General features: G+C 34.0%; 5 protein-coding genes across 5 annotated transcripts in view; 3 read left to right on the plus strand and 2 right to left on the minus strand.

Annotated features, from left to right (window-relative positions):
• Positions 1-7,199: 7,199 nt before the first annotated feature.
• On the plus strand, positions 7,200-23,929 carry LOC146133148 (prostaglandin E2 receptor EP4 subtype-like). Its single transcript, XM_083397659.1, has 9 exons — positions 7,200-7,247; positions 8,567-8,729; positions 9,330-9,472; positions 10,165-10,317; positions 11,142-11,285; positions 14,547-14,647; positions 16,998-17,106; positions 19,272-19,370; positions 23,646-23,929. Exons 1-9 carry the CDS (start codon positions 7,200-7,202, stop codon positions 23,823-23,825), a joined length of 1,140 nt encoding a protein of 379 aa, XP_083253785.1. The 3' UTR covers positions 23,826-23,929.
• Positions 23,930-29,683: 5,754 nt separating this feature from the next.
• Positions 29,684-33,024, plus strand: LOC146133149 (MORN repeat-containing protein 5-like). The gene is made up of 5 exons (XM_083397940.1): positions 29,684-29,893; positions 31,339-31,476; positions 32,064-32,207; positions 32,393-32,502; positions 32,680-33,024. Exons 1-5 carry the CDS (start codon positions 29,847-29,849, stop codon positions 32,763-32,765), a joined length of 525 nt encoding a protein of 174 aa, XP_083254066.1. The 5' UTR covers positions 29,684-29,846; the 3' UTR covers positions 32,766-33,024.
• Positions 32,304-38,667, minus strand: LOC146133150 (geranylgeranyl transferase type-2 subunit beta-like). The gene is made up of 9 exons (XM_083397939.1): positions 38,463-38,667; positions 38,122-38,309; positions 37,922-38,036; positions 37,119-37,212; positions 34,666-34,850; positions 34,425-34,524; positions 33,204-33,379; positions 32,980-33,138; positions 32,304-32,840 (listed from the first exon to the last, which is right to left on the minus strand). The coding sequence occupies exons 1-8, from the start codon at positions 38,466-38,468 to the stop codon at positions 32,992-32,994; spliced, it is 1,011 nt and encodes a 336-aa protein (XP_083254065.1). The 5' UTR covers positions 38,469-38,667; the 3' UTR covers positions 32,304-32,840; positions 32,980-32,991.
• Positions 38,668-39,811: 1,144 nt separating this feature from the next.
• LOC146133151 (epsin-2-like) lies at positions 39,812-59,196 on the minus strand. The gene is made up of 7 exons (XM_083396420.1): positions 58,764-59,196; positions 58,457-58,597; positions 53,068-53,172; positions 50,190-50,276; positions 48,264-48,405; positions 42,733-42,911; positions 39,812-42,262 (listed from the first exon to the last, which is right to left on the minus strand). The coding sequence occupies exons 1-7, from the start codon at positions 59,115-59,117 to the stop codon at positions 41,603-41,605; spliced, it is 1,668 nt and encodes a 555-aa protein (XP_083252546.1). The 5' UTR covers positions 59,118-59,196; the 3' UTR covers positions 39,812-41,602.
• A 4,757-nt stretch (positions 59,197-63,953) lies between these two features.
• Positions 63,954-72,089, plus strand: part of LOC146133152 (uncharacterized) — an 11,989-nt gene continuing 3,853 nt past the window's right edge. Inside the window, exons 1-2 of the mRNA XM_083397277.1 lie at positions 63,954-64,284; positions 64,401-64,800. Coding sequence (XP_083253403.1) covers positions 63,994-64,284; positions 64,401-64,800 — 691 coding nt within the window. The 5' untranslated portion in view covers positions 63,954-63,993. The remainder of the gene's footprint in view (positions 64,285-64,400; positions 64,801-72,089) is intronic.

The raw sequence follows: 72,089 nt of genomic DNA on the forward strand, positions 1-72,089 counted from the left end.
GATTTGAGGCATGCCTCAACTGTGACGTCCGTCGTTCACGCTATAAAACCTTTCTTTTTCAAGTTTAAATGCCCGCATAGTGCGTGTACAATGGACAATGACTACTTGTAGTGTAAAGAGTATTGCGCTAAAACTCAGCCAGTTGCTGCTCAAAACGGTTTGCTGACATATTTATTTGTGTTCGATACGCAGTTTATACAATGTTAGCAAAAGCTAAACAAAAACTTTTTTTTTTATTAGTACGATACCGTTTTTGTGGTTGTTAAAGAAAAACGTGACTCGAAAAAATTTGTGCCTCTAGGAACTTCACCGCACGTCACTGGTCCTAGGCCATAACCGACATCTCTAGGTTTAACAAAGAAAAGGGTGGGTAATTTTATGCAATTCCGACCCCATGTATGGTATATCCCTGTTTTAAATTATTCCATACAGTTAGCCCAGTAATAAATATGATGATTGAGTAAGAGGTCAACCAAACTCCATGCGTAAAGGTTGGTCCAGAAACGTTCAATCGCCAAATAACGTATATTTGAAACAGTTTTAAACAAATGCAACTACCACTGGTTTTTAGCCTAAATAATCAAGGAAAAACTCCATGACATTTTAGCACGGTTTGGCACGCACTGTATACCTTAAATTGTTGGTATTCCGAAAGAAAATGTAAATTTCGTTGAATAACTATCGAGGAAAGGACTTCAAGTGGCATATGACTTTTTAGAAGGTAAAACTGCAAAATTTAATAGAAGAAAATGCGTATTTTTTTCCAAATGTGCTAATTGTAGGGTTTCCGTTCAAAATATTATTAAACTGTGTCAGTGTGTCGTAAGTGAAAAAGGTTGCGGAATACTGCACTATACAATCTTATTTGTTTACGACCCTTCAATGATGGACACTCATCCAAATAGTACAAAACTTGTGTTGTTAGACTGTTTTTGACCAAATCTAACAAATATTATAAACAAGACGTTCATTTCAGCTAAATGTCAAACAAAAAAGCAATCTAAATTTACTACTGTGGCATTGAGGGAAATTTCTAATTAGCCGAAATGTAACCCTGATTGGACTTGGAAAACTGACGACGAACCTGATCCATGAGATTTGATTGACATTTAAATTAAGCGGTGTTTGCATTTGCAATTCCTGTCCCATTGAAATCGGTTCATTTCAGCGCAGGACGATCGTTTCCTGGCGCGGTTGGGGATTCAATTCCACAAAAAACAACGCAACATGCCTGTATTGACCCTCGACGAAACGCCAGGTTAAAGTCACGCCTAACGGGCATTATTAATAGTAACAGCACCAACAAGTCAGTCGAATGTACATAAAATATCGTTCACTGCACAATACCTTTAAGACCGTGTCTGCGCTTTTGCGGTGACTTTGCCAGCTGCGGTTAAAGCGCACGCCTCCTGTCCGTCCCACACGCGAACGATTTATAGTATGTATTTTGGTTGTGTATGAATTTTGTTTCGGCAATTCTGAGGAACCTTTCGATTAAACACTTCTACGTACATAATTACTTGGTTAAACCAACGTGCTTCCCAAAAAGAGTTATGTTGTTTAAACTAGGGTTGCTGGAATGAGTATTCCGCATGCTAATGCTATTGTGACATGGGGTTACCTAAACAAGTATCTCCCTTGGCACTTTAAAAAAGAATGGTGCGCATGTTATTTTGCCACATACGCTTTCTTATGCAGCCGGCGTAAGTTACACTTATTGTAACATAGTGTGGGTACAGGTTAAATTTACCTTGCATATCAACTATTATTTAATTTTGTGCAGAATACTCAGTTAATAAATATATTTATTTTCTAGAATCTAGATAAACAATCTTTTTAGCTCACGAGGTCTGTTGCTGGTGCCGCTACACAATTTTTAAAAACATGGTCACAAATGATTGGTAATATAAAGTAACAAACTTTTACTTTTCAAACCATTGCAGCACACAAACATTTGCTATGGTCAAATTGCGTAAACCAGCTTACTATGGGGCTATAAAAACACAATTCTGATTTATGTTTTGAATGAAGTATTACCTGTCCGTAAATTTGGATAATATTATACTTCAGCAAAATAACAACAAAACAGTCGAAGATCCAGCCGTGTTATATATGTTAGCATGTGTAGGCCTACGTGTAATGCTACAACGTTGCACATGTGGGGCTGGCAAACCCTAAATGCGGTTAACGTCAATATTTGGCAATTTGTGTATACTTGTATTACACCAGTTGATCACTACACCAATTAAACACCCACATAAGCATTAAACTTATTTCCATTTGAGGGTTTGGCGCAAGGTTTTTATTTTGAAAAAGGCATGGCTAATGGTATAATAATATAACACATAGATTTGACTATTGGAGACACATACATTTATTTATGTGCGCTATGAAAAACTGCGACCTTCTATTTAATGACTTATTTTCCGCGCTTTTGCTCATTCGTGCTAGAGTTAAACACGCTTGCTGGTATCACATTTCCTTTGATCGTAAGTTACAACACATTCTCAAAACAAGCTAAAATTGACCTGGTTGGTATGCGAAGATATTATGGGTTGCCTGGCAATGGCATAGCTACTCGACTGAAACTTTGTACAGTAGCAGCGATTGCTGTTATACCGTGAATTTCCAAAAGTATTCTAGCACTCGTAATTTAATGATAGGTATGACATGTGTTTTATGCAGCTTACGTAACGTTTTACGATTGCCTTCGACATTGTTTGTTGCGAATGCACTTTCTACGTGCACAGTTATCTTTGTAAAAAATGTAAAAACCAAAGTCTAAAATTTTGAGAGCAAAATAAAATAAATATAGTGCAACTACTTCTTTTACATTCGTCATGTATTCCTAGTGTACCAGTTAATATGTGTTTTTTTGGTTCTTTCGGGACCGTTTGAGGTTGTTGTCCGCGAAGAGTTAAGGTTGTTGCCCCACGAAGAGTTAAAAATTCTGGCTAGGGATGCACGAGTGCACTTTGTTATAGGTATAAACATGCAACAAAAGCTGCTAAACACAAACGTCATGGGCTGCTACTGAAGATAGATGTCTTTATTTCAGAACTCAAGTCAATATTCGCCGCTAAGGAATCAGTTGGATCGTCGTTTTCTATGTTGGGAGAAACCGAACAGACACATTTACTTTGCGGTAGTCTGCACCGGAAAGGCGATGGGTATTGTTCGTTTATAAGTTTCAAGGAGTATGTTTAGTGATACGTAAGATGTAATGATAGAAAAGTTGTATAGGGACCATTGGTATGTATTATAACCCTAATACTAATTCATGCCTTGGTCATTGATTCACTTTGGGAGTCACATTTTCGGCATAATAGTGCTAAAATCTTGGGACATACAGCAGCATACGAGACGCTTTTATTTCTGGAGTAATCTGCTTAGAATCTCACAACTTTGAGTTTGCGTCTCTTTGAACAACGTGATGATGCCCTTTAAAAGTGTTCCCCAGTAGAGTCCAAAATTATATATAAGATTTTATATATATAAAGTTTGTCCAAAAACATTATGAAAGTTGTGTAACTATCAACATTCGTAATAATTTTCAACAATGCATAACAATCACAACAGCGTTCGCCTTATTACATATATTGTCCTGTCGCTCCTATAGACGGTTGGGTGGTGTCTTTAGCCATTTCTTGTCTGAAATAATATTGTGTTGCATGAGATCCGAAAAGTGACTATTATAGTTCGGCGACCGTCAGTGGAGCGACCTAACGATAACGATTCATTTAAAACAGCGACTGTAAGTAGAACGACTGTATAAATGGCGACAAAAACTGGCCGGTCAGAATTAGATATGCTCACAAGGTCGCGGACTTTTGTTTTAATTGTTTGTGTTTTCGAGTTTGTGTTCGCTTGTGAGATAAGTTCACTCGAGTGAATATACTGATTGGTCGTTGCACTGTAAACTGGAAAGGTGGAAATTTCTACCTTCTCTATGGGTTCATTTTTTTATGCCCTTGGGTTCTACTTGTCCGTCGCCAACCCAAAGGTGAATATAACGTTTCAACCTTCAGGGCAGATAATGCTCTTTACACCCTACGGTAATTCACTCCAATGGGGAAGGAATTGTACGAATCCACCCATATTTAACAGTAACTTCCTCATACAGCAGGGAATGTGGCGTTGTTTTGCACAATATGCGCAAAAATGTGCACATAAAAAAAATTAGAGTTGTTTCATTTAAAAATGTGCGCAAATTGTGAAGAAAATGTGCGCACATTTTTCAAGGCATTTCAAAATGTCCGCAAATTTTTTGCACAGTTTCGCGTGCACATTTTGCGCACTTTATACAAAAATGTTCGCAACACCTTCTCTTCAAACTGTCGTTGATGCGGCGGTCGGTGTTTTGAATGAATCGTTATTTTTTGGTCGCTTTTCTGACGGTTGCCTTTCTAACAGTCACCATTTGGAGCCCGAGCCGTGTTGCATATACATAAATTACAGATATACTAAAAAATAAACAAGTACGCTTGTGTATTTCAGAATTAAAACTGGGTCGATCGAGAATGTAGCGCTGAGCGACATCACAGCAGAGAGCGTACACAGTCCGAAAAGCGCAAAATACAGGAGAAAAAGCAAAATCAAGGGATTTCCCGACAGACGAGGCACAGTATTCAGCGACGTGTCGTTTGACGGCGATGCTGACCTCGTTCATCACCGTGGCAGCCTTGACAGTGTGGAAGAGGAGATTGAAGCCGATTTCTCAAACTCTTTATCTGTTCCGTCGATGTTCCTTCAAAAAAAAGACTCGAGAACGGATTCGTTTGCGTCGGATGATCACTATCCGTTCGACGGACGCCTGTATCCTTCCAATAGCAGTAAGGAGACTAGTTCTTTAGAATCATCTATGTGTCCGGGAGACACATACACTCCAAGTAGGCGGGTGTACTCGATGATTTACGAGTACGGATCGACGCCTCCTAGTTCTTCAGGGCGAGTGTCTCTCCGATCTTCATTCTCCAATGAAAGTCAAGGGCCTAGCATCTCCAGCAATGTTGGTTACGTTGCAGATGAGGAAGAACGTTTTAACAACGACGACGAATAACAGTTTTTCGGGAAAAAGTAAAAAAAACAAAAAAACATCCAATTCCTGTGCAACATACAGATGCGACGTTAAAGGTCCAATTAAAGCCAATAATTAAATTTAATTCAAACTTGTTTTCGACAGTCAGTAATTTTTTAATGCTTTTTTCCTTTGTTTGATGAAAGTGGCTACTGTTATATCAAATAAGGTAAAGCCAGCAGGTTTCGAACGCGATTTTAGTATTTTTGTTTCGTATTGGGTAAGTTTTAATGTATATTTGTAGAAAGCTGGTGTATCTTCTTGCAATTGTGTTTGTTATATATCAGTGATAAATAAAACGGTACCGAACCCTCCCTTGATCACACTATTTATAGACACAAATAGCCGTAAGTTGTCTACTGAAAATAATTAAACAATAAATACCCTATTTTGTCGCTACGCTTTGGGCAATCAGGGCGTTTCATAACAAACCTTTATTTAATTTTTTGTCTTTGACAGGTTTCATCTCCTGTTTCCCGATCACATAACAAGGCATATGTGTCATCGTCGTGTCTGCGACGGATAAATATCTGAAAGCTGCAAGTTTACATTGGAGTGTTTAGAAAATACTCAAGTTTGAAATCCATTACGGCGTGCAATCAACGAAAATATCCTCAAACAAAAATTGTTTTATGAACGAATAATTGTTGCAGCAATAGACCAACAGTTTAGGTAATTCCTGTATAAATATTGGTTATGAATTTCTTATATTTTTGTATACTGATGGTTCAGCTGTTTTTGATTAACCAACGTCTGTAACATATAGGTGTTGTTGATTATGAAATAAAAGTATAGGAAACTATTTTTTGTCGAGCTGCTATTCACATGCATAGTTTTTAATATATTTTCACAACACAGTTCGAGGTGGTTGGAAGAGTTAAATTACACAACCATTTCTGACAACGCTTTTTCAACGATTGCAACAGGGCTATGATGACGAAAGGGAATAAGAACATTTTAGAGTAGTGGAGGAAGTGGTCATCACATGCCAAAGTGATTTTAAAAACATAAAACATATAGTTACCAGCATGTTACTGTAAAACCTGAAGCTTTACCGCACCTAAAAGCAACAGTAAAAACAATTATCAGAAAATGTATGCGAAAATCAGGATGGTTGCGTTATTTATATGTGATACATTCTATCATCTTTAATAACGTAATATTTTTGATAAACGGTGGGTATTACTTTACAATACGATAGGCCCTGATAGAGGACCTATATTGAAATTTTCTGTTCGTTGATAATATGCGTAAAACACCTGCCGCAGGAATCAAATCAATTTAATCACGGGGATACACTGAATGACAAAGTTGACTTAGACCACCCAAAACACACCTCGTTTAAGGATTACAATTGAAGGGCATCGCACTTTCAATTACGAAAAATAGCTTTCATAAAATTGCGGTTTGCTCAAATCAAAAAGCGAGTATTGTTAGAAAAAATCGATGGCGAACTGGCGTCATTATACAATTCTAAAATTAGCATGGTATGTTCATTTCTATGCGGTCAGTGCCAGTGATGCTTTTTAATTGATGGTGATTGTAAAAATATCCAGCTCCATCTTGGTTAATTCGTATTGATATGGGCAGTGTTTAGCTGACAATGATCGACGTTGACCTCGTATGATACATTCAGTGATTCTTATGTTAAAATATAACTTCTAACCTTATACTTCGCCAATAAATAGACAAATCTGGCAAAAATGACAACAACAACACTGGTCAGACGGTAAGCTTGCAATACATACAACTCGACAATAATTTGACAAAATTGCATCTCAGCGCAGCGACACAATTATAGCGTCACGTGAAAGGCGTTAAAAAGTGAAAGGACTGACGTGACTTTCGAAACTCTGGCCTCATAAGCGAGACGCTTTATGTGCACAAAGAACAAGCGGTTTGGAGGGTCAGCAGCTGCATGGTAGCGTTTTTTGGCTGGTTCGACTAGAGAAAAAGGCGAGTCTTTCTTCAGGGTCCTCAAACGGCCCTGTATGGGTTTGCGAAGCAAAGAAAAGATTAGCTGTCTGAGGTGTAGCTTGTTCGAGCTGATTAGTTTTAGAATTGTTCCTAGTGGGAATAGATTAATCATAAAAGACAAGAACAACACCTGTTGACTGAAGAAATGTCGAACATATCTGACCAGAACGTCACAAACTTTCCAGCTCAACCGGTTAGTACGTACAGATATTTGTTTGGAAAAGTAACACAGTAAGCTTTTAAGCAGGAGAGCCTACACCAATCCTTAATTTTATCGAAATGTTGTCCGGATTTTTTTCGCGCAAAACATTATGCACATAAGTTGAATATTTTGTGACAATTGTACTTACAAATTACTTTTAATACAAACTGTTTTATCTACGTATCAAGATTGTATGCTCTGTAACATTGCATGTTTTCGCTCTTTCTGATACGGCGATAACGTTTTAAACGTTTCACATTACAGTCTACGGTTCGCTGAACTTGTAACATGCTTCCACATAACAGTCACAAAGCACTTATCAACGTGCCAAACTTTGCATTTTGGCCAAATTAACTTTGTTATTTCGTTAAACACATCTGCTACGCGGTGTGAGGCCATAGGGTTGGAAACCGATTTTTACAAAGGATTTCAAGCACAATTTCACCTGAAAGCAAAGTGTCAGTCAGTGATAGAGTAGTTTTATTATTAGTAATATTTGTATTACTCGGGTCACGGGTTAGGCGATGTCCAACCTTACATCACCACATGCAACTGTGGTTTTTAAACAATTATTTTAAACCTGACCCGAAAGGCGTAGAAACAAAGTGACCTTAATAAGAGGAAGCATTTGCGTATCATTAAACTAGTGTTGTTCAACTGTGCGCTTTTTCACATAGCAGAGCTAAGTTAGAATAAAAAATAGAATTGTTTTATCAAAGGCCAATTATATAGAAAATGGTGGAAGCTTAAGGTTGGAGTTACCTAACGTTTTATAAACCACGTACCTAACCTATAAACCAAATAGTATCGTAATGTGCCGACACGGGTTTGTTGTATCGTACAGATAAGAATAAATCAAGCCATTGCCCCCATTTAATCTATTTATTTCCAACTTAAACTATGGGTACCAAAGTATATTCCTTTTACATTAGCCGTCGGTAAACTGTGGGCCGCGGGAAAATAATTACTCTGATTTTAATTAAACTTATTTAACCTAAAGGCGCTATATGCATATTAGAGCATGTTGCGCCGCGTAATGGAAATTAAATAGAGTTTGATTAATATATTTTAAAAAAAGTAATAGTAAATTTACATTTTATTGTAGATTAAATTTCTCAAAAGTACAGGCATTCTTACTATACACATTACTATTTTACTATTGTCGCATTTTTGTTGTTGTTTTATATGTATCTTTCGCAGTCGAAAATCTTTGAGAAAGCGATATACATTGTTTTAAACAGAAACACCCATGCTATGTCGGAGAGCGGTCATTTAATTAGCGTAACATCCTCGTCTGATTTTGTTTTCAGAATGACATCTATGTGGTGATTGTCATGTTTTCCCTTGGTGTGTTCAGCAACGGGCTCGCCATCGTCACATTGATTAGTTACAAATACCGTAAGGTTTCGACTCGTCGAGTTTCGGTCTCTTCGCAGCCATCGTTCAACACGCCGCTCGACTCTGCTCTAGCCGGTAAGGAAAGGTGGCGCCACGTGTTTTTAATTGTAACAACGAAAGATCGATGGCTGTTAGGGAAATCGATAGGAGGTCGCGATTCCGACCAACAGCTTACTCATCGCCAACACGGTGATATACAAAGTATATTAGTTGCCAACCATTCCTCGGCAAAAGTGTTTTCCTATATTTAGGCCAATCATTTAGGAAAATGTTAAAATTTGTCATAACCTTATTTTACCGTTAGGGACTATATGAAGTTTAATTTCCTGAAAACGTGTTAAGAAACCGGCTCAAATTGGCCACTCAGCCACGCGGGTTACGGAAAAATAAAAAGCAATCGGCCTGAACTGTCGCTATTTACTTCCTTAATTGCATCACATTCCCATTGGCAAAATTTTCTCACGCTTTTTGTGTGTGTAAATTTTAATACCGTTTTCAATTAAGCAGTTCTTATCGTTAACAATATAGATAGTGGTTCAAATTATTGACATTATTCCTTTAGAGACGTTTTTATTAAATGTAAATAGAGAGGCGTACGGGTTATCACAGCGCATGATACACACAAAGTAAGTTCTTCCCATATTGTCATAAGATAGTTAACGCTGTCATTTTCAGAGGTCCAGCCGAAAAAGAGGCGCATCGCGAAATTTGGGGCGTTTCACGCGCTCGTACTATGCTTGGCGATTTTGGACCTTCTTGGCACCGTCTGTCTGTCACCTGTGACATTTGTTCTCTATTCAAAACGACGCCGTATTCGGGTGAGCCTCAAATGAATGTAGAATATTTTCAATTAGTCGCGAAATGCCACGTTTCCATGTGAAGGCAATGGCATGCTTGTCGCGGTGCTAGCAATGTACGTTGTATTTGTCAAAGAAAGCTTTATCATAATCAGCAACAAACGGTTGGGCTAGGTACGGTGCCAACCATAAGCCTTTAAATCCTATTTACATCCGTCTCGAGTGACCGTCATTCATTTTTCCATTATTGACTCCATTTGGCTGATCTTTGTTTTGTCAATACTTTCCAAGAGGCATTGGCCTGTAGGGGTGCGACGGATTTAGCACTCGATATCCTACTCGTTGATATTGCTGGTCTCACCTTAACGCAAATTAACAAAGAGCGATATTTACACTGGAAGTTCGCCCGCTTTGTGGTCACCACATACCCACATTCCATTGGTATTGAAAGTTTAACAAATCTAAAAGTTATGAATTTCTGGGTCGCATAACATCGTTGATGGTTTTATATTAACAGTGCTTGTGTGGTTAATTAAACTGAGTAAATGTCACGCCATTTGAGCCTTACACTCGTTGGTCGAGCCATGACCTAAATCGTTTGAAATTCAGTGGTCCACAGCCCCGAAGCACGTATGACTAATGACGCGTCAAACATTGAAAGGGCAATTTTGGACATTTTGTTATCTTTCAATAATTTTATTACGTGATTACAGCAAGAGGGTGGCGTACAACTATGCAATTACAGCGCCTTCGCAATGATGTTCTTTGGTTTCGCCACCATGACAATGGTGATGTCAATGTCAATTGAGCGGCTACTCAGCATCAATCACCCTTTTTTCTACCACAACAGAATCACAGCCAGGAAGGTTAGAATTTAAAGATATATTGCGCACGTCATGTATAAGAGATTTTTTTTAAAGAAGGCTAGAATTATGTTATTTCGTCAAACTGGTAAGAGTAGGGAAAAGTAAACCTTATTATTCAAAACAATAACATATTAGCTAAGGTAAATAACGTAAAGCCTTTTTTGGTCGAAAAAAAGTTTTATGGAAAATGAGCCACGGGCCGAAGTTTGCCCGCAGGTCTGGTCTAACGTCTAACCTACTATTGTACACGTTGATGGACTTGTCTTGAGTATGCTTTTTATAGCGACTAAGTGAAACATGCAGTTGTCCTTAAATTCACTTCTGAGTGGTCCGTCACGAGACAAGGTTCAAATGTGTGGTTTTAAATTTATGAAAAATACATTTTGAAGCTTTTTTTAATAATAAATCATAAGTTTTTATTAGGCTACTCGCTACTGGATGGTTTTGAAAAATATTAAGCATGAAATACGTTATTACTTTTTAAAGGATAGTTGTACACAAAGTGAGTTATTTAGTTACTTAATAAGAATAAAAAACGAAGCAATAACAGATATTTTTTCACGCAAATATGTTTACATTAAACTTTAGCAAAATGTTGGGCGCCGCAACAACAGTCCTTTGCATTATAGACAGTTGGTTTATACAACGTCTCAATGTTTCGCATAAATCATGCTGTATAAATGTACGAGATTCACCGCAAAACATTTTTTTTATTAGGGTACCTCTTTCATCATATTGTATTTGGTATAACAGAAAACGTTAATCTACGAAATTAATTTTTTTACACCTTATCAAAACTTTTTACGTATATATTCCATACGCAGGCAGTTGTCTTCGTAATGGGACTATTGTCGTTAATCTCGATACTCTGCGCGATGCCAATGATGGGTTTCGGTGCCGTTCGACCGATGTTTCCCTACACTTGGTGCTTTGCCGACTGGAATGTGGAAAATTCTAATAAAGACAAGGTTTGTGCAACACTACGACGAATACAACATACTTCTCGCCTGGTGTTGTTTTTACTAAATCAACTTTGGCCTATACTTCCTCGTTTTAACCACGAACGAACTTAAGTCAAAAATCAAAAATTAGCAATGGTTGGTTCAGTTGATTCACGAAAGCGAAAGTTACTGCTTTCACGAATATTTAGATGTAATAGATAATAAGTCGATACACCCGGCTAATTGTCGATATAAAGGTAAAGGCGTAGATTTTAAAAGTTAACTGGCTATAGTAAAAGAAGGTAGGACACATTGAAATCATCATCCGCGGGCAATGTTTTCCTATTACATTGTTGAGTGCCACAGTATTCAAGCATTGTTTCTCTTACATTTATCCAACGGTCTCTAAATAATATAGTCTTTTGCTGTAACAGCATAAAATTACTAGTTCGTCTTTTTTAGCGGAACATTGCGATCTTTTAAAATTTCCTAGCGATTATACCGAAGCCAAACCTTACAAAACTATATGTGACACGCGTAGCCATTGTGGCCTCTATTCATCCGTAAACATAAACTTTCAAGTAGGCTACAAGTTTCGTAGTTTGAGCGAATAATAGCGATTAAGACAACACTGTTCATTTTATGATTTATAACAATGTTAAATATAATTTCTTGGTTAGTAATATAACAGAACCGAAATTAGAAATTTGGTAATACACTATAACAAAACACGAAAAATCAGCACGATTTCTCGTGTGGTCTAAGTGGTGCGCACGAGCAAAGCAAATCTGGTTGTGGCTTCCTTGCCCATTCTGCTCACTCAGCCAAATTGCGGAAACGGCACGTGGTCGTTAATCCGTGACCCTATGATGCGTTATTTACCAAAACTCAACATTTCCTCGTTTTAAAAAAATTAAATTTTATCCAATGATTAAGATTTATATGCAACGAAACTAGCCGTTTGTGTGCGCTGAAGTACTTTCCAAGCCTATGTATTCGGTTTAGAAACGTAGCCCTGCCAATTAAGCCAGACCAGCTGTACGTGTACATTAGCAAACAGTGAACTTTGTTAAAAGGAAAACATTTTGTGTTTTCCAGTGCAACAAAAATTCATGGGGACCGGGCTAGTGGTGGGATAGTGAACTAAAGACAGCTGTGACCATGATAAACGATTAGTATAACACGTAAATATATTGTTTAAATTAACATAATCCTATATTCAAAAAGTTTTACTCTAAATAAGAATTACAAATTTCGACAATTTTTTTTTTCTCTAGAGACATTTGAAAGGTTGAACACATTAACTTTGGCTTATAAAATGGTAGCAATCCCGATAAAATAAATAAATTTAAGTTAATTATTTTCTTCAGTAAAAATCGAACGTTTGAGTAAATACAGCTTTGACTAAAAGTGTAAATGGCATTGCCGTTGACAATTGTTCAATGGTTACAACGGTCTGTTATATGTCACACAGACAGGGTATCTAGGATCTTTTACGGAAAGGTATACATTACGTGTTAACCGTCCTACTTGGGGATATGGTCGATACAACATCCAGAATAATCGTGGATAGTTTGATCTCATATCTTTTATTTGAATGTTATTTGTGTGTATAGTACGTCACACAATACTCTTAAGCAGTGTTGTAATGACTTAAGTCATTGTATTGACTTATGTGCACGTAAGTCACTGTTTTTAAATGACTTAACTTGATTTAAGTCCTTTGACCAAAATGACTTGACTTGACTTAAGTCTTTTGGACAAATGACTTGACTTGGACGTAAGTCATTTTGTTAAATAACTTGGAATTAAATTAAGTGTTTTTCTATAAAATTTATCTCAAGTTTTGCACATTAAACACTTTTATTGCTGTATTTTGCGTTTGTGTTATTTTTTAGTTGACTTGATGCGTATAACCGGACAAGTTTACCAATTTAAGTAGTTTAGCAGTTTACTTTTATGTCAATAGCCTAATATGACTTGAAATTGATTTGCTCCCATAATGACTTGATTGGGACTTGACTTGGGCAACCGATATTATTTTTGCAAAAGACTTGACTTAGACTTAAGGTATTTTTCAAATGACTTAACTGGGGCATAAGTCGTTCAAAATGACGTGTTTACAACACAGCTCTTTGCGTTTATGTATAGCAGGGTTCCTTTTTAAGCCAGGTATCCTCGCAATGAACCTATGAATGTGCCGCACACCTAAAAACAATTTAGTAAAACTGTTTGCTGATGAACACACACACGCCAAGTACCGTTAACTGTTTCCATTAACTTTCTTAAATGTAATGCAATAAATCTCGACTTGTGTGATAAGAGTTAATAGAGAGTGCAGAAAAATATTTAAGCATGCATACCATATGTAGATGTGGGAGTTTTTGCACATATACTTGTTTGGGAGTTTTATTTTGATTTTTGTCCGGACCTATTTTAATTATCATAGTATAGTGACGTCATTGTTTTTCTTAATTTTTAATACGGCCGTCCACCTGAAAGAGTTTGTCAGTTGAGAAGCGCTGGTTTAGGCTTGGCGTGCAAATTGGCACGAAACCAAAACAATAGGATTTTAATAAAATCAATTTAATAAAAAGAAATTTCATTGGGGAAAAAATTTGTATTCTGTAATGTTTTTTTTTAAATATCAGCATTGCGTAGTTTCCAATCAATACTAAACCAAGATTCAGTCGCGACAATCTTGTTCAATTCATTGTAGGCCTATACTTAAACTGTTTGAGGGAGTACCCGTGACGAAGTTAATTGTTGGTACGCCAAAGTCAAATTACTAATTATATGCTTTGCCCTGATAAGCGTGGATTTTTATTTTTATTTATTTCACATTCGTTGGCATGGCTAGTCTTCATGAATTTATTAGTTTTCTGTTAAAACATAAACAACATTAAAAGAGTTTCTAAAAATCGTTTTAATAGTATTCAAAACAATGATTTGTTTAAGCACACAGAAGTGGGTAAGAACACGTGGTTCTTTTATAAAGTGGTGGAGTTAGAAAATGAAAGCCTTGCGTAACTTTTGTCAATCGTGTTTTTACTGACTGCGTGGTTGCTCGACTATAATCGTAGTAACAAAAAATAAAATAAAACGTGTGGAACAAAAATAAACTGAAACAAATATGAATTAATATAGCCTAATCCACGCCTTCATGGCTAAAAAAATGTTTCCACCACTACTCTTCTTCCAAACTGGGTGTAAGCTTTTATTGTAAACCTTAAGTTAAATCCTCTTATGTCACAAATACTGAAAAATAATATTGATTTTACTTTCCAGGCATTTAACTTTTTGTACGCGGGCCTCGGGATCCTAACCTTGTTAACCACGATGTTTTGCAACACGAATGTTGCACGAGGACTGCTCAAGATGCGTAACAGGTATGAGTGCGTGACACACCATATCCATAACATATGCGTTGTTAGGCCGGGGATTACTCTGCTGCTGCAAATTGCACTTTTTGTTTTGCATGCAAAAAATCATAGTCGCCTTGAAGGTAATTTCATAAAGCTCGTAATGCAAATGAAAACAGGAGAACCGGAAACAGAACCGATCTTGAATAAAAAGCATCTTTTTATATCTTAAGCGGAACCTGTTAAAAACGATTAACTCCATCATGACGCCATAATTTATATTCTGATAAGTGAACACGCAGCATGCTTGAAATGTGGATTACGATTTGAATTAATTTAATAAAAATTCCATTGGGCTATTAAGTTTCAAGCGTGCAGATTGGCTTTTGGATATTAGCTGAATATCTAACATGCTATAGATCACGATCGGGATTAATATATGGCTGGCCATGCTCTTCATGTGTTATAGACCTACAATAGCTTTATAGCTTTGAGTTCAAGAGAACACTTCGGATAACCCACCAAAAATGGTATACGCTTCAAAGATGGCTAAAAACACGCTATATTTAATAAAGGAGGGCAAAGCGGTCCTTCCTACTTGTTTTGCGCAGGAGTGGTTAATCAACTTAGCTCTGCTGACCGAATTAACCTGCACCTGCAGCATGTTAGACCACAAGTTTAGCAAGTGTTAAATATGTGACAATTTGTAAGAAAGTCAGATGTCATAAAAATGTTAAATAGGAAAATGCTGTATTTAACTCGCCAATAATACTGAGGCCAACTAAAAGCACATCTTGTATATATTTTATCGAAAAGATCTTTAGTAAGTGCGCAAGTGTCATTTCATAGATTCTTAGTTTATCTATGGCAGGGATGGGCAACCTAAGGCCCGCGGGCCGGATCGGCCCGCCAGTGAAAATCATCAGGCCCGCAACCCCTTTTTCAAACGGTGCACAAGGTCATGCCTCATATTTTTAACTATTTCAACAAAAATGCAAAAAAATATCGTGCTAATCGCAAATTTTATTTCCCTTTGAAGTACATTTTCTTTTTGAGGAAGTCTTCTCAAACCAAAGGGCCGTGCACATGAAAACTAAGTGGAAACTATTGATAGAATGGAACTATCTAAAATGAAAGTTTGAAAGTTCTCCAACGTAATCGATATAATATTTTCTCCGGTGTATTCCGTCTCTTATGGCAAACATATAAAAATAAGAGTATTGGAAATATGTGCATATTTTATTTCGCAATGCGTCACGTCTTCTAGTAATTAAAAGGTTTGCCAATTTAAATGAAACAAACGCATTTTTTGCGCTACTTTTGTAATATAATTTGACTTATTTTTAATTGCATAAAACATGTAAGCCCGACCCTGATTCAGAGTGCTTAATAGCCACACGTTTTTTTAACAAAATAGTTAGTGGAAATTTATTACGGCCCGCCGAGAACTTGCTGAGTTTGGTTTGGTTTGGTTCACGACTAGCACTAAGGTTGCCGGTAAAGTACTGTTGAGCAATAAATCATTTAAGATCAGTAAAGATTTTCTTCTTATACAGTGCCCCATTGTCGCATAATGGAAAAAACAATATAAACTAAACCTTAAATTCATCCGCAGCAAACCAACATGTTTGTTGTATTGACATATCTGTCACCAAATTTGATTTGAAACTTTTGATTTGAATATTGATTTTTAACTTCCCACGACCCACCAAAAAGTATTACGGTTGGGTTTTGCTCATGCTGACGTACTTTCGATCGTAAGCAAAAGGTCGTAAGTTATTTGGCGGGATTTGTAGCACATGTGACATTAAAAAGAATCGTGATATTAGGAGAATGGTGATATTCTCCAATATCGTGTACCATGGCGTTCCGGTCATTTGGTCAAGTAAGGGAGCATCAAAACTAGGGTAGAATAGAAGGGTTAAAAGTGTTTTGTAACGTGTGTTGCACTCGCCTAATGAAATAATGCACTCCTCCAAGAAGCCCGCTTGTAATTTTTTTACCATAAATATTTAATGTGCTTCGCTGTTGTTGTCGACTGCCACTTATCTTGCCGCTCGCCTGGCCTAATTCAGATTTCACGATGCTTTTGGTGCAACAAAGCTCAACTGGGTGCCAGGTCTAATTAATGGCACAAGATTTAGTTTAAATTTGCGGTTTCCAAGGCAAGACAATAGAATTTCAGCACCTGGAACTGAACAAAAACATGCGTCCATCGTCTGTATATTTAAGCCAACAGTTTTGAAACAGAGAATAATTTTCCAATTTAATTCACAGACGCGTGTATAATAAAATGACTAACTTTTTCAAATTTTAAACTAAAAACAGTAAGCAACGACTAATAAACGTGATACCAATATGTGCTTATTTTTACCAGTGGTGCTATCAGCAGAAGAAAGAAACGATCTGTGACCATGGAATCTCAGATGATTATTCAGCTTCTGGTTATAAGCATTATATTTGCTGTGTGTTGGCTTCCTCTAATGGTAAATTAATGCCGAAGGGCAATAGACTTTTCAATAGTCCCTAAACTCATTGTTTCCAATGTTACGACTCCTTGTAATACATTAAACACAAATATACGGCAATCACTATAATAAATCGAACATACGAGAAAACTTGACATCACTCTAAATAACGATGGAAAAGTAAGAACCGGGGTTAATGGGTCAGTTACCCTCTTATAGTTTCGTATTTGGAATCATAAATGTTGTTAATAGCATAATACCAGAGCAACGCAATTTTCAACCTTTTTTTTGGCTTGCATCTGCCTTAGTTCAGGAAGACCTGTCTCTAGTGTTGTGCAACCAGAAACAAAATACCAACGGAGTCGTGTTCCGATGCGAAATCGCCAAAAATACTTTGAAGATGTATAAACATGCAAACTTACGTACACGGAGTGTAAATCGCAAAAAATAAAGGCGATTTTTGATAATTATACCTTTAGGAAATTCCTTTGGCCTAAAACCCTTTCATATTAGTCGATTGGATGAAAAAAATGATTTTGTTTAGTTTGCGAAATAGCGAAAACGCTTTATTACTAGCCGCATTCACACAAGAGTCGTTAGTTTTTCCGGTTTTGTGTCCTAAACAGCTGTTCCATCAAGAATTTGTCAATCTTCCGTTCAATAATTTAACCTTTGCAAAACCGCTATGCTGTAACAAACTATGCGAAGGCTAACATGGAATGTTTGCGTTTGCCTGTTAAACAAACTTTAAACTTTCGAAATGACGTCGTTCGTGGTTTTTTCGGGTTTGGTATGACACTTTGCAATACACAACTGTCAAAGTGCCACTGTAGCCTATTCCAAATCTTGAAGCCTAACAAACATGTAGCCTGCGAAACGTCACACAGGAAGCTGAATAACGCCATATCAGTTTAAAATCGAAACGGCAAACAGTTGACTGTTATGGATAAAAGAATGTTGCAAATAGTCAATTTTTTTTAATTCATTTATCTATGTTATGAGACTTATAGCCCTGGCGGTTAAACACACCATTTTGAAACAAGGGGCACAAGTTGCGTGTAAATAGGGATGCCTGGTAATTTTGGCAAACAGTACAACACAAATTACATAGTTTGCGAACTTTAACAACAGTAATGTATTTTTTTTTAAATTTATGTGACTATCTAACAACAAGATAACTTACATGGATATCATTTGGCCTCCAAAGCGCGTCACACGACGCTATTTAAATTTGAGGTTATACTACCATATTATAAATAAATCTTTAAATATTTGAAATAATACAGCTTTTTGTCAATTTGCGCTTACAACTCGAACGATTTGCAAATTAATATACATATATAAATGCTATCAAATGTGAAATAATTCCCGATATGCCCAATGCGTTACCTGCCCTAAATTTAACATTTTGCCAATTCACTAAACAAATACAATTTCTATCGGTTTGCAAAAATCTTTTGACGCCAGATAGCTTTCTTAGTAAAATATTTGCATGACGTCGAGTTATGACGTAATTTTGTGACGCCATATTTAACATTCCTATGACTCCCAAACTAAAATTCTGGACCCGCTTCTGGTTATCAATTATTTTCAATTATGACGTTTTAACTTAACGTTATTGAATTTATGTGAATGTTCTTTTCTACTACCTAAAATCACTTCTAATTTTTGATTTTATTCTTAATTTCTAAAAAAACGTTCCGCCTATCGTTGTAAACTAATAACAAAAAATAACTCCCAACGCCTGTTCGCAATAACTTGCTATTTCGATGGGTGCTGGCTAAAGATGGCGTTTGTTTACTGTTGCAAATTAAAAGTTATGGCGTTTGCGGCGCGTTGGAGAATGTAGGCTACGGCTGAATAACAAGTACTTGAATTTCTTAAACGCTAACAGCTATATTTTGTTACAATTTTGGCAAAATAACCGCTAGCCACGGGACTTCTTGATTATTACTGAAAACAAACCAACTGTCGTCTTGGTGCGCGTGTATCCATCACGGAAAGGGCTATAGGTGTTCCATCTTGTAGACACTTATCGTAAAAATGTTTTGTTAATCGCAGACCTTATGAAATATTATCACCCTATAGTTTAATTTGTTGATCGCACTACAATTATGAAACGATTGAAGTAACCGAAATATACATCATATCAAACGTTTATATTAATGTTTATTTAATTGCAGATTAGAATAATTCTTAATCAGTTGGGGATTCATAAATGCAACGAATGCGATCGCATCGCCATCTGGATGGCAGCAATCAACCCTATCCTAGACCCATGGGTAATTTTAAATAAATAAATATAATAATCAAGTCGTTTTTAAGTAGAACTACTATTTGTTACAGTATAACTTGGTCCTCTGACTAAAAAGAATAGCCATCAAGTGTATAGTATACAAAATTGCGTATCTTATCTGTTTGTGGCGAATGTCACTTAATGCCCTCCTTAAACAAAAATTCAGAAAATAAGAACGGAAAATGCCCTACAACGTCATGACAAAATTGACAAGTTGCTAAAATTTCATTATGCACTGTAAATTGGAGTCCGATTTTGGGGTGGAAATTACACACTCAAAGGGTGGAAATTTGTAGAAGCGTGGTTATTTCCACCTTTCAAGTGATGTTGAAAAAAATGGACAACCTTAGGGATGGAATTTACCATGCTTCGTGTTTCGTTTAAGCCAATCGAGCTGTGTAGAGGATGGTTATTTCCATCATTTTTATGATGCACTAAATTTAAAACCCTAAGGATGGAAATTACCATTTTTCAATTTTCGTTGCAGAAAATTATTCTTCAAGCATAACATCTATATAATATAAATTGTTGCTTTCCTTTTTCTTAGGTTTTCTGATTTAGGCTACCTATTTAGAAAAAATTAAGAAGTATATCTATATATCCGGGAATAAAGATTTGAAATATATTACATTAGTAAAGGTTGCTTCAACATTAACCAAATCTCATGGAAAAGTACTTATCGGGCTTGCTATTTACGCGGTTTCCTGCGAAAGGCAACAATGGCCTCCCGCTGATTCAACTTCGCGACGACCATTACCCGCACCCGCTGTCATCGCAATTTATTATATTGCGCTTTTTTCATTTTCGAACGGCGCGCATATTTTTAAACTTCAGACGCCCGATTGGCCGATATGCGGATGACATCACAATTGAGTTTAAACATTTGGCAACAGAAGTTTGAAGTAAGTCAGGCAGCTTAGCGTTGGAGTTTCTCGTTTAGAGCTTGTTTTATATTTTTGCCTTCAGCGTTAAAGATTAGGCTTGCTATCAAATATATGTTTAGGATAGTAGGCTAACTGTATTTGTAATTATATTGATAGGTTTATATAAAAATAAAAAATTAAATTTATTAAATAAAATTACTTTCAGCGTGCACTAAATTTGTATCTAACCCAGGAAACAAGGTTATTACATCTGCGGAAAAGTCTTAGGGCACATCTAAAATATTTATACAATATGAGCATAAAATCCTGATTGAACACCTGGAAATCTGGAAAAACACTGAAGATATCGGAGAAAAGTGCCAATAAATGCGAACTGACCTGTTGGGTTTAAACTTATAGATGTTAAAGACAACATTATCTACTTCTACAACATTATCTACTTCACTACAAAAAAATAAATTTAATTAACTCTTTAAGCTGCAAGAAGACAACCCGATTAGGCTTTGAGAAAGATAGTTTGACCATATTTTGGGCTAAACTAAGCAATTCATACCCTAAGCATAATGAAATGGTCATGTCATGGCTATTGCCTTCCTATCAACCTATCGTTGTGAATGTGGGTTTTCAACAATGGTTACTTCTGAAGACAAAGCAGCGCAGTGCTAATTACATTTAATTGTGATTAAGAGTGTAACGTTTTTTTGTTTTTTTAGTTTCATCAAGCATCAGTTTTGCCTCTGCAACTTTGACTTCCAAAAAGAGCCTTCTATCACCAACGTATGTTTTTAAACCTTCATTTATTCTGTGTCAATTTGGTTAACTACAACTACATTTATTATAAAATTATTTTAAAATGTTTAACCCTGATCAAAAACTTGTAATTGCACAAGGTAAAGCAACTTTAAAATATGCTGTTGTAATAAATTTAATTTGAACGACTGTAGGCAATGGCTATAAAGTTTTTGTGCATTTGCTAATTTAAGTTTCAGATGAGTTTGCAATACAGGTCAAACTTTCCAGTATGATATACTGGAAATCGTAAAACTTGTAACCTAATTTAACATCGGAACCATTGTAAAACAATTTAAAGGCATGTAATTTTCATTTTTAACTCATTAACTCTTTAAAAATGGAGTGCAGTCACAGTTTTTTAAACATCTTAAAACTAGTGCAAATTATCCTGTTGTATAGATATGCGATACAACCACTGGCACTTTGGGGACCACTGGAATTAAATAGTAATCATGTGTTTCAATTTTTGTTTAGCAGTTTCAAGGCTGTGTTAAGTATTTAGTAACCATTCTCAGATTAACTTTCGTAAACAAAACCATAAAGTTTTGCCTGTTGGTGCAGTTTAAAATTAATTTTTTTAGCTGATTAACAACCACCTATATATTAATGTAAATTAGTAGACTAAGATTCCCTTTGTTCACTATTTTAATAAATTGTGTTTGAATGTTTTTCAGAGTACACCACTGATACCAGTGATGACACATGTCCGTGTCCACACCCATAGTACTTCAGTTTGCAAGCCAAGATGTTGGCTCTGCACATTGCACAACCAAGGTTATACTGCTATGCTTGTATAATGCTTACTTGTTGTTTGGTATCAGTTTCCTTTGCCGGAGTTTTAACATTTAGAAAAAACAAAGATTTGACTGTAAAAACATATAAGTATATACAATACATACATGTTTCTGTTTATTTCTTTGCCGTATGTTACGTTTACCTTTTACTATTCACCTCTGATACAAAGCTATTTATTGTTACCGTACCTGAAATTGTTGTTAGTTTTTCGTACTTTACTCTTTAAACTTTTTCTTTCAATAAATATCACATCGGTATTATATGCGTGGTAATATCAAACAGGGATAATGGCCGAAACCGATTGACAAAGATAGACAAATTTGTAGGATGGAAAATTCCATGCGTAATACTATCAAAAAAGGAGGGTTGCCAAACCCATCCCTAAAGTTTGAAAGCATATAGGATGGAAAATTCCATGCCTGAAATTCCCATCCATGGGGTTGCTAATTACCATGGTGGGATGGAATTTTCCATGTTCGAGTGGACCACCCCAAAGCTCAACAATTTCCACCCCTAGGCTTGGATTTCAATTTACAGTGTGCTTATTAAATAGTAAACCTAATCAAGTTTACCAGACAATGTCAACTTAATTCATGTAAGGTTGGTTTGTGCTGATTTTTCTTTTTTTTTCTATTTGCTCAATTGTTTATCCCACTTTATTGGGAATAACACTAAAACACCAACTCGGTTTTGAAAATCCTATAAAAGGACTGACGACAACGCGGTTAGGACTTTAGTAAAAATGCTGAAATTGTTTTATTAAGCTTAGTATCTGCCCGTGATATCCTCCTTTATAATGTTTCTAATTTATTATTTATAGATTGCGCTATTATGCAAAGGTAAGGGCGTGTTGAATGAGTCATAATTTTGGTTTTTAAGGTGTACACTTTTATCTTCTAATAACCGAAGAAATAAGCTGTATTCCTATTTCTCCAGTTTTATTTTTTAGGCAAAGAAGCGTAATAGAAAACTTTTAATTAAAAACAGAGTGCATGCACTAGTGCAAAGGTTCGGATCGCCGTTTTCTTATTGTAATGATTTTTTTAGTAAAATTTTTAGTTTTTAGTAAATTATAGTAAGATTTATTCGCGAGCTATTGAGGAACTTGAACGCATTGTCGCGCTGCCTCTTAGGCTAACTATATATGAAATAATCGCAATCCTTTAAAGGCGAACGTATGGGGTAATTCCAAATCAAATGTAACCATTAGATATTGCGTCTTGTCATGATGTGAAACGTTAAGATATTTACGTTTTATTCATATAACTAGAGACTTCTGCCAAAGCAACGATGAAGTAACTTGTTTGTTTGTTATTTGTATACTTTTAAAATTGTCGTGCTGCACAACTCCTCAATGGCGACGCAAACCTAAAACAAAGTCGAACTATACACTGGGTTGCGGTCATATATTTTGTCATGGGTGGTTTGTCGTTGGGTAAATTTAAAAAAATGTAGAAACGTTAAGTGATAAGTGCGCTGGAGGGTTTTTAGTGAACTCTTTATGAAGACTAAGCAGACCTTATCATTTTCTTATGATTTCCCTACACAAAATGATAATATTCGGACGCCAAAATGTTTTCTCTTATACCAGCCCTACCAACCAAATAAATGTTACGAACCGCCTTTCGCGCTTTTATATTTGAGATTTGAGATTCAATATATTTTGGTCCAATAACCGTTTTTCTGCTTGTTAACAAAGGCAACATCGTATTAAATAGTTTAATATTTCGCAGTTTTCTTTCCAGTTCAGAACTTCGTGGTACAAAGTTGTACGATCATTGCTTTTTCAGGTTTACATCTTGTTTCGAAACCGGTTTCGACACAAAGTTATGCAGGTGGCAAAGTTCATATTTTGCTACAACTGCAGAGTGTCAAACGGCGTCACGACGAAATTTGGAAAGCGCAAGGATTCGTCGTCCGCGACAACCGCTATGCGTTTGACTGTGCCCGAATCGCACCGAATAACGTAGCGTTTATTTTCTAAAGATAAAATACAAATTTTTCAACCTTACATTTTGTGTAGAACCTTGTGTTGTTTCTGAACATTTCTAATGAGTTTTACATCTTTTGATGATTTACAACCAATATGTGTTTGCATCACTGAAAATGTAGAATTAAAGTATTTTTTCTAATTACTGTTATCTACATTTTTTGCGTGTGAGCTATATATAGTTAGTAAACAGCCTTTAAGATATCTGAATATACGCAAATAGTGAATAGCCATTAAACATTTGGAAAGTTTTACTTCCGCATTTTGTTGATGATAGCCAAGTTGAAAGCCTAAAAACATATAACTGTTGTGTAAAATGCAACAGTCTACACAGCGCTTCTTTAATCAGTGCGTTATGGAACCTGGCCAGGCGCGCCGGGGGCAAGTGGAAAAATATCTAAAAATATGAAACGTATTTTCTTATTATTTTTTACATTACCTTTCGGTTTAGCTCATTTATCCAACAGTTATTTAAAGATAAAGAAATATTATAAAGCCTATAATATACAAACTTGAATTTTAACACTGGTCCATACAAAAAATGTTCCTTTTCTAGTTTTTATGTCAGCACGATAAACAGCCCCTATTAACCTTTTTTATTTTAGGCTTTGACGTAAAAATACCGCAAAGTACTCGAATTGGTTCGTAACAGGACCAAGTGCAATAATAGCTAATATCTAAATTGCAATAGGCTACACCTTAACCCATTTGAATAAGACCTTAACAACCTCTTATCTAAGCAGATACCGTACCTAACTTCATCACTAAAGCCACTACTAATTCCAACCCTAACCCGATTCTAATTCCATACATTACCCACCACGAACAGCAAACAAGTACAAACAATCCGGTGATAAAACAGTGGCGCCCTAATCGCGTCGTTTAAAATATGGCGCCAAACGTCAAAAACACAGGGCGGCCTAATCGTTCCATTCAGGGCTCTCACAAATTAAAACCAGAAAATCCCTAAATGTCAAAAAATCCCTAGATGGCATGAAAAATCCCTAAACCATAAATTAGCGCGTTATACTATTGTAATATCACATTAGCTAAACGATAGTAGGGGTACAAATATATATATACACAAATGACAAACAAATTAACCTTGTTTACATGCTAAAAGTGAACTTTAGATATTCCCATATTTTTTTTAAAATAACAGCATTGTGTAGCTCAGGGTGGTCCAAGGTTGACAGCATCGCGGGCCACAATACTTCTTGCATATATTTTATTGGCCACATAACGTAGACTATATGCGTACCAGAAGAGGATCGAGGCTTTACGTTTGGTCAGGGCACGAAATGTTTAGAATGACGTCACAAAGCATCGTCACATACATAAGCTCCAGAAACTTGCTGCTATCGTCGAACTTATGCGCAAATGAAATCGAGTGTTATAAGAATGGGAAAAATGGTGCGCGCAAAGCGCAAAAAATTTGCGAATTTGACAAAACTTTAAATTTAGATCATTGCTTCTTAATTTTGTTCACCTATATATAACAGCCCTCGGAATATCCGCCCTGCTCGCAAGCTCTTAGCCATTTCTGACGGTTATAACTTATAAGTTCGCAAAACAGCCATTTTAGACAGTTTCATATAAGACGCACTGCGGCTTCTCTCAAGCCGGTCTAACACATACAAATTTATGCCTAATGTTAGATAACGAAAAAAACAACAAATTCATGCCACGTTTTAAATAGGCTAAGCAGTTTTAGTTACCCTTTAAAATTTTAAATAAACTTCCAAATGAACAGAAACAAGTATACATATTCTGAACATGTTTTGTTTTTTCAAAATTGCAATTCGGTTAACATTTAGGCTAAAAACAAATCTTTAATGCCCCAAATTCCACTCTGTATTTTTCTTTCTTCCACCCTCTAGTTTACAGCAACATAACTGAAGTAGCCTACGTTTTGTAAACAAAATTGAGTTGAAACTAATATATTGACCCACAAAAATTACGAACAGCGCATATAACAGCTAAGCAATTCAACAAATCATTGTCAACAGCGATTCCAAACAGAAGAGTTACAAGGTTGTTTTGTAAAGAAATTTAAACTTTTAAAGGGATCCAGGATGTTGTTCTTCCTAATATTTTTTAATATGTTGGCAATTATAAAATATATGCGATATATTTTCAGGCGCAATTTAACACAACACATTGGTCGGCATCACTTTTTTCGAAAAGAGTGTAGGCCTCATATAGGCTACATCGTTTGTTACAGTGGCGCTTGGGTTAAGTTTTATTTGAAACAAGCGTAGTTTGGTTTCCATTGTGGAGTTATACGTTACCTACAATACAGTTTTTCCCAAGGAGTTGTATTTGGAGAAAGACCTAATTGTCCTGCTCCCATTTTTTTTGTTTCTTTTCCGGGCGACCCAATGCGTAGCCTACTGCTTAATTTTAATATATAGAGCCTTTGTGGTGTCACATATTTGAAATATTTTGTACATTCATTAACTAAACATACTTTCATGTTCGAGTTATCAGTATGATCCCGTTCGAGTGGCAAGGCAGCTTTTTAACGGAGGATTTAAAATCTTTGTTATTTGGGTTAAAGTTGTAGGCCTATTTCATTGCCAATTGGCCATAGGCCTACTTAAGGTACCTAGCCATATTCTCCCTCAGAATCGCTCTTCGACACCTACATTGATCTGCTCTGCGTTTTAGTTTCAAAGAGATTTCAACCTTGTTGAAGTCTTATTGGTTAAATTAACCATTTGGATTGTCCTTCTGGGGTCTGATATTATTTTTCGTATTGCTTGCAGGGGGGCACTTTTACGCTTTGTTTTGAGTTTATACATTTTACCAAGGCTTGTATTGTATAAGTCAGGGGTCGGCCACCCCTGGCACGCGTACCCAAAGTCGCACGCGAGTTGATTTTTCAGGGCACGCCAAATGATTTAACTCGCTCGTTATATCACCTTAAAAAATGCAACCATTACATCATTAACATTATTATTACAATGACTAACACTAGCGCTAACTAAGCTGTTGTACACATTTCTAGTTCGATCTGCAGTGTTTGTGTCAGAAATTAGTGTCTTAAATGTTGTATTTAATATTATTCTTTTGTGGCCGTTATACTTGGTGCCTACGACTAACCGTTTGTATTAAGTCACAACGCCCTAAAATGGGCGCGATGTTTACTGCGGTAAAGCAGGGCATTCAACATTAAAGTATGCAAGTGTGTTTTTGTGCGACTGAGAAACCTAGCTTAAAGCGAAACTGTTAGGTAACACTTCTAGGTAGGCACCGGCTGAAAAACGTTGAAGTGTATTCCAAAATAGCGGGCACAGTATTGTATTCTAGATGTCAGATCATTCGTAACTTAGATGTCAGATCACAGCAGGGTTGCGGAGTCGAACTTGATACTCGAGTAAGACTAGATAAAACTACCCGAGCCCGACATGTGCGCATGCGCATAACCAAATTTCGAAACTATTTTCCTTGAGCCCTACGAAGGATTACGGATTATCCATCTTGTTTTAGTTACGTAAATCGGTGAAGTACAGGCAGTTAAGTCTGAGTCGGACTCGGGTTGTTTTTACTCCGCAGCTCTGGTTGCCAGTGCAAAACCAAACATAGAAAAATGTTTGGCACGCGCGTTGTTGATATTAATTTGGCACACTGCATACGAAAGGTTGCCGACCCCTGGTATATAGGCTTGCCATACGTCCCGGTTTAGCCGGGACAGTCCTATGTTTAAGGCCGTGTCCCGGTGTCCCGCCCCAATTTTTTTAACATAAATTAATTATTTTCCAGCGGGTGTTAAGAAATATTTTTCTGGGGAGGTTGCTGGGGCTAGATTCATTATTTGTGTGGTGAGTAAAAAAAATAAATGGATATTATCCGGCGGGTGCTGGAAGATATGTTTTTGAGGAAGGCAAGCGAGCGCCATCGCAAACCGGTCACCGTTAAGCAATTTTTATTTTCAAGGATTTTTTTCACGTATGACGCAGTTTGGTGCCGCTATTATTAAGTCTAAACAATTGCTGTTAGAACCTAAAGTTTAACGTTTGTTAGTAATTCTGGATTGATAAATGTCGCGAGTTTTCAGCATTACCAATCAAATTAAAGTCATAACATATTGATTGCCTTAACAAAAATAAGTTTTAATGTTTCCAACTTATGAAATATATGTTTGAAAACTTCTCGATGTCTGTTACCGCGCAAAATTTAGGTAGAGTTCGCAAAATTTCGCATTTAAAGCGGCGGTTTTAATAGTAACCAATTTTCAGTTTCAAACGAGATTTTAGTTGTACGCAGTATAGTACCAGGATTACGTATTTGATGAACGCGAACAATGGCTGCTATACAACTTAAGGCTTTACGTTAGTGAGTGGTTCCCTATCGATATATGTCACCAGTTTTCGTTACGTGAAAGATGTTTGACCTGCTTAGCCGATGGGTATTTAGTCGTTTTATTTCAAATAAGCACACATTATTTGCAATTTTGTTTCAACAAATGTAAAATTTTAGTTTGCGAAGACGAACAATTAGAAGTTTCACAGTCACGCAGATAAATGCGATGAATCGTCATCCGATTAAATGCTGTTTCCACACAGGCTAAAGAATGTGACTCCATTTGTCATTTCGTTAACCCATTTCAGGCGAAATAAGCAAAAAAATACTCAAGGGACGACAAACATAGGCCTATATGCTTTATAACAATCAACGATTAGAGAAATTATAAAACGTTTTATTTATAGAAAAAATTAAAATGTTTACGACTTAACACTTTAATTAGCACTCAAGTCAGACATTAATTTTTAATAACATGATAAATAACCTTTTTAAATTTTTTAAAATCATCGGCAATAACACGCGCCTCAGGCAAATGACGCAGAATACAACCTAATATGTAATAGTTTTAACAGGCCAGCTTGATGGAATCTTGCATTTTGTTTAACTTAATTCCGCTTTAGAATGATTTGGTCCGGAGAATACAAATTTGTTATGGATACAGTGCCTTTGCAAACATGTATCCTACGGCCTAAAATTATTGCTGCTTTCACGAGGGTCGTGTAGCAGCTTGCGCTGCCCCATAATGTTACCAGCTTGAAACCCCGGCCAACCAGATGAAGCAGGCTGGCCGGTTGTGACGTCGTCACACCAGCCTCTGTGAATTTATCAAATTGACAGCATATTGCCTGATCGTGTTTTCGTCGATTGTCCGAGTTTCCTCTTTTTTCGATGTCTCGCCGAATTGAACTGTTATGAATTATAATTAACGCCATCTGGTATTAAGTATAAAAGGGGTTTTGTTTTATGCTAAAACCAGCCGTTCCTACTGTTCACTTGTGGAGTCCAGATCACGTACGTTACGGAGGTATATTTATTGTACGTATATCGTAAGTACCTGTAAGTACTGTTTGTCGTGTCGTTGCTTTATATGTAATAAATATCCTTTCATTGTTGCTGCGCCCAACAGCCGCATCCTACTTGAATTGTAGAAAGTATTTACCCAAATCATTGATTCACAATACAGACATTACTTTCGGCTACAATTTAAATTATTTAGAAAAAAACACCCTTAAAACTAGGGCCCTGAAAAATACCCCCTGACAAAATATAAAACAACCGCAACCCTGTTAAGTTACTTATTTGCATTAAATTATTTTGTATTAGGTCTACATTAAGTTTATTTGCAGTTTTCAAAATGCGTCCCGGATTTACGGTTCTAAAACATGGCAAGCCTACCTGGTATAGGTATTGATTTTATCACCCATTTAAGGTTTAATTAAAGCTAAAATATCATGCTATGCTTGAATGATCCGGCGGTTGCCCTTTGTTACGGTCACGCCACCTTACGATACATAAACGCAATACCGAACCTGTATTTTTTGCACAACCAAAAACTTTTTTTTCATTTTTTAATTTATCAGCGTGTCACAATTAATAAATCCTCCTTGTTAATTTGAAAAGTTTATATGTATTAGAGATTCACACAAACAGCATCAACTTCATACGTTATTACTAATTGGTTTATTTTTTGGTAATGGAATACACTGGAAGTGAATACGATGGTGAAAGAAAAAATGACAGGTTAGTACCAGTGAAACCTAATTAAACAATAAACAGACATGTTTCACAGTATTTAACATAGATCATCTCTTCTGTTAATTAGAAATGTCCATTATATGCCAAGTCTTAGTATTTGTATACCAATACTAGGGTTGTATCGGTGCCCATTAGATACCAAATCAATATCAAAACAAAATATTTAGATTCCATGGTTAATTTCTTAAAAATATAGTTTGTTATTAACAACTCTATAGGTAACTAAACTTTTATTTGAGCTGAGGATAGTAATAATGTTATTTAATATTGAATCACTATACTTTTTGTCCAAAATATGGGGTATAGGAATAAAATGTTGATTATCGGACATCTGTACTGGAAATGAAACTTGATCAAGCGGCCCAAATCGTTGTTTAATGTTATGCCTGATAGCAACAGTTGGTGTACTGTGAAGTATTAATGATAGTTTACTGTATGGTATCCCTATAAACAGTTTAAATCAATATTTTTTATTTTCAAAATGAATGGCCGTGGTATGCAGAATAGATAAAGTGGATGGTTCTCTCTTCAATCAAACTTAAAAATGTGACTTTTTAATCTTTAGCAAATATCTTGTTTAAGTACCAAATTTGCATGCAGACAAGCCTTCAAATACTTAAATTGATAACCCAACCAACAGGATTTTGGTGAAAAATAAACCACCTTATACTACTGGCTCTTTAGGGTTTACATTGTGCAGCCTTAGCAGTTCTGGCATTGTTACAACACAAATTCATGCCAACTAAAGTAGTCTTAGATAGAAATCGCCTTTGAAATTTATTATTAAGCTACATTACAGATCCGTGATAGTGTACCCTAGATCAACTTTGTTTTGTTAAAAGTGTACCACATTTGTTGTTCCTCAAGCTAAATAACAGCTTGAAAATACACTGATTTAGCCACTTTGCAGTTAGTGAGTATTTGCAGAAAGGTAAACAGATAAGACTTCTACATCAATTTGATTTAAGTTAGACATATACTAACTCCATCAATAGGAATGCCTGTTTGTGAATGTTGTACTCCGTTAAATAATAATTTATGGGTAAATTCATTGCTCCTTGTAAACTCCTTTAATATGTAAAAAAGTCAGCTTAGTAAGGTTTAATTTTAGCATTAAGGAACAAACTTCAATTAAGTGCAAAAACTCATTATTTTCTGACTCTTCCAGAGCAGAAATCACAGCATTGTATCATTAACAATGGCTAAAATGTCTTAGGCAACTGGATAGATGTTGAAACTTTGCAATCTAATAAGGTCCACCAAGGTTTAACAAATCATAATAACAAAGACAACAAAATATGTACAATAGTGACTATTGTGGGGTCCCTGTGGTATATATTGAATAACCTAAAATATGATTCGTTTGTATGGCCTGTAATATTTTCTACAATCATCATTAATTTTATAATGACCTATTTTTGGGGTTTCAGGCTTGAAGGCACAGGGAATTATACTTTTCCAACAGAAACAGTTTACAAGGGAGAAATGAAAGATGGCATGTTTCATGGAAAAGGAACATTATATTTTCCAAATGGGAGTAAACATGAAGCAGAATGGTTCGAAGGGAGGTACGGACACAGCAAATTATATACTAATTTTGTAAATTTGATTTTATGTTTATTGAAATGTAAAACGGCCCTAATGTTCTCTTTAAATGTTTTATTTGTGTTTTAAAACCCCTGAATTGATAAGGATTTCCTAAGCTTTCTGCTTGAATATTCAGTTAGATAGCTGGACACAAATTTTTATACATACATGTAAATAAAATTGAATATTTTCCGAAAAGTCCTTCCTAATTTCACCACAACACAGTCACAAAAAAATCGGGCTTTAGAGCAATATTTTTATTGACCTATACAAACTTCTCTTACTATCTAGTAACTAATTTACAGTTTAATTGTAAAGCAGTGTTGTAAGTAATTGTTTCCAAATGACTTGACTAAGTGCTTTAATTAAATATAATTTTTTGTGGCAAAACATTGTTTAAAAAAAACAGGATAAAACAGTTTGCTTGCTATTTGTTTGTTCTGATGGTTAATAGAATTTTATTAGTTTAAAACATTAAATTTTGATGCTAATGACTTTATTTGGACATAATAAGTATTTACTATTTGTTCCTTTTCTAACGGACTTAAATTAACATTTGTAATACCAGAGCTCAATCAGGAAAATATACATTTTCTGATGGACTAGCATACCAAGAAGGGGATTGGGAGTTTTGTGATGGATATGATAGAAGATTCTACACAGAAATATGCAATGGATTAAAGCCTGCTGGACGGTCACAACTAACTGACAGGTCTACAAATCTGCATGCTTACTTTGACTGTTGGTGTGAAAAACTGTGCTAACCTGCCTAAAAATGTAATTAATAAACTCACATTAATTTAAGTATTTGACATTTTTAAAAAGTTTATTGAAATATTATTGCAAATCAGTTTAAAGCTACCACAATATTTTTTTGAAACATTTTTGGTTTTACAGAATTCCACCCCGGGATATACCTGAAGGACAGTTTGATTGTGGAGATGGGTTTTATAATCCCAAAACTAAAATCGTAACCGACTACAACCTCCATTTCCTAAGAAATGCAGGTATAAGTAACATGTATAATATTCTTTAAACAAAAACACATCTTTATGTCATTCATAATATTCATCTTATTAATAATCAACCAGAACTGAAAATATTTTGTAAAATTTATACATGATTTTGTCAGTAATAAGTATATTTAGCTTGAAGCGTGTTTAATAAACTTGTTCATGTCGCAGATGATGATGAACATGAATGGATAATGAAAACTTGCAGAAAGGGCTGGGACAAGATAGCTGGGTATATTCCACAGCTAAGTGCATGACATGCTGTGGTGCTCCTCCAACTTTTATGTGGAAAACATGGATTAGGCCATGTAAACTCAGCGGGCATGCATTATCTGCAAAAAACATATATTATGAAAACAAAAAAAAATGAGTTGAAATCTGTTAAACATTACATAAAATATTTTTTCACACATATTTTAAACATGCTATTCTTCTTTTTAATTTCTTATTCTTTATTTAATATGTTTTTACCTTAATAAACTGCTATTGTGATGGCAATAGTTGTGGTTTAATTTGAAGTCTATCTATTACTCTCTGTGACATGCAAAACACAGGATTCACTGATTTCAGACTTTCTTCGCCCAGCAGTGACAAACCAGCAATACCAAACAATGTGTGAAAGGGGTCCACCTGTAAAAAATTAAAAAAACTTTCGTTTTTACCAGTTTAAAGGAAATATATGCTGAAACACATACAATATCCCCAGGCCTGTCAGCAATTCCACCAGTTTCATCATCTTGTGAACACAGAATAAACTTTTTTAAACCAGCTTTGTCAATCCAATCAAGTTTGCCAAGTATTGCTATAGAGGAGAGAACCCACCAGGAGTAGCAGACATCTGGAAGTTTTTCAGGCCGTCCATTCAGACCACCTAAAAGTATACCAAATCAGATCTATTATTATGTGGTCCCCAACTTTGGTGTTGTTATGACCCCCTTTCAGTTTTAGAAAAGCAACACAACCCCACAATTTTGGTGTATTGCACATAACGATAAACCAGATTTCAATCATTATGCTATATGGCAAAATGTTTACATTTCTAGACAGATTGATTCAAATTTGACAAGAATGTTCTGATTACCGCCGAAATTATGCACAGGTAACTAAAGTTAGATATTTTGGCATAATGGTGACTTTTGATTCCGGAGAATGTATATATTGTGTACTTATAATGTAGCAATGGAAATTTGACTTCTCAAACTCGAAAAGTAACTTTAACAAAACAATATTAAATGACTTACATTAGTTTTAAAAAATCTGAAACTAAATTGATTGTCATATAGATTAAGAAGATATTTTATAGCATTCTCGTTTTCTTTGAATTGCTTGTTCAAATGGGAAAAATGTTGTTACGAAGAATTCAATTGTGCATAAATGCTGTTTCACAGGTTTTAATAATTATCGCAAAACGGTGGTCATATGTTTATTTTTAGATAAGGCTGGAAGCGGTATGCTTTTGCGATTCATTAAAACAAGAGTAATGTTGACGTCATAAACATAGTTGGTTTACTGGTACAAATGTCTTTAACTTAATTGTTAACATGTCGGTTACTCTTTCTACTGCTTAACAAGTAGCACAGGACGACTCTCAGACAACCTATAAAACCACTCGTTAAGAATTTTTATGACGCAGGAATATAAGTAAAACAAGCTGCTGGAAACATATTTTCGCTCAGGTTGTACATTCGGTGTAGGATGCTGGATATCTAAAAATAAACTTGGCCCGCATGTTGAGACCCATGATTTAGAGCTACTGAATAAGCAAACAATTATTTCTCGAAGATTAGTTTTTGGTCAAATACAATGTGAAGTGTCGTCTATGTAGTTTTATACAAAATTGTGACCCTGTCTAAACAATTCTGTTGTTTTACATTTAATTTAATTACAACAAACTATACCAACAAGATTGGTCCAACCTGATGGAAGCTGTCTTTCACATAACCACCAGCCTAAGAGGTTAGCATCCACATGATGAAGTTCCCCAAGGATAGATAATGCTCCAAGGCAACAAAATATCTAACATACAGTTTTTGTTGTACGAGATGAAAACAATTTGGATGAAACTGAAAACACTTTGGATAAAACAAACAGCGATGGAATATACTAAACAGTCTTTTCAGTTTTAACTTCTTGTCTCTGAGTTAACATTTTAAATACCTGACCAGAGTGAGATTCAGAGCCAGGTCGACAACCAAAACCTCCATCAAAATTCATGCAAGACAAAATGAACGAAACACTTTTCTTGATATCGATTGGACAGTCTTTCCATAACCTATTGGTCAAGGCTAGTGTTGCAATAGCACAAAATGAAAACCTTGTGTCAACTTCATTCCATTGGTCACCTAAAAAAAATTTTAATGTTTTTGAACTAGTACAATAAATAAAACTGTAACAGCTTCTTGGCTTCTAAATTTCGTTCAACCAGGCCACAACTTTCTGTTGGTGCACGACACTTTGTCTTAACTATTGCAAGTTTACTCTTTATTTAATTTATTTAAAATAGAATGCGTATTTAATGTTTGTAGGCCAAATGTTTTTCGGTTACTGCGAAATTCTGATATATCCGTTAGTGCAATTTGTAGGTGAAGAAAAACTTTTCATTCCACATACTTTAGTTTTGTAGACAATACCCAGCCGCTGCTTTTTATAACAGGCAAGCGACTCATGGAATCCTTGCCGAAAAAGTGAAACCATACCAAGGGTGGCCAACTTACTTTTGATTTTGAACAACTAAAATACTATTAAAAGACTTAAGACCGCCAGTTCGGTAATAAAGTTAAACGAACAAAAGTCGCAATATACCTTTTTTCTGTAACTCTTTTACTGTATATTAATTCATATTTCCACTTATCAAACAACGTTGGCGGCAATTTTAAGTAAAGTTTATTTTGCAGTTAAAAAAAATCAGAAAATAATGTTCCACTATTTACTAATAATTAGGGCGTTTTCCAGCCACAACTAATTACCACTTTTTACTCCAACAAAAGCCAACATTTTGCATACAACACACATTTATAAGTTGAATGGTCTGTTTTGCCAACTTGATGAAGAGTGTTACCTGATGCGCATTTTTTTAATTTCCTATTCCTAAATGTGAGTGTAATTGTTAAGTCACTGTAGCGTGTAATTGGTCCAGTGGTTGGGTTGATTGCTTGTGCATTACCTAGTTCAGCATTATTATGTTGCTTTGCATGTCTTATTTGACGTTTCCATGATAGTGAAAGATTTGCTTACGATAACCGTGGTAAACTCTCTAAATGAACAATGTGCTTAAAAAAGAAATTTAATAAAGGCAGATTTTTTTGCGCGAATTTTAGTACTTCTTAATTGGCTATAAACAACCAGAATACATTTAGTCCTATGCAAATTTGACTGGCAACAAAATGCTTTTTAGGTCATGTGTTTGATGACGTTACAATATGAGGTATTTTGTGCCGTATACAAAAAAATGCTAAATCTGGTAATTCTAACCATAATTGTACTGCTTGAGCTTACAAAGTTTATCGGCTGCTTATCGTTCAATTCATATAAATATAGCGCGCTCTTTTTGGAAATCCGACACATAATAAAAATCAACGAGGTTGGTGGCCACCCCTGGTTAATAGGATTTCATAAACGTTTTAGTATTGTTGGCATTGAACAATTATTATTACTTTCCAATAGGTTCTTAGATTTTTTTTTCGTTGCAAGCTGATTGCGTTTCTTTCTTAAAAAAACGATTGGGGACTAACATGAATATCACGTCGGTCGATAATTGATTATTTGCCACGAGTCGAATACATTTCACGTCGGATTTAAGACAGATTTTCCTTTGTGTTGCAAACATATCAATTTGACATGAACATTAATTTATTCTGTTATTCTTCAGAAAGGTTTTCCGGGTATTGCGAGGTAGCATTTAGCCATTCCATGGTACTTTTAGATTTTTTAATTGCCACAATCATTTTCTACATAATTACAGGCTATCCACAAGGCTAGCAAATTAACACGGACATACAACGTAATATGCAAGAGTGACATAGGGCCCAAAGCATATTGATTTTTTAGTTTTGTTTAACCTCGCAAAATTTACTTAGAATTCGTAAATTAATGCGTCTATTGCAGTTGCAATCGATTGAAATCGGCGAAAGAACGCCACTACAGTCCTTAACCAGTTGAACTTAAAGTGGTAAATACTTGTTTGACTTGATTAAGGCAGGGTTAAGGTTGGTTCACACTAGCCGCATCTTGCGTTAACGTAAAACCTTTTAAAAAAATGCTTTACCTTGCGAAAAATAATTTACAATATTAACTTTGGCGCTTTCGGTTAGAAGTGAGGAAATTTGCCGCTAACGCTGGCAACGCATTATGTGTGAACTGGACGACGCTAGCGTTTTGCGCTAGAAGCAGTACGCGTCTAGTGTGAACCAACTTTTAGAATTAAACTGATGAATATTATTGTATTCCATTTAACCTTGGCAATGCAGGGTATTTATTCTAGTTTTATAATTAAAGGATAGGGATTCCATTTTGCTCTTATTTATTTAGCATTAAAATGGAAAACATTCAATTTTATTAGGTGTCAAACAATATTAAAATGTTGACACTTCTGTTCATTGCAAGTTATCTACCTGAAAAAGAACCATCAGAATTCTGCAGGTTTGCAATAAACTTGACAGCTTTATCAACATCAATTTTGTTCAGTTTATCATATGTACAGAGAATCTGCAAAATAAAAAACATGGACCACAATAATTACTGTGTTTTGTTGCAAATTATATTAGACATTGGTTGTTTTGCTGGGACACATTCCAAAAATAACCAGCATTTCAAGTTTGTTTTTACATCAAAGGTGTAGAAAGAAATGGAAGCAGGCCTACTACATACTCATGCCTATTTGTGTGCTCATGTGCATGTAGCTTTATAAATATCTAGAACACCCGGGACTTTTGAAAAGCCAAAATAAGACGTTTTTTGCACAGGTAAAGCATGGAAAAGTAGATAAGGTGCAATAAAAATTCAACCAACAACCATGACTCTTTAAACTAATATGGCTGATTAAGGACTTGTTTATAGACACACTGTAGCCTAGCTTGGTTGAAGAGGGGAATGGTTTAGTTCGTAAAGTTTTTCATACCCTACTTGGCATAACCAGAAGTCCATGAATAATGAACGTATCTTTAAAAGGACTTATGGCATTTTAGTCAATTCACCAAGCATTAAAAAAAAACGAGGCTTTGTTTTAAAACAAGACCTTAATTATAATAGGAATGCCTAACCAATAGTTTAAAAGTAACACAGAATTACAGGATAAAATTGATTAATGTGGGACAATCTTCATTAAAATAACAAATATGTGAAATATTTAGGTGGAAGACAAAGAATGTTGTTTAGTTAGAACAAATATTGTTTGCTTTCAAGTACACTTTATCACCTGTATTGCACTTAGCGTATACAAAATACTGGCATCTTGCCTAGGTGAAGGTCCGAATCCCCCACAATTTTTTTGGCAGGACACAACAAAGTCGACTATTTCTGTTTCATTTAATCTGGAAAAACATGATTTAAGAAAATGAAAGGGGTGCCTAGATCATGCTAATGTAACATTTACTTGTCAAGAAAATTTGATAATACCTATGACTACTGTTAAGAAGATCAAGCGCCGTTAAACCCCAATAAACACCACTCATTCTTAGATATTCTGTCATGCAGTATTCATAATCTTCCTTGTCAGTTCCATAACATGACAAATAGGTGCAGTGTTTTTCTCCAATGAAGTCCAACAAGACTTCTGGTAGTGTCACATCTTTTAAATTAGACCCCTATTAAATTAATTTTTTTTACAATGTTGTTTTAACTTTACATAACTATTTTAAATTATAAAAAAAGTGTTTTGTTGAACAGTTTGAAAAAAATAGAAAAGCTGCCTTATTACAAGGTTGATATTAAACCTACTAAACTATATTGTATTATACCATCATAGAATTCTTCACAGTGAAAATGTAATGACGAAATCCAACATCATACTATCCACATTATTCTTAAATATAAGCTAGAAAAACAAATAAGTGATTAATATATATTCCTTATGTTTCAAAATTCTAACATAGCAAAAACTACAAATTAATTATTAAAGCTCCAGAAGGAAGGGCCGCTAACCCCTTTCACAGTATAACTGACTGTGCTGTACCTTTACATACTACAAGCCTAAACTAACATACTACAAGCCTAAAACTAAGTTTTTTTGTAAACAAATTAGGGGAATGATTTAAAAACATGATATCAATGTTGTTACAAGTCATTTTTGACTGACTCTAGTACCAGTCATGTCACTCTCATAGTAAGCAATGCAGTGTCATAAACAATTCATTTTAAAATGATTTAAGTCCCATTCAAATCGTTTGTGAAACAACTTCAAGTCAAGTATTAAAAAAAATAAGGTAAGTCCCAGTTTAAGTTATCATCTGTCCAAGTCAGTTACCTGTCGGGTTATTTTTAGAGCAAGTTGTAGCAGCCAACTCTAAGTCAAATCACTGATATAAAATAAACGAGTAACCATTATATTGGCAAACTCATCCGATCATCAACAAATTCATATAAAAAAATCACAAACAAGCAATATGTAGCAATACAATCGTTTTGTGTGCAAAACTTGAGATAAATGGCTCAATTTTCTAATAAAATGTTAAATAAAAACACTGATATTCAACCGAAGTCATTTGACTCAATAACTTATTTTACCAAAACAACTTATGTTAAGTCATTGACTAAATTCAACAAATACTGAAGTCTAGCATTGGACAACAAAACCAAATGTTAAACTATTGATAATGATACTGTTTCAATCCTAAATAAGTTTTAAATTAACAAACAACTAAAATAGAACTATAGCAAGAAAAATGTAAATTAACTAATCAAACTTCACCCAAAACTTATTTAATGAAATAACTATAGTAACAGTCAATTCATTGTTTAAATTAACAAAGTCAATATAACCTATCCATCAACAGTATGGCCAGTCGAAACAATACACATTTCAAGGACTTGGAGTAAGATTTGCCCTGCACTTCAAATAATTACTAAAATAAAAAAAGACAAAAAATTCTGATTAAGGGGCTAACTCATGAAAGTATTTCATAATTCAGAGCAGAACAAATCATGGTAGTTTTAATAATTCTACAAACTAGGGATCTCTGCCACAAAACTACAATTCTGCCTTAAGTTGCTGACAAATTGTATGTAGGGAGGGTTGTTTCTATCTGATTCAGTTACCATTTGTTTTAAAGCTAGTTCATAAAGCAGCAATGTCACAATATTACAAGTATTTATTACGACAAAATGTTAAATTGGTTAAACATTTAGCTGTTGTACTTGAAAGGAGCAAGTAGGTCAACATATAGTAAAACAAAAAGCTGTGAAGTAGTATTTTTGAAACTATATCAAATTAATAATTTTGAATATTTAAATTTAAAATTAAAAGTTATCAAAATGATATGATTAAATATATATGGCATGTTCAGCAATACAATGAAATATAATATAGACCTTTTACGTTCACAAAAAATGTAAAAGAAAATGTACAAGATGAATTTGTAGAACAACAGTTAAGACAAATATTTACAACTTGCCATCTACAAATACAACAATTGTCAGACATAAAAATAAAATTGGCTGGAGTTGAGCAATTATAACTAAATTCTCATTCAATATTATACAGAAAAAATTAATTGACTTAAAACCCTGAATCAGTTGATTCAATCTCAAAGAAGTGTGTCACATTCAACATATTTAAACACAAAATGACTGCAATATAGCATTGATTGGTAAAATCAGATGGAAATAAGTAGAAATGTAAATTACAACTGATCATACAAAACAATACCTAGAAGTATATTTTTATAACAGATCGCTTCTAATTCAGGCATAGTTCCTATTACTCTTTGTTATATAATGTTATATAATGACTATAAACAATAACAATCCCCAGGTTTGAAACTAGATAATTTTAATGTTAAGATGAAACGTATGCAATATAACATCCAATTTTTATTTATTTTATGCAGAGAAAACTTAAGCTTTAAGCAGAATTGAAGAAGTTGTTAGTATATTTATTGCATGCAAAGAGGTTATTTGAACGAGAAGAAATCATAACAAAATAACATGAATATGTCATAAATAAATATCGCATTTTCATAGAAGACTTGTGCTAGTGACCAGTGAGTTGAAAAACGTAACATGTACAAGCTGAGTAAAATATTTATAATATACTTCATCAATTCTAAACATTTAAATTGTACTTAAACAAGTTGTAGAAAGAGCTTTTAGATTATGTTACGCTCACAAATTCCCAGTTATAGAGTACACTCATTAGGTTGATCAACATAAAACAGCAGTTTCTGAACATCCAGTTCAACATCCACAGACCCAAATTTCAATAATAAATTTTTTATATAAATCTAATCCTTTACAACTTAATTAATCCTTGAACAAGTATGGATAGTCACAATATTAAACAGCATAGCCATTATCTTAGATATATCTGGTATACCTAATAATGAAAATGGTGGAAACTCTTTTGGAAAACATGTAATAATTTAAATATCTTTAGAAGTTGTATTCACTAAACAAAGATGTCACCAAATGTCGAGTCAGTTGACTTGAAAATTTGCTAAATATTATTTGACATATATTAATAATTGTTTTTCAGTGTTCACCATTGTGAAAACAACAAAGTTACTAGTCTTTTGGAGTAAAAATAGAATCCTGTCTAAGTTTAATACTTGATAGTGTTCTTTTTTTAAACCTAATTACAGGTATAATAGAATCCATGTTGATATTGGAAATGAATATAAAAAAGTTAAAACAAGAATATACTTGAAAAGTGACTAACACTTAAAATGTAATATTTTGTATCTAAATAGTACTCAAGAATTATTTGTTTAAACTATTTTTTGACATACAAAAATCACCAGCTTTAGATAATAAACTTTGGTATAACCTTTCAATTTATTTAAATCCAAATTTTGACTAAATGGAATGGTATGGGAATGTCTGATGAAAGCAAAAGTTAAATATTTCACACTATGCTGACTTTTACATAATGCAGTTATACATATTAAAGAAAGGGGTTGTAATTCTGTTGTTGTTGCTGAATTGGAGGTCTGTACTGCTGTCCCTGCATTTGAATTGAACCTGGATGTACCATAGGTGGCTGTCCTGGCATTGCAGAAATACCACTCTGGTTTCCAGGCATGCCCATCATATACAAGTTCGATACAGGTGTGTTGGCCTGATATCCAAAAGCAGGACTTGCACTAAGTGGGATGCCCCCACCAACCGGCATGGATGGGTTTTGGGACATTATTGTGGGGCCAAGGGCGGGTCCAGTTTGACCAGACATTCCCTTCATTTCATTTAATGACTTTGGATTCTGTGGTGGTTGGTGGTAAGGTGAACTGGAAAGAAAAGGATTAGCTGTGGGTTGTTGAGTTGTCGGCCGAGTGACTAGACTGTCTAAGTTTACAAGATCTGATGCTTCACCAAGAAAGCTTGAGGCTGACTTTTTTGACTTAGTGTCTGTTAACTGCATAGGTGTATTACTGCCTGCAGGCATAGCTGAATTCATTGATGTGAAGTCAAAGGGTTGATTGGATGGCGCTTGACTGGACTGCATTGACAACAAATCGAATCCATCTCCATTGGTTGTGCTGGACTGTGTTGGTTGTGATGATAACGAACTGAAAGGGTCGAATGCATTTTGAGGTTGCTCTTGAGTCTGTAATCAAAGTAAATTGAACCTAAAAATGTCATATTAGTATCTTATAGCGTCACAAAAACTTAATAGAAGCATACACTACGCAATGAGTAAAAATACAATAAAGGTGGAAGTTGCTAAAAAGACAAGACTGTGATGAGATTAAAGCTCATGACGCTCTTATGTTGGCTGTTGCTTTAGCAGCCAAGCAATATTGGCCTAGTGGTAGGAATGCAGAAACAAAACAAGTCAACAAGTTCAGTTGTTACAAAGCAGATGTTGACTACTGAACTTTCTGTGGCTGGGTACAAACTATAAACATTAGTATACCTAAATATGGTTAAACTTTATTTTATTATATATTTTGCTTCTTAGTGTTCAAAAGTAGAAGTAGTGGCCTTGTCTTATTATTTTCGTAAAAAACACATTTTTATATGAAGTGTTAACAACATTCATGTATAAGACAAAAAGTAATGCAAACAAATAATAACCGGCTTAGTTGAACCCCAAGGGTCAGAATTTGCAGAGTTAGATACATTAGGAGTGTTGCCCCAAGGATCTGCAGCTGGTTGACTAGTTGTCCATGCATCAGTAGTTGGCTCTTGGTTCAGTGATACAAAAGGATCCCGAGAAACTGCAGAATAGGTTGGTTGCGTAGGAGATGTTTTGCCTAAAATACAAAAAGCAGCAACAGTTTATATACAAAAAGCTGTTTAAAATACTAAAAAACAGTTATATTGCTAGACCATTCTCTATACAGGCTGTCAGAATCTTGCCAGCCTTCTGGTGATGAGCATTTTTGGGCTAAATTTTTTTGGTTTTTTTATCGCCCCCGAAACTTAAATGATGCGTTCGCCTAAGGAATGTATCAACCTTGCCATGTTTAGATGATAAACAAGACTGTTAACAAGTAAATGAATTAGCAAAAAGTTGCGCCGTAGGGGCCAATTTTTTTGTGGCATAAAGCAATACATAAGGGGTATGCTGAAGTACAGTGGGACTAGAGGTGCACATGTCTGCTTTTCTTACTCTAACACTGTTACTTAGATAATCTGTTTTGGGATGAACTCATGTGCACACATGGAGCTCAAAATCAGAGAAAAAAAATCTTAAAATTGGAACAATTTTTTTTTTTTTTGGTGAACGATATTTATAATTCAAGTTATTAGAAATTGTTTTTTGAAATTAGAGTCACACAGTAAAGTGCAACATATCATAGTTTGGATCGTACCTTTTGGAAAATATATATTTTCGTGAGACACAACCATAGCGAAACGAGGCAGGAGTTTTTTTTTTTTTTGCGTTTACATAATTAAAACAGCCCAAATTATAGTTTAAGCCTTAGGTGGACAAACATGGCCTGGTACATCCTTGTTATGCCAATTCAAATGTCATACCTGTCTATTTAACAGGAATGGCAACTATTATGTTTGCTTTTTTAACTCAATAAAGAAGTACTGTCAAATCAAAGTAAAACTGACAATAGTACTTTTTAAACTAATAAACAAACACTGGCTTTTCCCTGCTAAACCACGTGCTTGGTACTTTCGTAACTTTTTTTAGAATAGAACAAAAAAATTAACTATTGCCAATTTTAGTGTGCAATGTTCCTACATATAAAGCATTTTGAAAACATATTTGATTGAATATGTGTAAAACAAGCACAAGTTCTTTTTGGAAAATTAATCTTGTAAAAAAAAAATTTTTTAAAAATTATAAAAAAAATTTTTAATTTAAAAAAACAACTTTTTTTGGCCAATTTGTTCGGCTTTCTGTCTGATTCTTCAGACGACATAGTCGCCAAGTCGCCAGCTTTCTGCCATACTGCTGATATAAATAGGTAGAGTTGCAATTTTGTAGATTACTAACAACTATATCATACCTAGATTTGTAACTAAAATATGCATGATACAACAAACTCTTTTTTTGGATTTTTGTTTTATACATTTTAATCTATAAAAAAGTTATTAACAAGTTTTTTGATGATTTATTTAATAAAGCCCAAATCCAAATTTGTAGGCCAGAGAAATCCTGACTTGAGACTTTTCCTTGAAAGATCTATTACATATTGATATGGTGCAAAACTTTGTGAAAACTTTTTTCAAAGGTAAGAAAATAAATCTTTTTTTTTCAAGAACATGTGTGTTTTATATTGAAGGTACAACTTCTTGCTTGCATGTAAATTAAATGTTACAAAAATTATGTGCAGTCTAATTTTGTAAAGCTTTCTACCATAATAAATCATACCAGGGTTGGCCGTGAATTAAAATAAACTGTTGCCAGTTGGGCGAGTGCCTACCAACCAGCACTCGCCTGGACAAAATAACACTCGCCAAAAATAAAAGCATGCCATCTGCAAATTTTGTCCTTCCATTATTTTTCAATAATTTTACCTGCTCTACTATTAAGTTGCCTTTATATAGAACTTGTAAAGTGGTTTATTTACACACATGTATGAACACAAGGAATGTAGTTATGCGCTTAACACTAACTAATGTTTTTATTAAAAATCCACCACGCCAACAAGTAAACTAATTGACTTGGATAATGATGCTTTGAATTATAATCAATAGCTATTGAACAATCCTTGTCCGATAGATTTATATTCATTACAAACGTCCTGGAAAAGGTTATAAAAAAAAAATTCATTTTTAATTTTTTTAAACAGTTTGAGGCGTAGTGCTGCCATAACAATTTAAAAGGACGACTTTAAATCACTTGTAAGGAGTCGTTAGTCAATTTGCTTAAAAAAAAACAATTGTCCCTTCCAACTACATGTAGCAAGCAAATTATACTGTGATTTCTAAAATGAAAGTAGATATAAATGGAGATTTAAATAGAGCGATCTTGTCAACAAGATGTAAACTACAATGTCGGAGATTGTGGCCATGTTATATGTTGGGGTTGTTTTTTTTATCCACATTAATCAGTCTTTCAAAAAATCTAAAATATTTATAGTTTTTATTATGCCATTTCCACATCTAAAAACGAGTTAAGTGCAACTAATGTTTTCGCTGTTCGCTGTTTGGGAAAACATCTGATATTGGTGTAACAACGGATTTTTTGCAACTGAAGCAGATTTTCTTAAACAGTGATCTAACACTGTCCAAAGTCGCCAATTTATTTAAGGATAGTTAACACAAAATTATTCGATAATCATATTCCTGTGTTTAGTGTGAATGACACAACTTATTTTCCCTCAAACGCAGCCTGTATTTTAGCTGACTTGGCACACAATTTAGCGCAGATGTTGCGCTAATCGTGGCATAATAACGCTTAAGAGAAATGACCTAGGTGGAGCTTGGGAAATTGCGCTGCTGATTTCTACCAAAAATCAAGCACACATATTTCACCATCTAAGTTTTTTGCCTGAAGTTAACGATTACACACTAAGCAGTTTCGATGCACATGTTCGCTTTGGGTCTTAAAGGTTCGCTTTTGCTGGACAGTTGCCTGTGTCTTATTACACTGGTCAAAAAATTTTAACTTTTTTTCTAAACAAAATTGTGAGTATTTCATCCTAGATGTATTTTTCGCGCTGATTTCGAATATACCTTTAGTTTTTCTCTAGCACATCACATAAAAAAAATATTGTCAAATTTAGATTTTCCGAAAAACGCATTGTAAACAACGCACAGCTGTGATAAATGGCCCTTTAAAATGTCTGACATAAAACTTTTTTATACACATAACTCAAGTCATCACCATAGAACTTCTACGGTGGAATTTTCAAGTATTTCCCTCTTTTGAAATCCTTTGTGATGGGGTTTTATTTCCTAAATTGTTGATTTTTTTGTTACTAACTGAAACTGGGTTTTCTGGAAAAAATCAACTAGATGCGCGGAGAATGCACTTTGGGGGACATACATAACCCATCTATATGCTAAGCTAAGCAGATCATCAACACCGAACGGAAAATAATGCAATTTGCTTTTACTAAAAAGTTAGCACACAGTCACCAAATGCCACCAAGGCGCGTATTACCACATTTTTACAATGTGCATCCTTTGATATTTTATTAATATTTTGTTCCATTAAGATTCCTTTCGTGTTGCCTAGCTTAGTAGTGAAAACTTTTTGTAGAGAAATGCTAAACATAGAGCTCCATTTTTCTAATCCTCAAGCAGGAAAATTTTCTAAGAGGCGCAACGTTTGTGATATCAGCCACTTACGGTTCTTATAGGCTTATAGTCAGTCTCTTAGTAATGCAGTTGGTAGGACAACTGCTGTAGCAAAAATGAGTTTTATTTCCGTTATGTTTTAATACTACATCAATCTCAAGCAAGTGGTTTTATTTTAACCCAATACAAGCAGTTTTGACTTTTTGTTTGAAAAAAACATGCATCTACAGTAAGGCTGTTTAAATCTGTCTGGCTTTCGTTTTGTTCTTAAAAACTCCATTCAATCTTCAACTTTATCAGGGAGAATTCATAACTTTCATAAGAAAAAAGTGAAACACGCATTGGGGCATTATGTAGTATAGGTTTCCTTGCTTAATCTAACAGCTTAAGTACAATTGTCCAACTTAATGATATGTGGTGATTCATTGCTTGTCGTTGGTCACTCAAATTTAAAAAGATATATGTAATAACATTTCTGATTAAAATCTGGCATTTCCGAGAATTTACTCATTTTGACTGTTCTGCTGTAGTGCTACGAGAATTTATTTAAACAACATACTTAGCTTGGATGCTGTTTTTACATCTGGAAATTAACTACTTAATTAAAAAAATTGTTGATAAAAATCCTTTTCTATATGTGTTTTTTGGGAGATATCAGCAAAAAAACAGATAAAATGGTGTGTGAGTCACAATATAGTTGGATTATGTCATGGTGCGTAATTTGCCTATGTTAATAATACAGCAATACATTAAAAAAATTAAAATGCGAATATCTCAAAAACCTGATGTGCTAGAAAAAAAAATAAGGGCATTTTCAGAATCAGTGCCGAAAACACATTAAGGATCAATTGATCACATCTCCGTTTAAAATTTGCTGTTGACCAGTGTTATTTCTATGACGGTAATACGATATTGTGACGTCATACACGTCACTATTTTATGATGTCATGACTCATTAACATCCGACGGAAAATAGAGAATTCGTTGAATTAACATCAGACAGAGAATAAAGAAGTTGAAAATTCGGAACCCGCCTTTTTGATTTTCTGGCTAAAAAAAAGCCCCTGGTGAGGTGTGATTGTTTTACAGTCACCAGGTTAAGAACAATGTTTAATTGCTAGGCTCTTCCAATTGTACAATGGTAAAGCAAAATAGGCTTATCAATAAGGTAACTCCCACGTATTACGCTGTTTGTTTTGACAAATGGATTAAGCACTAAAGAACAAACTTTTGCACATATATAGGATGCAAAGATGTTTAAATAGTCCAACATGATTTGAGGATTTTTTGTCTAGTAGAAGATAAATAATACATCAGATTACTTCCCACACAATGTTTCATACCAGTAGTGTACAATATACATAACACTGACATAAAAAAGTAAACAAAATACTAATGCATGACGACCCTTGGTCAAGCAATTAAATAATTATCATTTAACATGTACACTGGTTTGAACGCAAAATCAACAATCAACACAACAAAAAGGTTCAGTATAGGGGTGACTTACTGTGACAGAAAGACAATTAAGAACCCAATTTAGATAAAGACTAGTATCTTGAGTATTTTTTTGCAATTTATTCTTTGATAAAGCCAATCTTTTTCATTATTAAAGTATTAAATTGGAATAAATAATAGGTAAAACATGTGATACACTAATTATTATGTAATGCTTATATATTAACAACTAAGCAATAACACATTTTAAATGTTTACATTGTACTAAACATTATATTGCCAGTTAAAATATGCAAATACAGAACATTTATATTCATAAAGATTTATAGTGTGGAATAATGAAAAAATAAGGAGAAATAGTTAAAAATACAACATTTTTAAAATAATGAATTGACCAAGAAATTAATTATAAAGATATTTTAATGTATCTAAACAAAACATACCACCCCATGGATCTTTTAACGTCTTAGCAGCAGCTGTCAGGTCAACCAGATTTGATTTGTTTGTGGACTCTTGGTGTGTTTGTGTTTCTTTTTTGCTTTCTTTAATTGCCATTTCAAGTCGCACATTGTCACTGGCACTTTTCTGATAGAACACAAACACATCGATGTATAAAGCTTTTACATAAATCTTTACATATATATATATGTGTGTGTAATTAATCAATCCACTGCATTTTCTGCCTTATATGATTTTTTTTATGGGATTACAGTCATTTTCTTTGGCCTAGACATAAAGCATAAAAAATTGCTAATAACTATTTTAAATAGAACTCATTTTTAAATAGAACTAATTTAAATCGCTCAAATGTAACATGGCAAAAACCTAACACTAAAGATGTCCGATATTGGTCATTCTATTCTGATACCTATACCAGAAATTTTGGACAAAAATTATGACGATCCAGTCAGATACAAAATTATGTCGTTACTATGCAAAAACAAACAAAATAGATTAAATTAGGGTTGGATTGACTGGTCAAATACTCGTCAAATAGGTCAAATACTATACACACTATCAAAATGCAATTCAAGTTAAAAATAAACCTTGATTTTATCTTTACATAAAATATATGAACGTTTTAACTCAAGTACAAGTGTTTGTAAAACAAAACGATAAAAAATTTTTGCAAAACCATGCCCATCTTGCAAGCAATACTATAGCAGTACTGTAGTCGTCAAAATAGGATGATATATACGCCAAAAATGACAATTCAGGTAACATATAATGCCAAATCACTGGCATGATTTTCGGCAAGCATTCCACACCAAACATCTCTAAGAAAGCCAGTAAGTTTATACTGTGTGGTGCAACTCATACAAGTAGAAAAACAGACTGGGAGACTCAAGATGAAATGCATTTATTCTAAACTGAACAAAATAAATCTACTCTGCTATTACAAACACCTAGTTATTACCACAGAACATGTGTTTGCATCAGGTAAACCCTACTATTTTATATTTAAATTCTGTAAAAAAGTTACAATTAAGTTATTAAAAACTCAATTAACAAAACAAGCCTGATATGTGATCCAAAGTTATTGGTAGCCACCACGGAGACAAAGTGAAGCTAAAATTAAGGAAAAGCCTGATAAAATTTACAAGATTTGGTTCCAATATGAAAATTTGACTGGTCAAATAAAGTGCTGTCAATTGTTTGACTGGTCAATTGACAGGCTTGCCAAACCCAGATTAAATTAAAACTTTCAAGGTGTTTTTTCAAGGTTACAGCTCAGCTTTTACTTTGTACTGGTCAGCAATAAAACATTAAAACAAATTACTGACAACTACAAAACATCACTGCAGTACTTCATTAAATAATGCAGTGTTTAAACGAAAATATATATACCTAATCAATGTAATAGGACGAAATCAAATGTAATAACTCAAAACTAATGCAATATGTACAAGTTTAGGATGCTTAGGGTGCTTCAAGCAACCCTAGCAGAAAATTTTGGGGTGCTCAGGTCCCCAAAGTATGTTAAATCTTAATGTATAATTCAATTTATGCTTGTGATTTGGGGCTCCGTTAACTGTCTAGCTTTATTTCCCTGTGAATTTAGCAAAATACCTGACTAGAAAATAAACTACTACTTCCAAGTAGTTTTCGGTTAATAATACAATTGTTTACAGTTATTTTTATTCGTTGAAACGAAACATGTTATTTATGGGCACTTCCTAAAATACAAGAAGCATTTTTCGCATTTATCAAGCAATAAAAGTATTTGCAAACTTATTATTTTAGTGGGCATTTTTTGATATTATGTTAAAAATATGTTCAGCAAACCATAAAAAAACAAAAGTCGCTCTGAATACAAGATACTATGAAATAAAAGCTCAAGAAATGAAAAAAAAATTAATTAATTTTACCTTTTGTTCTGATTCAGCCTCTTCTTTACTCATTGAAAGAGCAAGTTGTAACTGTAATTCCTCTTCACCCACTGTTTGGGGTCTAGCCTGCAAACAATGATGCATTAGACGACAAAATGCCTGGTTATTTATAACAGTTACTTACAACAGGCAAATTGTAGACTAACTGATTTACAGCCTTGTGAAAATTGGACAATAATTATTACTAAAGCTTAAATTTAATATTTGCTACAAATTGGCTACAAGCTGGCTTTATAGGAATTACACAGTTTGACACACTTGTATGTCTTAAAAAGGGTTTACTAGTAGACAAGTTATCTTTTTCTTTTAAAAAGGGAAACTGAAAATTACACTCGAAAATTACGTCCTGCAGTTTTATTTCATGCATATACATATAACATAATTCTAAATGGCAAGTCTGTGAGTTGATTAACATGATTGCAGAGAGACAAGTTAAATCACCCATATTATAACAGGGTTGATATTACATAAAATTTGCACACACCAAAATGTAAGCACACCGCCTGCAAATTCATGCCCTACCCCTACATAATAGTTTTTCACAAATAATTTAACTTGTAAGTGCATTTTCATATGACCAGTTTACTAGACTAGTTTATCTGTAAAACTTTTATGCGCTTCATTAGTACGTTGTTGTTTTTTTTATGCATGTCTTGTTAACAATTTACGCAATTATTGGCCCACAACCTTTGCTACTTAACACAATTGTTGAAGATTAACAAGTTGAATCCAGTTGGAAACAACCAAAATTTGCTTAAAAGTTCCTGCCAATTGGGAGAGTAGCTGTTAATCAGCACTGGCCCGAATCCTATTGCACTCAGATTGACTTAGTGGACAAACTCAGTTGTACGTTAACATTTTAACAAAAAAACCCTACCTAAGTATTCTATTTATTTACCTTAAATGGTCCCAAAATCCACTCCTACCTATATCGGTTTTGGTCAGTGGCGTATCCAGGGGGTGGGTTTTGGGGGTTCGGACCCTTTTTGTAAGTGACATTATCGTTTTTTGTTTGTTGTTGTCAGGGTTTAACTCACCGTCCGAAGCTGCGTGTTTTTAAAGTGTAATTGGGTCATGCGCCTTGCTAATGCGAAACCAAAATCAAACAAAAAACGCCTTTTTCGTTTCTTGTTTGGTCGACCGTAAACGCAGGATATTTTTTTCTTTTTTGTTATTCGTTTGGGTTGGCTGATCAGCAAGTGTGTGTTCGACAATTAATAACAATCAATCAACGGTCTCTGTAATTCATCTGGCCCGTTATTGCCTCTTCGACAAACTATAGACGAATCCATTTTAAATACTTTTTGACTATTTTAATTACGCAAGTGCAAAAAATTTTAGCGCTTTGCGCGAATGTTCTTTCTATGTCCGTTTTTTTACGGTTTGATGATGTCTTTTGAACTAGATCAGCGCTTCTCTACCGTTGTGCCGTGGAAGGCTGCCAAGTGCGTCGCAGACAAACGGAAAATGTATTCAAAAATGTTGGACATTTTTTCAACATTTTCTTTTTCTTTTCGGCAATGTAATAAAAACTTGAAAATTTAAAAAGAAATTTAAAAGAAATGCCATTATCGCACTTGCTTTGCTCGCCAGGTCTGCACTCAGCAGTAGTGAAGTGGTGTTTTTTCAGGAGTGTGTTGACGCACGACGCACGTGTGCATTTTGCGTCTAAGAGTTTGCTTTTGCTGGACGTTAATTGGCTGTTTCTGATGATTTTTTTATTATTTATGACGTCATTACAATCGCTGTTTTATGACATCATATCTGTCACTATTTTATGACGTCATTAACGTCAGGAAAAACGGGGAATTCCCTGAGTTGAAAATTCGAGACTCCCCTTTTTGGATTTCTGGACACGACCCTGGTTTTGGTAAACATGAGCCAATATTTTACTATGAAATTATTATATATATAACATTTCCTTAAAAACAAACAGATTTACTTAGAACTTCAGAATGTTTCATTTGTTTTCATTTTCATGTAAGACTGACTTAACATAGAGTTGGTTTACTGTGTTTATCATCATGTAAAGTTAATATGCAAAATAAGAAGTGTATAATAAAAAAGAAAGACAGACTTATATGTTAAGATTAATTACTGCATCTCATTTATATAAAAAATCGGTTATCGATATTGGGTAATGGTCAATCTCTCTTATAAACCACTTAATATGAGTATTTTTTTGCTATGTCAGTTTAATGCGACACATCACTCCTTCCAAAATAATATGAAATGAATGAGATGCGAAATAAATATTTTCTACTGCAACAATGGAGGGCCTTGATTATAACTAACTTTTGATTTTGAATGTAATGGCTTTTTATCACGTATAACGCATTTGGTCAATTTATTTTTATAGTTTAACAATATTGTGAGCTATTTATGCATTAAACATTCTTCAGGTTGGCTTTATAATAGCAAGCAAATAGGTGTAAAATCTCAACCCTGAAGAAGGAGCTTTTCTTTAAACCTTTTGATGTTAAGACAGATGTTTAAACAATACACAACACCAAAAAATCAATACTTCGTGCAGGATCCTATCTAGTTCTATAAAAATAGCATTATTAGGATGACCTAGTAAAGATATTAATATATCATGGCAAAGAGATTCCTGGCATGAAAATTAGCAAATTTAATTTGATTGTTAGCTATAAAATGGATACTTTAATGCAGCAATAAGCATATCACTACACTCTCTATAGAAACTTTGTTTAGTTTGTTACAGCAATTAAATTCCTTCGCTCTCGTATCAGACCCTTGCCAAAATCTACATGAATTTTATATTTTTCACATAGCAGATTTCTCCCTGAATTAGACAAATTTAGCTAACTTAACTTAGCAAAAAATATATATATACCTGCTCTATTTCAGGGGAAACTGCAGAGCTGGATGCTTGCTGTCTTGAGGAATCAGTTTCACCAGTTCTTTGCTTAGGTGTTGAACTTCCATGTCCGTATACAACCTAGGTTAAAGTTAATATCATTCAAGTACTATATTGAAAATGTTTCCCAGCTACTATGGGCAGTAATCACCATGCCTTTAAACATTTTGCTTTACAGGCTTAGTGGGTAAATTAAGACTCTGCTTTCTAATCAATGTTATTGACAATGTAATTAATCAAGTAATAAGACAACTCAAGTACATAATACATAAATATATTCAAAACAACTTTCTTAAGGAAAAATTTAACATATATATAAGTGTTCTTAGGAGTTAAAAGGTAAACTGATGATTATAATAATCAATTCATTAGGTTTATATTCATTAGCACATAATTATGTTCGTCAGACAGTGGATTTTCTGGGGATCCAAACTACATTACTATTAGCTTAATTAAGCTTGGCGTATACTGAAAGTTTGCAGTGATTTTTTTTTTAAATGGACTGCCGGGGTAATGTTGTTTCCAGAAGTGGATATTGTACAGCAATTAGATGTGAAAGTTCAGATTAAAAAAAAATTAAAAAATCATAGTTTCTGTATGTATCCCTTTTAGTGCTTTTTATGTCATAAGTAGGGCCAGCAAAAGTCAATAAAGTTAAAATGTTTTCAAGGACCTTGTCTGTGCACGAATCAAAGAATAAAGTTGTTTTCAGCACCTAGGGGACTGTTTCTAAGAAGTTTATATGTCAAAATAAAGTTAAAATTTGCAATAAAGTTAAAATTGTTTAATAAAGTCAAAATTGTCAAATAATGGCTTTTGACAAAGTTTTTGTGTTTCTTGAGAGTAATTTTTGTAAAAATCGTCGTGGAAGCATTCTAAATCAGCAACTGTGACACAATTAAACCACATTAACCCATAAAAGCAGCCAAAATGGCACAATGCCCACTTGGATCAGCGGTAACTTTTATCGCAAATTGTCCATTTTTTTATTTATTGTTACGTATTTAAATAATTGTTATAAAACACTTTATCTTCATACGTGGTATTTTCGAAGATCAACAATTTGGATTTGAGAAATAGCCTACTGACATTCTGTAACACAAAAATGCCTAAGCAAGCTAAATCCATCGCCAAAAAAAACGATGCACATTTTATAATCCATAAAACACCTTGACTTTGCGACAAAATATTTTATGCTTGGGTCTGAAATCGACAAAATAGTATGTTTGGGTAACTGGTATCAATTCAAGGAAGAACTGTTGCCTCTACAAACAAGCAATTTCGTTAGGTTAAAATAAAGTTAAAATTTGATAAAAATAAAGTTAAAAAATTTTTTTTTAGCTTAAAATAAAAATTACTCGAGTCATAAGCCTCAAAGTTACAAGGCTAACTTTCATAAAATCTTGAATTTTCCATCAATACTTTGATGTTTTTCATTACTGCAAAACGAGGTGATTAGGGACAGTTTTGTTTGTTGTTGTTAATTTTGCAAATTTTAGTAAATATACTTTGGTATCAATGTGAGTTTGTTTTATGTCAACAAGTCTGAGCTAATGTTAGAGATATTTAGATTTTCATTAACATTTCTATATCTTGACATATCTCACGAATACCGGTGTCCCTATTCACCCCAGTTGGGTGTGTGTCAATCAGTACTCGCCCGAAGCGTCTTGAACTCGCAACAGCGATCAAGAAAGATCAAATCTGAACACTGCTGTTGCAGTTGAACAACTTGTTTTCATTGGTGTTACCAGGTTTTCCAAAAGCAATTATATTGCAAGAGCCTTACACTAGTTTCTAAGGTCATCTTTAGTAAACTTTACATCCTAATAAATTGCAACATGGTTGAGCATATTTGCTGAAACCACATTAACACATTCACTGCGATGCGACCCACCGGTGGGTCGTACAAAAAAATTACTGTGTTTCTTTACGTTCATGGCGATACGATGTTAGCTGTGCCTCAAATAGTTTTGAGGGTTTATAATCTTGTACTCACATAGTTAAACTTTAAAACTTAACATATTCGGCTTTTTCTTTAAAATTCATGTTTATTATGTAAACCAAATCGCTAGTAAAAAAAAAATAAAAAAAAATAATATAAAGAATCCCTTGTTTGTTTTTTAGGGGTGAACAACCCAACAATCGGGTGGTTGTATGGCGAATTAATACAAAAAGTAAATTTATTATAAAACTGTTGGTTGTACTTATTAGAATTTAGATAAAAAATGATTAAGAAGGTTGCATATTTTTGTGGTTTGGGCCAAAGGGTTGGGGGTGCATTTTTTTTGGAGTGGGTTTGAAAAAATAAATTTTAAAAATGTTTAAAAGCGTAAAACAAATAAACCAAAGTGTAATATATAATATTAAAACAATTAACCTGGTAAATAGTCCTCTATATAATAACCCAATTATTGAACCACCCATGAAAACAAGGTTCTGAAAAATACCCTCTATAACAAAATATATGACAACCGCATACCCATAAAATGATGTAGGATTCATTTTGCAACAATTAAAACAGAAATTACTCACAATATATTACCTATGATCTATCACACAAGCAAAAAGTTAAGCTTCACTCTATAAGTTGCTTAAAATTATACGACCCACCGGTGGGTCAAATAGTACTGGCTACAATATAGTTTGTGTTTAATGCGATTTGACCCACCGGTGTCCAAACGATTTAACTGTCTGAAAGAACTCCTTACAGCGTAGAAAACGTGTCGACGAAATTTGGCGGCATGCTCTGGCGGCAGCTAGCGGTACAGAAAGTTAAAGGTAATCGCAACACAAGAAAACAACGAAAATTTGGAATCGCAGTGAACGTGTTAAAAATGTTTTGTGTTAGCTTAATTTTGTGCAGCTCACTACTGTGAATCTAGACAAGAGTGCACACTGCACACTATGTCATACGTTATACTCACAGGCGCCGAACGTGGGTGTGCAGAGCGTTTTTAGACGCCCTAGATTTCTTGTAGGGCGTCAAAACGCCCTGGAATTCAACCAAGTTTTCAATAAATGTGCAAATTTATTTCTTTAGAGCAGTCTTAGTTAACTAAAAGTTATTCAAATTTTCTTGAATTACCACAAATAGACACGAGGCCATAGAATCCCCCAAACTATGTTTTATGCAATTTTTTTCCAAATTATTGTTACGATTTGCCCATTTCAAAGGAAACTAAGCATTGTCTAGAAAATAACGCCCTTAAATTTCGAAAGTTTGGCGCCTATGGTTATACTGTATAAATTCTTATATTCTGAAATGTCAATGAACTAACACTTAATAAGATACAACTCACCATTAGGGATGTTCAAAGTAGAATCCCAAGGTATTCTAGAATAATAGGTTTCGAATCTAGAATAACGAATCCAGAATAGCGAATCCTAGTATATTTTTATGAAATTATTTATCCTCGATTTTGTTTGGGGAAGGGATTAATCTTAATCTACCCTACAGGGCCCACAATCACAGCAATAAATCGCCCAAACAATTTGCTAACACGTGTACATTATAAAAATTCTCCCATATGTTTAGCATTCTTAACAACTGTCATCTGAAGCCGTTCTGTAAACTGTAATATGTCAACTGTCCAGGTTGTGTCCAAAACTTATATTTTTGCCAATAGTGAGAAAATGCAACACTGCACACAGAAGTCTTAAGCAATTCGGTCCTGTTTTTGAAAGCATTGTTGAGTCTTAGTGCTTCTTTTGACTAACATGATCTGTTATGCAGTCAAATGATGTACTGCAAAGAATACAAAGTTATTATTGACATAACGAATTCTTGACAATTACATTGTGCATAACTGCATAACTTCACTGAATATTGGCCTAAAGTTGACCTTAAGTAACCCCATAGCGCATTTTGTGGACGGCCAGCACGTTTTGCAACGCTATGTTACTTTTGCAACTTAACGCATTTAGGGAATTTGCGAACTCCACACCAGACATTACACGTTAGCCGCTCGCCCAATAACGCTTGATTGGCACTTAATTATTAGACGAACGTTATCGCGAGACGCGGTAATTGGTCGCCCGAAAAAACGCTAACAGTGCACTACAAGGTTACATTTAAAGCAAGCACTGTCAATTGGTCGCCGCAACAACAGGCCAACTTACCACACGCGTTTGTATCAATTAGGCGTAACAATCGGCGGTAAAACATTAAATTATATCGGTTCCAATTACCCGAAATAAACGGCAGAATTGGATTCGAATCCCATCTGGATTCGAATCCAAGGATTCGATATTCTACTTTGAGCATCCCTACTCACCATAACACAATTTGTAATTGCGACATAATAAATAACTGAATGTGTTATAGATGTTGGTATATTACATTGCTAATGTTTATATAGCTCAACCAAACCACAGGTATCAAACAACTTTCACATAATATGTAGGTTTGACATTTAACTACCTGTGTGATATTTCAAAGTTTTAAGAACCCCTGCCATATACTGTAATTTAGTAAAGTTTTGCACATTGTTAATGGACCCTTAGTGGGGGAGCTGTGACAAAATGTTGGATAAATTAGAGCCAGTTATGTTCATCCTCCATGTTTAGTTGCACAATTAATAATATGGTTTTATGATGAGTGAACATGTGTGTGACTTAAGTTTGTAGAGCTCTTCTGGCAAATGTAATTTTTTATTCTGACGTTTTTTTTTTCCTTTGTTTATCGTGCACTGTACTAGTCGCATTCAGTGTTATTTACTGATGAAGACGACCTGTATAGGACGTCGAAACGTCGGAATAAAAAATTACATTTGCCAGAAGAGCTCTACAAACCTGACATTATGCCTGGCAGCAATAGCTTTGTGCGTGACTTGGTAAAATACTAGGCACGACAAATTTAGGATATTAATAACACTCTGCACACACACATTGCACACATCTCACTGTTTAAGTTGTATTTTATAGTAATGTATGGTGAAAAATTGGTTTTAAACATGTAAGGGTTGGTAAAGTGTTTTCGAACATGTAGGAATAATCAATTAGTGATTATATGTTGACGAATTATTTCACGTTTGGTGCCAACTTTTGTGTTATAATTACTTAATTTGCATTATTTTTATAATTTAAACCTTACATATAAAACATAGAAAATCTAGTGCAGAGCTAAAATTCAAATTTAAACCATGTTTTACCTTTTTAAATTTGTGTTAAGGTTTAACTGTGTATATTGTAATTAATTTTTTTATGTGAATAAATTTAATGGTATCAGCCTCAAGAAAAAAATTGAACTTACAATGAAGTTTCTCCTAAGGGAAATCAGCAAATGGCCTATGTTGCCATAAAAAAAATCAATATTCGCTACAATATAAGCAGCACATTACATGCTATATTATGATTACCACACCTGATGGTCACTTCCTATGCCAGTTGTGGCTTGAGCGAATCTCTCCTTTGCTTTTAAGGCTCTTGCTCGTTCAGTTTTTAGCCTTTCCTCGTCTTTCAGCAAATTTACCAGCTGCTTCGACTTCTCTCGCACATTTGATCCCTGAAAAGGTTAAAAGCACAATTCTCCTGTTTAAACAAAGTAAAAAAGATACGTTTTGAAAGTAATAAATCATAAAAGCACTTAATAATAATACTGATACAGAAAAATAAAAAAAACTATCTATGTAGCAGCCAAAGATTTATTTAACATCACAACAAAATCCCACCTGATCTTTAACTTCTCTGTCAATAAACTGAAAGTCTTTTAATGTTTGGATTGCAAAAATGTTTTCCTTACATTGCTGGGCTACCCTTTCTGAACCAGTTTTGATTAGATAGTCCAACAGTACCAAAGCTTTGTAGACATGCCTCCAGTTTTTACCATGATCATTAATCCTTTTCCATATCATGGTCATTATTTCCGAAAAGGCAACAACATTATATGTCATATCAGCAATTTCTGACATAAGAGAGCTGGACGGACCCCATGGATCATTCGATGTTGCTTCACGAACTTTTATTTCAGCATCGGAATAATTTCTCACAACATTAAGGACATTTCTTCTGACAGAGAGTGCCATTGTACAACAAAATAGCAAACCACTAGCTAAACAGCAGTTACAAAATACTAAAGCAAGAGATTTAAAATGCTACTATCATTGAGCTAGAACAAAATATATATTTTTTTACAGCATTTCTACTTATTAAACGATGTCTAAAAGGCAAGGTTTGTTTATTTTTTAAAATGGTATTTATTATGAATAAGACTACAGAGGATTCATAACACAATTGTCTAGACATCATATGTGAATACATTTAAGTTGAGGCTTCTTAAACTAAACTGAGTGCACAACGCACTACAGTAGTTTTTCATGAGTCCTTTGTGGGCACTGGGCAGTAAACAGATACAAGGTGACATTACAAGTCTTTTGTTTATTTGGAGGTTGCTCAACTCAATTTAGGGGGTGTTTTTTGATAAATAATCAAGTCACAAATTATACACGATGCAAGCTACTATTTTTTGTTTTTTATCTTTTTTACCTGGTAGTTTAGAAATATTTTTATCAAATGTACTGTTGAACCTTGTATATCGGGGTGACCAGCCAGTAAGAGACCAAGAGCCTTATTTCCTGCTTAAACGTTTATTTGTTACAGAGTCACGTCATAATAAAATTGACTACAACCTAAGCAAGTTGTACATTTGTTGGCATGATCTTACATGTGCAATTGAACTACTTTTTACATACTGTATCAATTGACTATGTTTAACAATAACATTTCTCAATTATACACTCCAGGAAGCAAAAGATAAAGGCTCAAGTAGTAAGATACTTATAAATAAAAAAGAGAAGCACATATGTTGTAGCCAAAACACAATATATGGGACTGAGGGAAAAGTACATGTTTTTATCTAATCAACTACATCTATAGAAATTCGGGGTATGCAATATAATTTTCATAAAAAATGGCAGGGATATTCTAGTGTCTTTATTTGCAGCACATTATTGGTAACAGCATGATCCTAATAAGGTTAGACATCAAGTAAGATTGTCACATTCGCAATTTGTGAATAAAACCAAAGTTTTTTGCTTGAAAGTTTGACGCTCTACCTGTGCATTTTGTGCAAGACCATACTTATGTCATAGCTAATTTGTTATCCTTATAGTTTCCTAATTTTTTGTTTTGTAGTTGAATTTGGCTTGGTTTTCTCTTGTGCATCGTTTATACACAAATAATTAAATAAAAACTATTCATATTCCAGATGATTGATTCATCACAAGACTAACAAGAATATAAAAGGTGCCACAAAAAGCTTTCAAGAAGGACTGCAATTTAAAAGTCAACTTCAAGAAGTATACATGTATTTAAATAACTAAACCAAATAATGTCCATATTTTTAGATTTAATACAACTTGTCAATTCATTGCTAAGGATGCACTTTTATACATCTTATCAATAATTTTGTTTATAAAATTATAAGTTTACTTAAACCACTAGCAAACCTGATTGTCCTGGGGCAAATCTTAGTAGATAACACAATTTGGTATTTAACATGTAAAGACTTAGGGTTGTCATTATACAAGGAATATTTTGTAATATTAAACAAGTAATATTGTTTGAGTAAAAGTATAAATTTAAAAATATAGTAAATTTAGCTTGCAACATAAAAAGCAGATTAGAAAGCAAATATATTATTAGAAGCAAATATATTATTGATGAAAAGTAATTTAAATGAGCAAAAATTGCATGGTATTGTTAAGAGATGGGTTTCCAAATAGGAAGGCTTGGTTTGGTAAACAGCTATATACGAAGTGTGCAACTAAGAAGTACCAAAAGTACTTACTCTCGCGCATTATTTGGGTTAGGCTGTCCATTAGTGTTTGTGTGACGGTAGGTCAAGTATTATTGTATTTAGTATGTTGCTTAACCTACCTAAACCCAAACGCTAACCCACATAATAATGTTTGTTGGTAGGATTCGCTAAAGCCATTTACCATATAAAAAAACTGAAGGATATCTGTTTACCAAACTTCAAAATTTGCACTTCTGTAAATGCTTTAGCAATAAATCATATTGCAATTTTGTAGAGCCGGCTACAGTGATGCGAATTTTAAAGTTTGCTATACGTGCAAGCCAGAAAAATAGCCTCTTTCATCCAAATATTCAACAAGAATTTCATGGCTTTTGTTTAAAGACTTCCTTTTATTTTGCAGACTTAGTCTTTGGATTAAGGCTAGATAATAATATTCATAAGTTTTCATAATAAGCATCTACATTTATAGTAATAAGGATATGTCAATTCACTAGAGTTAACAGCTAAAACATTGTAAAATGACGTAAGTTATATTTTACACTTTTGGACATACTGAGGAGGTTTTTAGTTAACGCCCATAACAGTCGAATCAATGTTAAATGTTTCTAATTATTAGTCTTAAAATTCAAACACGTTTTGCTAATTTTTTTTTTACGAAGACTGACTCCAATTTGTAAACAATGGTGCGACATCATGACGTCATTAACCTTATACCACTCACAAAACAAAATTCTTAACAATATATACCAAATTTTTACGCATCAGTAACTTTACCACTTTGAAGGTACTGTTACAATTATAATTATTTTAAATCAGAGAAATGACGTTTGGTTTACAATAATATATTGTTAATTATAAAACAGGTAACAAAAATTATATTTTAAAAAATAGCGCACTTCTAAGCACAATGTGTTACATAAAATGGATTTTGTAAAAAAATGAATCTCTTCTATAATTCTTAATTTTGTTTAAGCACCTATTTCTTGTAGATAATATACCCGATTTTGCCAAATTTTGTGGCTACCACTAGGTTACGTGAAATTATTTACTAAAGTTATTTTTTTTTTGAGATTGTACCTTCACGGCCGAAATGACAATTAAGTGTTATTTGCTGAATGACGTAATAGCCTAATTTTCATTGACGCCGTTGTGTGAGGCGACGATGTGGAATTTTGTTATTCTTACCGGGTTTGTAAGACCGTATAAGCTGGTTTACGTGAACGGACGCCTAACGACAGGAATTGTTTCTCAAAATGTTGAAAAATGTAATTACGTTTTCTCATTGTTTTAACCTTTGTTACGTCACTTTCTGGAAATGCGTATGGTTATTAAACTGCTTTGGTTTGGTACGTGTTTTATTGTCATAGAAAATGGTATTTGGAATTTGGATCGAGTTTGTTCTGCAACATATACTAAAATGAATTATTTCAATCAGGACTAAAGCGTCAATGAAACACTCAAATATGTATAAGTGGAAAACTGACATTTTGTTTAAGGTTTTCCACTGGCTATGAATCTGACGTTATGTTATTTCACAGCGTTTTATTTGAATTTTTACACTATATAGTGTATACTGGAAATTATTACTTTAGATATTTTAAAATTTTGTGTAGTAGAATATTTTAATGTTAACGACTAGAACAAAAATGGTTAATTATTCCCATTTATTGATATGAAACAATTTTCGGCGCTGGTCTAGAATCCTACCACAATTATTAAATCAACGCACAACATTTGGGTTAGGTTGCGAGTTTGGGTGTGGGTGGGTTAAGTATTATTATATTCAGTATTCAATAATAATACTTGACCCACCCTAAACTAAAATGCTAACCTGCACCCTATCCCCAAAAATGTGCCTTGTGGTTGGATTCAAGACCAGCGCCCAAATTTCTTGCAGTGTTTTTGTTATTTGTATAGGTGTGTTACTGCTCATAATCGGACGGCGATTTTAATAGTTTAATATCATTGACTTGAAGTTGACTTTCTCTCATAGTGACTTGAATTGGGTAACTGATGACTTGGAATTTACGTAATTTTTTTACCAGAAAATTGACTTGGACTCAAGTTATTTTTGTTTCGTAAGTGTGCTCCTAAAAATTTCAAACCTGTGTATGTAAAATAGTGTTCCGTAAGTAAATTGGCGGTTTAAAGACTTCCTAAAATGTCTGAGGCCGCTTAAATTTCTAAAAATTGTAGCCCTTTGCAGCTACGAAAAGACTAACAGGATTCCCGCAAACAGCGGAAAATTTTGCTATAATACTTGTTTAAAAAAAACAATTTAAAAAGTATCATGGTCTTGTGGAGTTTTATTCAAATAAGAAAATAATAACTTGGATCTATTTGCAAGCAAGATTACATTATCATAAGAGCCATAAATAGCTCGCGAGCCATACATATTGTTTTACGGTGATAGAAGATAAATTTATGAGATATACACTTCGCGTTAATTCAGCTGAATATTTAAAAAAGTAGCACACACCTGATATGGTCTCAGCACCCTGGTTTGCGGAGCACTGATCTAACTGTGTACCATGCTACCCTCTCCACAAACTGTTTTTTTGCCAATTTTAACAACAAAACTACGAAAAAATTTTGCGCTTCGCTCCAACCTGTCATTCATATATCACATAACGGTATAGCCTTTGCATTATGTATTATTGATGTAAAGCAATATATCATGCACAAGGTATTTTTTTGTGTCTCCCAGATTAGAGTTTAGAAAATACAAACCATTCGCACGATAAACAATTCACTTTTCTATTTTCATGCTGTCTGATAGATATGCATCGAAAAATAACATATTTGTTTTAGTATGATTGTTGTTTAATCTCTAAGGGGGGCGACAAGTGGGTGCCAATCAGCACTCACCAGGAGCGATTTGCGCTATTTTCCCTACATTAGCATGTACAATATAGTGTTACAGGTATTCAATTTTTCCACAATATAAATGTGGCAACTCTTTTTCTATTTTTTTTTAAAGTTTCCTTTAATGTTTTAAAAGTTATTTATTTTATATTATTTTGTAAATTGTTTACCACACCACATCCCCACTATGTTATTGTGTAATTATGTGATAATAGCTATATTGCTTGTTTAGAGGGACTAGAGTTTTAAAACCTGAAAACTATTTAAAAGGCTATTAGATGCTGGCTGTAATGGGATCTGAACAATCTTCGTTAAGTTGTAACCATTTGACGAAACCTGTTTGTACTTGTTTTGGTCATGGTGTTGCAGAGTCTCCTCCAAGTGAAAGGAGTAGATTACAGGTGTCATCTTATGCTGAAAGTGCTACCTCTGTGGAAAAAGTCAAAAATAATTCCTACAAGGTTTCATTGGCAGCACCAGAATTGATTAAAAACTCAACCTCATGTTGTACTCACCAAGAAACTGATGTAGATAATTTTTTGTATAAACTGCATGGAATAAATGAACAGGTATTTTATGCAATAATTTTTTTTTTCTATGTTATTTATAGACATGTATATTATGTGTAAAATAGTTAGTAAATCTAATTATTTATATAATTATTCTTTTGACTTTGACACTTTAGGAAGAATGTAGGAAAATTGTGCCTTCTCCAGAGATCAATGGTTATGTTCCACTAAAAAATGGCTTTGTCAGCCAGAACAATTGTTCCTGCTCTGTACCACAACCTCAAACTACTGTGGATACAGTTTTGGACTTAAAGAACTCTAGTCATGTTTGTTTTCCCAAGGGTTACCAACCTTTGTCAGGTGATACACAACCAATAGAAAGTGACCTTCAAAGTAACAACAATGAATGCCACGATGTGCAGTCAAAACATGACAGAAATCGAAAAGAAAATGGCCATTGTCCTATTGAAAGTACACTCACAGATAAAGAACTGTCAAAAACTAGCAAAATAAAACACAATGTTGACACCCTTGTTTCACAGACAACTCCTAAAGCTACATTAAATGAGACTAAAGGTAGGCAACTATTTTCGTAGATTTATTTAACTGTTTTATAAACTTGTATGTAACATAATATTTTATCATGACCAACACTAGACTTAAGCTACTTTGTATAATTAGATGATTATATAAGCCAGTTAAATCCAGTTTCTGGAAGTAACCCCCCAAGGCATGATGCCAGTCTGTTTTATATTATAGTCAAGCTGGGTAAAAAAAAACGATTTGGGGCAAAAAAACAAGGCCAGGGAAACAAACAAGTGTACATTAGAACGATTTATAATAATTTTTAGAAGCAGGTTTGACTTTATTTGAATCCATAGGCCAAAGACACTCTTTTAAAACCACAACAACACACAATTTTCATGAATACCTTTATTGTAAAGGGGATTTATGTAAAATAAAACATTGCTTTATGATTACATTATGGTACCTTAAATTTGCACCTGTATAAAGACTTTTTATTTCTCCCTGTTCAATAAAACTGCCTTTTCACAGTTGGCACTGGTCATCAGTGGTATTTCTAGTCTCCCAGAAGAAGTAAATTAACCTAAAAATATGAGTTTTTAGATTTTTAGACCAGTCCCTCGTTAAACTTTCTAAAAATATATTTTCTACTTTTTTTACCAAGGTGAATTTATAAAAGTTTACCATCTAGAGGTAATTTCTTAATGTTAGGGCAAATTTTAATCAATTAACCTGAAAAGAATAACCCTAGAAGTTTCAAATTATTTTATTTGCTTATTTGAGCTTAGTAATACCTTCATGTGGTATTGAATCAGATCAGAGAAAAATGAAGATAGTTGATCAATGGCATATTGGTTAGGCCAGCGTGGTCCAACTGCAGGTTTGGCCCTCGAGTTTAGCTTTTTTGGCCCGCGACCTGATAGTCAGCTTTGCTTCAATCTAGCAATATCACTTCAATTTTTGTTTTTTAATTTTTTGGTGTTGAAATTATTTCATAACTACCCTAACTGAACAAAGGTATACATTCCGTAAAGTTAGTACGCCATAGACTATGTATAATTTGCCAGCAATAAGCCTAAGAATCGCAATTTAAAAACATTCACCCGCGATGAAAAGAAGAAGTTGGACCACCCTGGGTTAGGCTAAGGATATTATTTTTACCTGAAAAAATAATAACAATAATTACTTTACGTGTGATGGCAAACTTTAGCAATTTTTTTTTTACGAAGTGACTATTATTATGTTAGCATGTTAACTTATTAAACGCAGGCAAAATCCTTTCACTGTAGGAAAGTCATCTTATATAAAACTTCTTTTAGCTAAATAGTCAGCTCAAAAATGTTTTCTAATAATGTATGACATTGTATGACCATTTAGCTCTTATTTTAATATACCTGTAATGGGTGACCTATTTACGATTCACTTTTTCACGTTACGTACATGTAACCCTTGAAGCAACAATTGCATTTAATCAAAACAGGGGTTCTCAAACAGGGTATGCAATCATACATACCCCTAGGGATCACAAGATAAATTTTGGGGTAAGAGAGCAATTTCATTTTTGCTGATTTTCTGCAGCACACCTGTCATTATGTTAGGAGTTATGATCACAAGTGCAACTGAAGTTGAATTTAAAACAAAAGGCATCAAGAAAAAAACTGTTTCGCTTTAAATTGCAAACTTTAATTTAAATTTAGACAAGCACAGATATAAGGCTGAACAAAAAACATGTAAAGAGTTAGTGTTCACTGCTTTATGGGTCAATAATTTGTTTAACCATGCATGGAAATAAACGACCAGACTCTTAAAAAACAAATGTTTCCGCATAGAAACCACAAGACAGGTTAACAACGTTAACCCAAGAAATGACAGCGCTAGGACGGCAATTTGCAGACGGCGTGCCAACAAATTTGGCGAGTGCTATTCCGTCTGGGCGAATGCTGATGGATAGCCGCTCGCCACGCTGGCGAGTGTAAATTTTTTCTTAGGAACAACCCTGTGATATATAAATTAAGGTCTATAAAATGATTAAAAAGGTTATTCACTGGATAAGCAATATCATTGAGTTTTGTAATATTTGGAAACACATTTAGAAAATAAATATGTGGTGAACATTCCCAAATGTTTTAACTAGAAAACTGTCTACTGGTTCACTTTCACATTTCACAGTAGGGCTTTAGGCAGAATATATAGATTGCTAATTAGAGAGGGGACAAGCATCCATAAAAAGCCAACCGAAGCACGAACACTCAGGCAGTGAGGTTTGTGAAAATACAAAACAACAATTTTATGAATTATAACTCCATTAAAATCTCTTAACTAGTATTTTTTTATGAAAGACATGTTTTTGTATTACCTTTAGGGTTTAGTGCAGTGGTTGGCAAACTTTTTTTGTCGTGGCCCAAAGTACACAAGTACTTTTAAAATTAAGTACAATGAATGTACAGCCGCAGCCCACAGTTTGCCAACCACCGGTTTTAGTGTATCACTTGTTATTATGCGATGCAAAATTGTTTGCGCTTGCTACATAGGTTGTCCACCCCTAAACTGAAGTTGGAATTTTAGTTTTTAAAGGGTAATATAATTTCAGGCTGATAATGATGCTGTGTAACTTGCATCATGCCTTGGGGATTTACTTCCAGAAACCGGATTTAACTGGTTTATATAATCATTTAATTATACAAAGTAGCTTATGTTGTGCAGAATTTTATAATCATAGTGAATCATGTATTTGTTTCCTGTGATGTACTGTAATGATAGCCCTTGAAGCTGTAACCTACAATTTCAACATCATAATTGCCTAAACTAACTAATTTCAAATAGGTACTGATTGGCGATGGTAATTGACAGGGATGGCCAATTGTGGTGCATAGGGCATACATTTGTGACTTTTCAATTTTATGTTAAAAGCAACACGCTACACGCATATATATAATCACTGAAAAAACTATTCCTAGCCTAATAACACCAATGTATAAGACCTTAGCATTATCTTGACAACTGTGCCAAACTAATAAAAATATATAACTTACACAGTTTGTCTTTGTTAACTTTGTTAAAGAAGTTTGCCCAAGTTATTTATTTGTTGTCCACCTCTATCTTAAATAAGTGCTGATTGAATTTGCTTATTGAAAAAGAATGTTATAAATTTACAAGTGTGTTTTCTGATAATTACCTATATATATATAGTTTGTTGTTATAGGTTGGTATACCTTTTAGTTACATTTTGTAGCATCTCAAGGCAACCCCTTATAATTAGGAAACATTTTAAATAGGCTAGTCATTTATACCATGTGTTGTTCCTGACACTTATTTAGGGCGTTAATTGTGCTATTTAATCGCATGGTCTCCCAACTTTTATTTCTGTGCAGTAAAAGAAAATGCTAATTTATAGTGGTGCTAAAACAACTGACCATATTTGTTTGTTACCCTTTCCAATGACTCCAGTCAACATTGCACTTAAATGCTGCCATTTATCGAACCATAAAAAAAAATATAAGAATACAGCTCATGGATAAGTTTAATTTTGCTGGAAGATATGTTTACTACTTGTGAGTATGCCTTACTGTAGACAATTTGGCTACTGTAGACAATTTACATGCAAAAGCTGATACCTTGTCCTTTAAAAGCAGGGGTTCCTCGACTTTTTAACAATGACCCTTAAAAAAATTTGCATGGATCAGGGTCAACCTGAATTTTTAGCCAGCGACATAAATTGATGTTACAAAGCAAGTAGACCTGGGAAACCTGCTGTTCTTAATCTAAAATTTAAAACTACAATGAAGTCTAAATACAATCACTGCTAAAACGATTTTATTTATTACTCTGTTCTTTTTATAAAACCATCACTTAATTTACTGATATTTTAGTTATATTACAAGTTTTTAGTTTAGCTTGCTTCCTCAATGCTTTAAAATTAATTTAATTGTGAAGAGTTTAATTGTGAATATCTGTCTTTTGGACCTTTTATGAGAAAAAATGTCAATATGTATATTTTCAGTCCAATTTAATTAATTTCTTTTAGTTGTCAAACTTTTACTAGAACAAAAGTGTGTGATTTATCGATAGCTAGTATAAATATGAAAGAGAAATAAGCTCACAGCATTAATACTTGTGTATAATCAATGGTTTAGAGGTCTTTCAAAGATACACTGCCATGCTAAAAATGGATATTTTTATTCACAAAAAATAAGCCTTTTATGACTTTTTACATTAGAAAAATCATGTTTGTGGCTTTTTTTTAATAGACAGATGTTGTGCTGTTATCTGGCCTAAAGGTTGAGTAATATACTGTTTTGCGAAATACCAATATGCTTAATGACTTTAATTCTTTTTTGTTTTACAATTATTCTTTAAAACAGTTTATTTGGCACTAAACTGAATAGAGAAAGATACTTGGTAAATAATTTTTAATTATTTTATATTTACTGTGATTCAGTATCTAATAGGATCTGATGTCATCATCTCACAATGTGGCAACTTCTATCTATAGTATTAGCCTGTTTATGGTGTTGTATCAAATTTCACCATTTGTCTTTAAGGATTATATTACTTCAAATATATACCTGCTTTTCAACATTTTAAGTGTGAATCATGTTTACTGTTAGATTAGTGCAAATTGCTATGTTTGTCTTATTTTGGTAGGTTGTTTATACATGTGTGTATCATTCCTTTTTTTAATTCATTCTGTGGTTGTATGATATGATCCGCAACAGTCAGTAGGTAAAGTACTGTGAACTGCAAAATTGATAATCTTTTTGCAAGCCTTCTGGTGACAAGCAGTTTTGGGCGTAAATCTTTGGGTTTTTGAACTGTGCCATGTTCAAGCGAAAACAAGACTATCAACAAAAAAGTGACCCAAGAGTTATGCCAAAGGCGCAAGTTTTTTTTACATTAGGCACTACATAGGAGTAAAGCTAAGCACAATCTGTGAGTGCACAGTCTGCTTTTCTTAGTTGGACACTCTTTCATAGATAAGCTGTTTTTAAGTGAATTCATGTGCAAACAAGCAGCTTAAAATCAGTTTAAATGCGGAAAGCTTGAAAAAATAGCATTTATTAGGTTAATTTGGCAGAAATTTTCATGTGACATTTAGGCACATACCAGATCCGCATATTGCTTAAAATAATGGCATTTGTAGTACAATTTACTGAAAATTAAATATAGTGTTGTGGCCTGGTATTGTATCAATTGTAAAATTTGTTCTAAAAAAATATTGCTGGAAGAATAATTTTATAATTAATGGAAATTGTTTGCCAAATTAATGGAAATTCTTTGCCTCACTATTTAACTTTAATGGCGACTATACTGAATGCTTTTTTTAAAATAGTAGTATTAAGTGCTGCCAATCAAAGTAAAACTGCAAACACACAACAATTCTATAATCAAAGTTAAGTACTTTTTAAAATACCAAACAATCTATATAGTCACTTGGGGTTAAAAAAAAATTTGCTAAAGTTGGGGTAAAAAAACAATGTCATCACACCTAACGTATATATAATTTTTTTTAATTTCTTTTTCATTGAAAAAATACATTTTTCGCCTAACCAAAATGCCCTCAACCATTTAAATTTTTTTCTCTGAGTAAAGTTATGCTGGTTTAAACAATAGTTGTTAAATTTGTATCTTAAAAAGGTTTGTAAGACCATTAGAAACGTTTGTGTAATTCCTATACAACCAAGTTTGTGGCAATGGCCTTTATTCTGTGTTGTGTCATAACATTGATCTATTAAACAAAAAATACCTTACTTTCCTAGCTGTTTTAGTTTTTTAGATATTTTGTTGTTTTTTACCCCGATCGATTCTATGGAAACGGGGTAAAAAAACAGTGTTTTTTATTACCCCAATGTAATATTTTTACCCCATAATTTTATTTTGTAATTTTTAGGTAAACTAACAGGCATGTACTTTGGGTAAAATAACCAAACGTTTTAGTTTTATTCAGAAAATTTAAAGCTATACACCAAAATGAATGAATACCAGGTAACATTAGTGCCAAAAGAAAGTGAAACACATGAAGAAATTAATCAGTTTTGAATAGGGACTTGAAATTTTATTCCGATGCCGATACCCAATATTTTCAACAAAGTGTATCGCGATCCAAATTAATACCACATGAAGGTATTATTATGCTCAAACAGGCAAAATAGATTAAATTGAAACTTCTAGGGTTATTCTCTTCAGGTTAATTGATCAAAATTTGCCTTAACAGTAGGAAAGTAATTAGCTTGAGATGTTAAACTTCTATAAATTTACCTTAATAGAAAAAGTAGAAAATTTATTTTTAGTAAACATAACCAGTGGCCCAGAACCTAAACAAGTGCAGATCACAGAGGTAGACTTGAGCAATTATTTTAGACTTATCCCATAACATAGGGGAAAGATATGAATGTTTTTTGTAATGATGAGGACGAAATAAAGGCAACTTCAATTTTCTTCATAAAAAATAAGAAAAAGCTAATAATTCCAGGTTGTCCTCGGACTGGCCCACAAATCTAAAAACTCATGTTGTTAAGGCAATTTACTTCTTCTGGGACTTAGAAATACCACTGATGACCAGTGCTAACTACTGAAAGGCACAGTTTTAATTTACCAGGGAGAAATTAGTTGCTAAAAATATTTTAAACAGCTGCAAATTCGAGGTACCATAATGTAATCATAAAAAATGTTTTTTTTTACTCAAATTCTCTTTCCATTAAAGGTATTCATGAAATTTGTGTGTTGTTGTGGCTTTGAAGGAGCATTTTTAGTCTATTAACTTCAAATAAAGTCAAACCTGCTTCTATAGATTATTATAAATACTCCTAATGTACACTTGTTTTTTTTACCCCGGCATTGTTTTTTTTGCCCCTTCATCAGGGTAAAAAACAACAACAGATTTTGTAAAATATTTTTTTTATTTTATAATAAAATTAAAAATCCTTTATGTGGTTGGAAAGGTAGACCCATAAGCTCAATAAGAATGAAAAATTACACTTCTGTTGCGAAAAACAAAAGTTAGTCAGACAAGTTAGCTAATTTTTTTTTTTTTACCCCGCTTGACTATATACAGGGTTACCATACCGTGACGCAAATGAGCTTATTTCTAAGAAACGTGCTTATTTTAGAGTTGTGTGCTATTAGTGTGTTTTATTTTAGTTTCTAAAAGCGTTCTTTATCAATTTTTTGTTATTGAACCCAGATTATTACAGTAATGCATTCAATTACATAATAACAATGGATTGTGATTGTTTATTCTAAATCTAAAAAGTACATTGTAGCCTATAGAAGTGTGGTAGGTTGCTTTAGCAATCAAGTAAACTTTCGGCTTGACGTGAGGACTGGCTTTTTTGTGTCAGTAC

The sequence above is a fragment of the Ascidiella aspersa genome, chromosome 9 (genome assembly GCF_963924565.1).
Source record: "Ascidiella aspersa chromosome 9, kaAscAspe10.2, whole genome shotgun sequence".
NCBI classification, from domain to species: Eukaryota; Metazoa; Chordata; class Ascidiacea; order Phlebobranchia; family Ascidiidae; genus Ascidiella; species Ascidiella aspersa.

Coding starts and splice junctions, on each gene's coding strand:
- LOC146133148 (XM_083397659.1), top strand. CDS start 7,200: ATGTCGAACATATCTGACCAGAACGTCACAAACTTTCCAGCTCAACCG. Junction 9,473..10,164: donor CAAAACGACGCCGTATTCGG/GTGAGCCTCAAA, acceptor ACGTGATTACAG/CAAGAGGGTGGCGTACAACT. Junction 17,107..19,271: donor TGTGTTGGCTTCCTCTAATG/GTAAATTAATGC, acceptor ATTTAATTGCAG/ATTAGAATAATTCTTAATCA.
- LOC146133149 (XM_083397940.1), top strand. CDS start 29,847: ATGGAATACACTGGAAGTGAATACGATGGTGAAAGAAAAAATGACAG. Junction 31,477..32,063: donor GCAGAATGGTTCGAAGGGAG/GTACGGACACAG, acceptor TTGTAATACCAG/AGCTCAATCAGGAAAATATA. Junction 32,503..32,679: donor CCATTTCCTAAGAAATGCAG/GTATAAGTAACA, acceptor TTCATGTCGCAG/ATGATGATGAACATGAATGG.
- LOC146133150 (XM_083397939.1), bottom strand. Junction 37,213..37,921: donor ATACGCTAAGTGCAATACAG/GTGATAAAGTGT, acceptor TTTATTTTGCAG/ATTCTCTGTACATATGATAA. Junction 33,380..34,424: donor TGAAAGACAGCTTCCATCAG/GTTGGACCAATC, acceptor GTATACTTTTAG/GTGGTCTGAATGGACGGCCT.
- LOC146133151 (XM_083396420.1), bottom strand. CDS start 59,117: ATGGCACTCTCTGTCAGAAGAAATGTCCTTAATGTTGTGAGAAATTAT. Junction 53,173..58,456: donor GCATAGGAAGTGACCATCAG/GTGTGGTAATCA, acceptor ACTTTAACCTAG/GTTGTATACGGACATGGAAG. Junction 50,277..53,067: donor TTTCCCCTGAAATAGAGCAG/GTATATATATAT, acceptor CATTGTTTGCAG/GCTAGACCCCAAACAGTGGG.